Genomic DNA, 72,089 nt, shown 5'->3' with positions numbered 1-72,089 from the left:
ATACAAACAAACATACAAAAACAAAATTCAATGTCCCCTCACAAAAGAATGTTTGACACATTGCTGCCTTGTTTGGCTTTTAATTAGGTTACTCCCCCCTCCTAAATGTAAGGGATTCTAGGATTCTAGGCTTGTTTTAGAGAAATTAAGAACAAAAGAAACGTCTCTAATGCACTTCATTAATGTAGAGAGTACGGAATCGTTGGGAAGCATTGTGAGGAAAATTTTGAATAGGAGATGGTTACTACGATAAGTATTATGCCAATTTTTTTTATATTTAGGGACAAAATTCAAAAACTTCAATCCCTTTGTTGAACAGATTAGAAACAAATTAAATACAATCTTGTTATCCTTTTGTAGAAATACAAGAGCATATACGAATATAGTGGCTGTTAGGATCAGGGACTTTTTTTAGTCCCTTGTTACCTCGGATGTTTGGACGTTAATTAGTAGTATTAAATATAAATTGATAACAAAACTATTCGCATAAATAAATACTATTTCATTAGACAAATTTTTTTAAGCCTAATTAATCCACGATTAGCAAATGTTTACTGTAGTATCACATTCCCTAATCATGGATAAATTAGGTTCAATAGATTCGTCTCACGAAATAGTCCAGAATATGAGGTGAGTTTTATTAATAGTCTATATTTAATACTTCTAATTAGTGTCCAAACATTCGATGTGACAGGGACTAAAAAAATCCCCTTGGATCCAAACATCCCCATAGTTTTGTAGGATCGAAAGAGAGTTAAATAGACCTATCAGAGGGGGGTGAATGGTAGAGAAAACCAAAACCCAAAAATCTTTCGCGGAATAAAAGATTACCTCTGTCGAAGAATATCTTGATCACCTCGCTCCTATGCCACCGCTACCTTTATCTCGCCGCTCCTGTGCCGCCGATCAGATCGTCGGATCGCGCCGCTCCTATGCCGCCGATCAGATCGTTGAAATCCAGAAAGTCACCAGTGCCGATCAGATCGTCAGAATCCAGAAAATCACTAGTAGATGAAAGTCGAAGACGTAGATCGAATGAACTTGACTTTATTGCATTAACTAGAATTTACAAAGCGCACCAACAACGCTCCTCTCAAAATTGTTGATTTAGAACCAACAACTATTCAACTCAAATTTTCTAATTCTAAATCTCACAAAAGACACACCGAGAACATATCCCTCGGTACCTATTTATAAAAAATAATCTATCTCAAAACATCGAATTTCTATCGGACTCCACGGACGCAGCCGCACAGGCCGAACCCATCTGCCGTACGCACGCACCACATGACAAAAAAAACCAATCCAACACGACAACCGTGCATACGTACGGCCATCCATGTAGTACATGTATATCTCTCCCGCTACAGTAACCGAAACACTGTAGCACAAATAATCAAACTCCTCAAGACATCCGACTCAGGTCCATGCACATGCTGCCTGGGCGCAACCGACTGCCTGACCGAGTACCGAGTACCGCACGTACAGGACTCCTTGAACGCCACAGTAACCCGTATTGCTACAGTACCGCTGCACTGTAGCAATCCGATTCACGTAGCAGCTTCATCTTTTTCTTCTCCGATTTACCTCGCGATTTTCCGGTGCTTACACATCCAACATGTGAAGCCTATTACGATTCCATCCTACATTGTGTTCCTCCACCATGTGCCACCTCGTATTTAACATCGTCACCCAGCATCCTCGATCGTCCGGACCTCAGCTCCTTCTTGAGCCTAGTCACGATCTCACCGCCGTTGACCGATATTGACCTCCAAGGATCATGACTTTAGTCTAACCATGTCACATGACATCCTGACCGTCCAGACCTCGGTTCCTCCCTGAACCTAGTCATGGTCCTCGCCATTGACCACAGTTGACCTCAAGTCACCTGCATGTATAGAGATAAACCAATCGTTTCCGAGCACAGATATCACAACCTGACTCACATTAGTTACACACACCGACACCAATTTATAAGCCAATTGTTCATCACAAAACATGTAGATCACTGCATGATATTACAATCTCCCCCTGATGAATACATTGGCAAACATTTTAAAATTGTTTTTTGTTTTTTGTGAAGCAACACCAAAAAGTATTTAAAAGCATTAAAAACAAGAAACATCTTTCACTTGAAATTTCCAAATTTCCAAAATTCTTCTCCCCTTTTGACAATGATTTCATCAAGCGTAGAATTTATGTTCTTTAATGTCCAAGAGCTTAGCATACACATAGCATATCAAGTCATGTGTTGCAATAAAAAGAAGATAAACTCATCTAAAATATAGCTAGCATGTATTAAAGTATAATCACAAACCAAAGATTTTACAATTAAGTTCAAATCAACAATCAAAATTCATGATTTCAAACGAGTTATAATGCAACACTATCATACGCACATAGATTGAAGAATAAATACTAGACATATATACCTATTGCATTAATCAAAAATTAGCCTTATAACAAAATTACCAAGAGAATTTTAACCCCTTTTTTGTTTGAGCCTTTTTGCTCATATTTTTCCTCTCAATTTTTCCGGGTACGTCCTTGTCGTCAAGACTGTTTCCAAGGATTCGACACCCATTTTTTTCTCACATCGAATACGTCCTTGTCGTCAAGACTGTACAAGGATTCGGTATTCATTTTTTTCTCTCATATATTTTTTATTCTCTTGCACAATGAGCAATTGAAAAGCTATTTGAGAAACAACAAAGCAATAAAGCATATATACAAGCATTTATTGATTAACCCATATGCTAGCATCAATATTGCATAATTTCTTAATTCAAGTATAGAATTTAAGTGTCATGCATCATATCCCTTAAAAGCAATATCTAAGCTTCATAAAAAAACTAAAATACATACAAGCTATGCTAGAGACAAATAAACCTTCATAGTATTACTAGCATGCTCATGACATACCATATGTCTAAAACAAAGCTCTCTGTGTCAATTATTGTCATATTTTGCTTGATAAAACCACAAGGTACAAAACTCCCCCTCAAACCATGCCAAAAGGATGAATTATTCTCAATTCTCCACGAAGAAAGGCAAAGCGAGAAGAATCCAATGGTTTAGTGAAAATATCAGCAAGTTGTAATTTTGTATCCAAAAATGTTAATTCAACATCTCCCTTCTCAACATGATCCCTCAAAAAGTGAAAGCGAATATCAATGTGTTTGGTGCGAGAGTTTTGAACAGGATTCTTAGCAATGTTGATAGCACTAGTATTATCACAAAAGAGAGGTACTTTCTCAAAAGTAAGACCATAATCTTTCAAAGTTAATATTAGCCAAAGATTCTATGAACAACAACTAGCAGCAGCAACATATTCTGATTCAGCAGTAGATTGAGCAACACTAGAGGGTTTCCTAGAAGACCGCGCAATTAATGAAGTACCAAGAAAATGACATGTTTCACTAGTACTTTTTCTATCAATTCTACACCCAGCAAAATCAGCATCGGAATATTCACTCAAGCAAATAGAAGATGAGGTAGAATACCAAATGCCAAATTCAAGTGTATGTTGCAAATATCTCATTATTCGCTTGACTGCTTGACGATGTGAAGCATGAGGAGACGCTTGAAAGCGAGCACACAAACACACAGCAAATTGTATGTCTGGCCTAGAAGCAGTTAGATACAGCAAAGATCCAATCATACTTCTATACTTCTTTTGATCAATTGCTACACCATCTTCATCGGGATCCAACACAGTTGTAGTACCAATTGGTGTTGAAATTGGTTTGCAATTCTCCATCTTGAATCGTCTCAAGAGATCCTTTGTATACTTCGTTTGATGCACAAACGTACCTTAAGGTGTTTGTTTAATTTGCAACCCCAAAAAGCACGATAACTCACCCATCATGCTCATCTCAAATTTCCTGCGCATAGTCTCAGCAAACTCCACAACCAAAGCGTGAGATGAACAACCAAAGATGATATCATCAACATAAATCTGAACGAAAAGTTGATTATCACCATGCTTAAGAACAAAAAACGTTTTGTCAACCTTTCCCATTTGAAAACCTTTCGCAAGCAAAAAGTTTTTAAGCCTATCATACCATGCTCTAGGTGCATGCTTCAAGCCATACAAAGCTTTAGACAATTTAAAAACATGGTTGGGAAAATCAGGATTTTCAAAACCTGGTGGTTGTTTGACATAAACCTCCTCCTGTATAAAACCATTTAGAAAGGCACTTTTCACATCCATTTGATAAAATTTAAAACCTTTTGAAGCAGCAAAAGCTAACAAAAGTCTAATTGCCTCAATTCTAGCAACAGGTGCAAAAGTTTCATCAAAATCCAAACCCTCCACCTGGGTAAAACCTTGAGCAACAAGTCTAACTTTGTTTCTCACAATCAAACCATCCTCATTTTGTTTATTTTTGAAAACCCATTTGGTTCCAATAATATTATGTCCAGAAGGTGGTTCAACCAAAATCCAAACTTTGTTCCTTTCAAAACTTTCAAGTTCTTCATGCATGGCGTTAATCCACGATTCATCAGTTAATGCATGAGTAACATCTTTGGGTTCAAAAGAAGCAACAAACGCAGAATTTGCACAAACATCATGAGTTGTTACCTTAGACCTTGTAGTCCACTCACCTAAGTTACCAATGATTTGTTCTGGCGGATGTCGTCGTTGAATGTGCAAAGGAGCAGCGACTTCTGAAGTTGTTTCACGTTCTGTATTCTCACTGGTCGAGGTAGATGCCTCTGGAGGACCATTGTGATTAGTATCAACAGAACCAGAAGCCGACGACCCTGGCCGGTCTGACCGCACCTCCTGTGTCGGTCTGACCGGAGGTGTGTCGGTGGTCCGACCGGCTTGTCGTCTGGTCTAACCGGCCGAGCCCACCTCATCGTCGTCGTCTCTCTCGTCTTCAAAAATAGGACCATCCTTCCCCTGGGCCTGTGACAATGTACCTGTAATTTCTAGTCTAGTACATTTACTAGCCTCATCAAAAGTAACTTCACAAGTTTCAATGATTTTGTTAGTTTCCAAAACAAGTGCACGTAGCCACGTGAATGTGTGGGGTAACCAAGAAACAATCCATCGGTAGAGCGTGCTTCAAATTTATCCAAATTTCCAGATTTCAAGACGAAACATTTGCAACCAAAAACACGCAAATGAGAAACTTTGGGTTGACGACCAAATCGAAATTCATAAGGAGTTTTTCCAAGTTTAGATCTCAAGAAAACCCGATTTGAAATATAACATGCAGTGTTAACTGCTTCTGCCCAAAATTTCCTTGGAGTGTGATACTCATCAAGCATTGTTCTAGCCATCTCAACCAAAGAATGATTTTTTCTTTCAACAACACCATTTTGTTGAGGGACACGAGGAGAAGAAAATTCATGTTCAAGACCTTTTTCATTGCAAAATTGTTCAAAAGAGGTATTTTTAAATTCACCACCATTATCACTTCGAATTCTATTCAAAGAACCAGGAAGTTCAAGATTCAGTCGAAGATACAAACTACGAAAGTGTTGAAAAGCCTCATCCTTAGTTACCATAAAGTAAAACCAAGAATATCGAGAAAAATCGTCAACTACAACTAACACATACCACTTTCCTCCAACTGCTTGCACTCTAGCTGGACCAACAGTGTCCATGTGTAAAAGCTGTCCTGGTGCATCAGTCATCACAGAAACAATTGGGGCATGTGAAGAAACAACCATCTTAACATCGTCATCCAGCATCCTCGATCGTCCGGACCTCAGCTCCTCCTTAAGCCTAGTCACGATCCCACCGTCGTTGACCGATATTGACCTCCAAGGATCATGACTTTAGTCTAACCATGTCACGTGATATCCCGACCATTCAGACCTCGGTTCCTCCCTAAACCTAGTCATGATTCTCGCCATTGACCACAGTTGACCTCAAGTCAACTGCACACATATAGACAAACCAATCGTTTTCGAGCACAGATATCGCACTCTAACTCACACTAGTTACACACACTGACACCAATTTATAAGCCAATTATTCATCGTAAAACATGTAGATCACTCCATGATATTACAAGTTTGACAACTTCAGTGTACACGATAAATAATCAATGACCCTTGGGGTTTTCAACCCTAGATTAGGTCATATGTATGTGAACTTCGAGCGTCCTTATTCTTCCATGTATCATATATGGCCTGGTCACCTTTGTAACCAACACCAAACGTACTGCAAATCGCCATGAACTCATCATGCTTGCTTGTTTGCTTAAGTATGCCTTAATTAATTAATCACACTGAATAATTAGCAATCAGCCGCTGTTCACGGCCCTGCAGTTGCGCCTGATCTGGCCGGCGGCTCCGGTGAGCGGGCTGATGTTCCCCATCTTTATCATGGCGGCGGCGAAGTCGGCGGCGAAGAGCGCCGGGCTGGCGCTGTACTGCTGCACCAGCGCGTCCTGCGAGCCGCCGTTGAAGAGCACCTGGTCGGAGTGGAGGAGGCCGCGCCGGGCGAGCAGATTGCTGTAGTAGGCGTTGTCGAACGCGTTCTGCGTCTGCACGTCGAGCGGCGCCAGGTTGGAGTCGCCGGTGCCGGCGGCGGCGGGGCAGCCGCCGCGGCGGAGCGCGGCGAACGCCGGGTCGATGTTGGTGTCGTTGTAGATGCGGTCGCGGAAGTTGGCGCACTGGGAGAAGCCGATGGTGTGCGCGCCGGAGAGCGCCGTCAGGTCGCGCGGGCTGAGGCCCTTGTTGCCGAAGCCCGTGATGAGCGTGGCGAGGTCGCTCGCCGGCCCCGGCAGGTCGGTGTTCGCGATGCTCAGGCTCGCCGTCGTCGAGTCCCGCCGGCCGAGCGGCACCGCCCAGCTTGGCCCGCCGAGCTGCACGTACGCGCGCGCAATGCTCGCCGTCGTCAGAATCAGTGGGATCGGATCAGCTGGAGCGTGTGTGTGTGTCTATGCGTGCGTTCGTACGTACCAGGGCGGTGCTGTCGCGCGCGGCGAGAGCGGTGATGTCGGCGCAGGAGACGACGCCGGGGCAGACGAGCTCGACGTTCCTCTTGATCTGGTCGATGACGTCGTAGCCGCGCACGGAGTTCACGTTCGGGAACGCCGTCTTCTCGCCGACGAAGTTGGTCGCCGGCACGTCGTCCAGGAGGATGGACGCGTCGCAGCCCTGGACGAAGCAGTCGTGGAAGAAGAGCCGGATGAGGGAGGCGCCCATCCGGCGCTCTGCGAGGAGCGCCCTGAGCACGGTGGCGCGCACCACGAGCTGCAGCGTCGGGCAGCTCGCCGCGTAGAACGATGTCGACAGCTGCCCGTGCGCCGCGGAGGAGAGGAGGAAGAAGGCCACCAAGCAGCAATGCCAGCTACTCCTGGAAGAAGCCGCCATGGCACACCGCACACACTCACAGTTCTAGCTAATTAGTTACACTTATGAGTACGTAATTAATTCAAGTGTTCTTGCTTAATCACTTGATGTGAGCTTGCTTGTGACTGGCACGAGCTGTGAAGTTACATTTGTGTTGCTATTTATAGCACGATTGAGGTTTGCATGCATGCAAAAGGGGAGCTTTCCATGGCGATAATGGAGTCAAAGTTAGGCCGCTACGCAAGTGTGAAATGCTCGAGAAGTTCTACGGCCTTTCTCCCTCTGGTTGACTGATAAGGATGCAACTCATATATGCGGCCAAATAAACTTAATGTCTATGTATCACTCAGAAATAATCCATAATGATAAAGAAAATGTTCATGTAACACCAATGGGATTGATTATTGAGATAAGGATCCTCTACAATACTATCAACAATACTATCAAGTAATAACGATCGATCTGTGATCTAATTTCATATGTTAGCGAGAGCTATTTGCAAATAAGAGCTTTTTCATCGTCTTTAAAAAAGTAACTTAAGGTAGGTACTTACCACTAGAAAAGGCATGCTCATATTTATGCTCATGAATAATATGCACCATTTCAATTAATATATAGATTTTGATTTTCAAAAAAGGGAGACGAAGGATCGAAAATATCACACACCTATGGACGTGCTTCTAAAAAGTTCTATAAAATTTATATATTTATCTAGTCTCTACCTAATGAGTCTGAGTCTGTGTTAATTAACAATGTGCACTTCCACGTATGTGCATGTGGCCTCTGTAACCGACCGAAGAGATGGCAAGAGAAGAATTATGAAGTGTTGTAGCAAATTGCACTGTTGCACGTGCTTTGCCATGGGATCATGGAAACGGAAATTGAGGTGCAGCTGAATCAACAAAACTCTGGTGAGATAATACAGCGTTCTACAGATTAAATAAAACACTGATCTTCAAATAAAGCTCTGCACAATCAGCCATCTTCTTTGTCGCCACAGCACGCTGCATGAAGACACCACATCCAGCCAACGTCCAAATATCCGATTTGTGCTAACTTTATTTGTTTTACGATATAAGATTTTGTAACTTTAATTTAACTAGATTTATATTGATGCTTAAATATATTTAAATGATATATACATATTAATGGATAAATCTAATCAATGTTCGAAAATTTTACTGTATAAAACAAAACAGAGACAGTAATTACTTAACTAACAAATGAAATATCTGGAACAAATTAAGGTCTTGCCTAAACAATCTGAAAGATAACTAACAAGCAAAAGGAAATCGTGGGAGCAGTTGCCAACGATTTTTCGTTCGAGCTTTACGTGCTGGGTTGCTCGGTGGTTTTTTTTTTTTTCAGACGGAGCGCACACACGAAAGTTAGGAGGACGGTAATAGGACTATCATGTTTTTTAGGATAGTACTCCCTCTCTTCCTATTGTAAGAATTTATAGCTATATTTAGATTAACAAACATGCATCAGATAAATAGATAAATCTAAATATAACTATAAATTCTTACAATATATATATATATATATATATATATATATATATATATATATATATATATATAACAAACATGCATCAGATAAATACATAAATCTAAATATAGTTATAAATTCTATTGTACAATAGGAAGAGAGGGAGTACAATATTTGCATCTGTGCAAGTTATAAAAGTTCAAGTGTGGATTGTCTTCATGCACGGTACGTAGAGATCGTGATCAGCCAGCTAATTTGAATTAAGGTTCGTGTCATATTCTTAGGTTGCATCTGCAAATTACTGCTTTAAAAGTTATCTTTTTTCTGTGCTCACGCTCAGGCATGTTGTGATCACGTCTACGTCTATATATCAAACACATGATACCTCCGTTTCATAATGTTCATAATGTAAGATATTTAACTTTTCTATTATAACTTTTAACTATTTGTCTTATTTTAAAATTTAGTATAAATATAAAAACCAACAAGTCGTGCTTAAAATTCTTTCGATAATAAAGTAAATCAGAAGCAAAATAAATATTATTTCATAATTTTTTTAATAAGACGAATGATTAAAAGTTAAAAAAACATTTTACATTATAAAACGGAAGGAGTATTAATTTGCTAGAGAGGTCAGACATATCGATGCCATTTAATCGCAATATGAGCGCACGTACGCGAGACATGATAGGATCAAATATCCATCTATCCAATGCGAATAAAAGAATAATGTTCAAAAACAGAGATCGTCAGAATTTAATTAAGATTGTTCTGTGCGTAGCTTGGAACAACCTTTGCTGCTATGCATCGATGCATATGCATTCATGGGGGCTGTCAAACATGCAAGTTGGACATTGATTTTGGTATTTGAGATGTGTGTACATCAGCCAATGTCAGAGATGAGTGTAATTAAGCCGCAAGTGATGGTGTGCAATAATCAAGGTTACAAAGAGTGACAGATCTAGCAAACGATACTATTGTTCTGAACAAATAAGACAAAACTACCTCTAATCTTTTTTTATTAAACTTTAACACAAAATTTTAGAAGGTCTTAATATAAACTCTCGTGTTTCTAACGGGACAGTGGAGGCTCGAGTTCATACGGAAGATCCCCTGGTTATGAACGATAGAACGGAACGGTTGCAAGATGTTCCGAACAGAATGAGAATTTCTCTTCTTTTACAAGGTTACCATTTGCGACCAGATTGTCAGAAACCCTGGAATGTACAAAGTTTAAATATTGTTTTTTTATCAGTTTTGAGTTCTGGCCATTCAGCTGAACTAAAAACTTTGCAAATTCACGCATGAATGCATGGATGGTCAGAAATCCTAAACTGCCCTAGATCGAGGAGAGTTTCCGGCATAATAAAACGCACTACTGTCTGCTACTACCTCCGTTTTCTAATGTAAGTTAAATCTAGACATATATATAAACAATATCCATTAGTTAATAGATGAATCTAACCATAGCTAAAACGTCTTATATTATAAAACAAATTGTTCGTTCGCACTTTTCCTAACCTAGATTCTCATTATTTGTATGTACGTTTTCCAAATCACTGGTGTATTTTTTACAAAAAATTTTTATAGAAAAGTTGCTTTAAAAACTTATGTTAATATATTTTACGATTTATTATAATTAATAATTAATTAATTATATGCTAATTTATTGCTATTTTTTCAAATTATGTTGCCATAAGTCGAAAGCAGCCTATATATATAGGTTATCAAGCTGGGGGCAGATCGACAGGAGCATGTGCCCAGCGACGACCACTTGACCATGCCAGTCTAATTAATTAAGCTGGTGCAGTTACACAGATTATACTGATGATCGACCAACTAAATGCTATATAAGCCTGACTTTTCGATCGGTTTTTCTGGCGTGATTCAGTCTGGAAAGCACTGTTGATGACGATGGTGATCGATCTCTGTGCATGTTTGGTAGACACAAATAAGCACATGCACATGCAAGATGCGCAGGAATTAATATAACTGAATTAAACCAACTCAATTATATGGAGCATTATATATCTCAAGATTATACTTTATACATAACAATATTAGCCACGTTTTATATTAAATGATATTTTAGATTTGTATAAATTATAATAAATATAAATATAAGTATAAAACATATTCGTTTATTAGCAGAGCAATATGTATAACAGGAGAGAATATTAGATATCATGTATGGTCGACTAACTCGGCATGCATATTGATCGGTCGAGCGAGCTACTAGTTAGCTAGCTGCCGTTGCAGAGTCCAAGTCCAAGATAGCTGGCCAGATCATCGCACATCCATTCCAGATATTCGCCTCAATTTTTTTTGGCTTTCTTTTTTATATGCTTTGTAAGTCAAAATTTAAAATTTTAATTTTAAGTCTATAGTTTAATTATTTCTTAGTTTTGACTTTTAGATCGCTAAGAATATATATATATATATATATAAAAGTTATATTCATAAATTATTATTTTTTTACAAATATCATGTTTAGCTTTTTACCCGGAAAAAAATCAAATAATCACCCCTATTATATGTACATGCAGTTACAGACTGATTGTGGACCAGGTTTCTCGATCTTTCCAAAGGGTTCTGATTAACACTTGATTTGGTGGAGTTGTGACATAGGTCCATCCGGCTTCTGAATAAACCCACTTTTGAGCCACACAGTCTGTCACAGCTACAGTTTTATCCTAAGCCTAAATTCGTAAAGGAAATTCATAAATAATAATTGGCTTAATTAACTCAGGAAAAATCCCTCTAAACAAATTAATTTAATTAAATCGAGGTTCGCAAATCGATTAACAGGATTTAAACTCAAATTGCAGAAGTATAAAATTTGGCCAAACAAATTAATTTAAAATTCGGCAAAAGTGGGGTTTTCCTTTTTCTCTCTTTTTTCTTTTCTTTTTCCCTTCCTTCCCAAATTGGGCCGGGGTCCAATTTTCCTCCTTTCTCTTTTTCTTTTTCCTTTTTCTTTTTCCCCTCTCCCTTCCCGGGCCAGCCCGGCCAGCCGAGCCGGACCATCTCCCGCCTCGGTCGGCCCAGCCGAGCTGGCCTCCCGCCCCTCTCCCACGCGCGCCTCCCCCTCCCCCTTCGCCTGGGCCGCCGGCCCCGCTCGCCTGCGCCAGGACAGCGTCGCCTCCCTGCCGTGTCCAAGCCGGACACGCCGCCGCCGCAACCGCAACGGCCGCCGGGGCCGACTCGGTCTCCACCGGCCGTCCCGCCCTAGCCGGCGCCTCCTCCCCTATAAATACCCCGCCGCCTCGCGCCGCCGCTCACCTTTTCCCCTCCGCCACCGACCGCCGCCGCGCCCAACGTTGCCACCGCCGATCGATCTCGCGAGCCATCCCCGATCTCGCGCGCCGCCAGCCGTCACCGCCCGTTCCCGCTCGACGCCGTCTCACCGCTGCCCTCAAAGCCGCCGGTGAGCATCCGCATCTCTTTCCCCTCCTCTTTTTCCCTCCCACCGCCGTCGTCGGGCCACCGCGCCGTCGCCGGGCGCCACACGCCGTCTCCCGGCCGTCACCGCCCCTCCGCCCGTCACCACCTTTGCCTCGCCGTCGCCAACACAACCCCGTCGTTGCCGGAGCGCCGCCGCCCTCCTGTCGCGTCGCCGACGTCGCCCTCCCCGAGCCGACGCCGCCCTCCTCTCGGCACGGTCGCCGTCTCCGTCGCTGGCTGTCGCGCCGCCGCCCGCTGGGCCGTCGTCGTCGCCGCTCTCCGCCGGCGCCGCTCCTTCCCGCCGTCACCGCCCACCGCCGCCCCCTCAGCCGGCCACCGCTTCCCCCTTCTCCCCGGCCGTGCTCACCTCCCCCTCCTCTCTGTTCCAAGGCTGCCGACAGGCGGGCCCCAGCCATCAGCCCGGTCTCCTCCCCCTCCTCTCTCCTCCCCTCGGGCCCGCCAGTCAGCCCCTCCTCCCCTCTCTCCCTCACCGACAGGTGGACCCAACCTGTCGGCGCGCCTCCCTCTCTCCTCGCTGACGTCAGCAGTCCTATTAATTGCGCAATAGTTGATTTAGGACTTTTCTGTTTAGTTAAAAAAACCCAGAAAACTTCTAAAATTCATAAGTAATTCATCTAGTCTCCGTTTAGGTCCATTCAAATTTCATTAAATTCATAAAATTGTCAAGAATCCATTAAAAATACTTTCTTTTACTGTTTCAATAGAGTTTGTGCCTGTTTTATTTATTTTTGTGCTTTGTCGCTTAGATTCGGACCCCACCGAAGAGCCGGTTTACTTTGAGATCGTCGCTGAAGTACCCCAGGGGCTAGAGCAAGGCAAGTGACACTCATCTTTGATCATATTGAACCTATTATTGCAAATTCCCCGCTTTATTTATTCAAATATGCATTGTTTTAATTAAAGTATTTACTGTATTTATTTCTCGGGTAATCCTTATTATTATGCCGTTGATTATCCAACTTTATTCATGCTAGACCAGGGGTAACTTGGCTAGAGTTAGGCCTAGTTTAATGCTTAGCCGTGCTTAGATCAAGTAGCTCATGGGATCATTTAATAATCATGATTAGCTCTGAATAGCTGTAATAATAATTCATCACCCGGTTCGGGTTAATGTCTACTAAAATATTTATAATGGTGGGCTTTGGGTGCATGGTTTTGAGAGTCGCATCCATGGCAATTAAGGACTGGTTCACGGGAAACCCTGAAAGTAATTAAGTGCTAACCACATGCCGAATGGGTAAGGTGAGATCTGGAGCATGGCTTCGAACTATTTGACGTACCAAGGCAAGGATGGCGTGATGGAGTATGGACGGGCAATCGTGGTGTAACGAAAACCTCTGCTGCTTCTGGATCTACCAAGGCACAAGAGGGGACTGCCCGACTTGGTGTAAAGGAGGGGGTGAAACCTGAAGTGTGGTGCGATTAAATAGGGAGGGTTATGTGACGGGTCCTATCACGGTCTCCTTTCCGGTATGCCATGGTGGTATGTCGGCGCACGTTCAAGTGTAGTGGAGTCGTGACTTGTAGGTACAGTAGTACACCTCTGATCAGAGTATAACCTATTCGAATAGCCGTGCCCACGGTTACGGGCGAACTCCTAGCTTCACTGTGATTAGTGAACCTTTAATGACTTGGGTAAACTGGTTTTCACTTGGGACTACTGCAACGTGGTGTAACGTTGAGTAGTCGTTGGGCCTGTCGCAACGTGGTGTAACGTTGGACAGTGTTATGGTATTTTTATAACTATTATTTACTTATCCTTTAACGTATTTAATTACCTTTATTCGATTTATTCTCTGTTATTTACTTAAATGCTGCTTTATTGCAACTAACCCTAAGCCTGTCCTTGATGATCCTTATGCATCATTTATTACCCTCTTTTCCGTGCTACTTGTTGAGTACGGTGGTTTATACTCAGCCTTGCTCAATTTCCCCCTTCAGAGTTAGAAGTTGAGTCTGGTGGAGAAGACTCTCAAGAGTGAGCTGGTCTACTGTTGAAGCTTTGCCTGTGGACTGGAGCCGTACCCGCTGGAGCTAGTCTACCTTTCTTTCCGCTGCATTTTCATTAGAATAAGTGTTATTTTCAGTTGTTTCTAAGAACAATGGTTATGTAATCAACATTGTCTTTTTGTGTACCCTGACTGGTCCTGGACAGGGATTTCAATACATAATTAAGTTCAGAAATTCGTGTGAGGAATTTCTGGGCGTGACACAGTCGCAACATAATTTCTTCTCTAGTTATCAACCGTCTCGAACCGGTTGACCTCGCCGAGAAGGCTAATCCCTGCTTGCAAATCAAAGAGCATAAACAAGAACAAGAAATATTACAACCAATTTATAGATGAATGATTAAGCTCACAAATTACGATCTCATAAACCGAAGGATCGATGAAACTGTTCTTGATAAATTAATCTAAGCAAAATCCAAACCCTACATATCGTGGTGGCTACTAATATATGGAATTTATGATCGTGCAAACATACCTTGACGAAATCCTAATAGACTTCAACACGATATACAACCCAAAGGCTAAAATTCGACGATGCAGCATCGAAACAGATTCTGGACATCAACTGGTTTGATCAATTCTCGATGACTCATAATAAATTTAGATATGAGACCAGAACCATTGAAAGTGTTATCTTCTTAGCTTTCGACCCATATAAAGAGCGTTCCTATCCGAGCAATTATGTGACCTAGGCGCCTGTTTTAGTGTAGACTGATCTTGTACTCGAAATCGACTTAGTTTGGACCTTCATCTTAATTTGGACATCCTCGCTTGCCTTGCATGCCTCTAAGTTCCTCTCTAGGTGTCTCCTTATCCTCTCCATTGTTCCTAACCATAATATAATTATTATATACTTCCTCTGTTTCATAATGTAAGATGTTTAACTTTTTTGGTTGTAAAATTTGACCATTCATCTTATTCAAAAATTTAGTATAAATATAAAACAAGACAAGTCGTGTTTAAAGTTATTTTGATAATAAAGTAAGTCACAAATAAAATAAATGGTATTTTCATAATTTTTTGAATAACGAATGATCAAACATTGTAAGCAAAAAAATCAAACATCTTACATTATGAAACGGAGGGAGTAGCTATCTATTTTCAAAATGATATAAAGAAGAACTTAAGAATGAGCTCACCTGCTAGGGTTGTTGTGCATTTTCAAAGAAATGATGTCCTCACCACGAACTAGATACATATAGGTACATAATACATGTACAATTAATTGGTATGTGTATATGCATGCTCTACTTGGGACTGTTTGGATACAGGGATTTTTTTTTGTCCCTTGTCATATCGGATGTTTGGATATTTATTAGGAGTATTAAATATAAACTGATAACAAAACTAATTACATAAATAAATGCTATTTTATTAGACAAATTTTTTAAGCCTAATTAATCCACGATTAGCAAATGTTTACTGTAGCATCATATTCGCTAATCATATACTAATTAGGCTAAATAGATTCGTCTCACGAAATATTCCATAGTATAGGGTAAGTTTTATTAATAATGTATATTTAATATTTCTAATTACTGTCCAAATATTCGATGTGAAAAGGACTTAAAAAAGTAGATGGAAAACAAACAGCCACTTTACTCTCGTCACAGACTCACAGTATAGTTGTCCTCTACACATCCAACCGCAACTTCGATCCCCATCACTCATGCAACTAGGGTTTTGTCCTCTTCACCACCTGTAAGCTCCTTCCGCGAACGAACAAGCCTATCGTTTCAATTCTTTTACCCGTTTTGTGATGATCTTTCGCCGGCCGGCCGGCCAGCCGCCGCCGGCCGGTCGTCACCTCGTTTCCTAATATATATCTATCTATAAAACACGCATGTGTGCATATGTACTAGTGTACTAGCGAGCGAGTATATACAAAAATCGAATGGTGGCCGGGCATCGTATTATACTCCCTTCGTTTCGTGATATAAGATGTTTGGCTATTTTGTTACTATCTGTTTTACTCAAAAAATTATAGAAATATCATTTATTTTGCTTGTGACTTACTTTATTATCAAAAGAACTTTAAGTATACGACTTGTTATTTTCTATATTTGTACTAAATTTTTGAATAAGACGAATGATCAAACATTGCAATAAGAAAAAATCAAATATCATACGTGTAGTATATAATTATGCCGTAGCATAGTTCGACCAATATTAATTTGTTGGCCGCCGCCATCGTCGTCGTCTCCTTCCCCGGCGATGGAGGTACAGTGGTGTGGTGTGGATCGTGTGTTTCTTTGCAGACAAGTAGCTCTCCTTCCAGCTGGGCTGCCATGTCTTCTACCTCTCTATAGATATATTTACATATATCGCTAGCTAGCTTCCATTCCATGCCCCACTCTCGTCTGTGTACCTGTATATATATACACGTATGTGCGGAAAACAATTTTTAGCACACAAGTATAGATAAACCCGTATACTTGTATGTCATTTAAATAGTTATCAAAAAATATAAAAAAAATTAACAAGATAAATTAATATGAGTTATATCTCTCCACAGACATGTAAGTTTAAATTCAACTTCTATAAGTTGTAACAAAAAAAAAAGAAAAAAAAACTGAAACTAACTATATGCATATTCATAATTGTTTTTGTTATTTTTGCTACAACTTGTAGAAGATGAATTTAAACTTACATGTTGGTGGAGTGATATAACTCGTATTAAACTATCTTCTTAAATTTTTCCATATTTTTTTATGACTATTTAGATGGTATATAAGCAACGGATGTATATACACCTGTGTATAAAAAAACTACTTCCACCCATGTGCTCTATCTATCTCTAGCTTATCTGTTTATCTAGCTAGTTTATATATTTCTTGCCAGTACATATGATATATCTCTGCTACACAACAAAGTGTTAGTGTCTGGCCAGCCATGCATGGCTAAGCTAGCTGTGTACGTAAACACACGTGTTGTAGATACTATACGGTATCATATCACTGCAACTGTTACTTACCTAACTAGTCAAATTAACTAAGGCTGCATGGGGATGAGATCATGAGAGGCTGGGTTAACCCTCTCTCGGAGACAAGCAAACTAAGGCAACGGATTAACGCATAACTAATCAAGTATTACCTAACTAAAACTTAAAAATAGATCAATATATTTTTGAACACTTTTTTACAGAAATTTTATAATTAAAATCTTCTAATACAAACCTCGAAAAACATATGCATAGAAAACGAGAGAGTACAAATTAGGAAAGTGACAAACAAAGAGCATTATCTTATTTTTATTTATGTTTATACTTATAAGACAAAACTTGAATTATAAAACTTAATTTTAAAGTTAATTTTAGAATTTTTTCATCGTGGTTTATCTTTTAGTCTTTGCTTTTAAATCGTCAACAACATACATATTTTCCATTTGCAAGCGAAAACTATAAAGGCCAAACACAGCCCAAGGTTTTCTATATACTCCTAGTTTTTCAATAATATTTTATATTAATTGTGAGATGTGACTGGGCATGCCCAACAATGAAAACTTATGTATTTCCTCTTGCGCATATTCGACGCTCGATGGACGCCCAACATGTGCCATCGAACTTGGACGTATTCCATTAATTCCTTGTATATAATCCATTTAGTTTCAAGAAAGAATTCGTATTCTTGGTCACTCCTTTCCATGAAATGAAGAAAAACTTGTACACCTCGTGTGTAACCGTGCAACGCCAGGAACCTGACGTGACAGCCAGCCAGACAGGACGGGTTCATTGATTGGCCTTTAAAGCAAAAAATTAATTGATATTTACCGATCTAAAATCTAAGGCTGAAAAATAAGATACGATAAAAACTTTAAAATTTACTTTAAATTTAAAATTAAATGCTTAAAATTTTGCGTATAAGCAAAAGATATAGCAGTGCATGCATTCATCCCAGGGTGGGTGGGCTTCTACTCGTGGGCCAACCACCCAACTCGAATGGGCCCTAAACTGAAACGCCCGAGAAGCCCACCCGCCCTTCTGCAGAGCCCGGCCCATAAACCACACGGCCCACGAGGCCCTAATCCCACCTCCCTTTTAAGAGGAGACACCCCAGCCGCTGCACCGTCAGTTCTAGGGCTTCCCCTGCTTTCTTCCTCCTCGGATCGGCGGCGGCGGCGGATTCCTTCCACGCTGCTCGCGCGCATCGTCATGGCGATCCTGCCTTGCTTGGCCTGGAAGAGCGTATCCTGATCTCCCTCCTGCTCTTGCCTCTTGGATCTCCACCGCTTCCGTGACTGATCGATTGGGATCTCCCCTGTTTTTTCCTCTCGTTCTCTGCTCTCTCGATCTCGAGACTTTTTATTTGTTTCCTCGTTGTGTTGATTGATGTGGCTGCAATACGAGCGCGCGGCTGATGATTTTGTCTTCCTTGGGGCACGATCGCAATGTGGTGTGCTTCGAGGAGCTTAGCGGAGCTCGGATACGAACCCGACCATGGAGTTTGTCAGGCTTCCTGCGTTGCTCTGAGTACGCTTGGAGTTTGGAATACTCTCCAACATTTCCGCCCTAAATTTCTGTGCTTTTTTTCTTCTGCATTTGTATTTAGTGCAGTTCAATTGACGCCTGAAAATCCATTTGAGTAACATTTCGGCCAGTTTTTTTACTGAATAAATTTCGTTCGCTTAGATTCTTTTGTTTTCAGTTCAAGATTATTCGCAGTTATGCAAGTTCATGTTGTCATTATCTACCTCAACAAATCTGAAAACCTGAAAAAGGAACATTCTTTACAGAAGAACTGAAGACTGGGTGCACTTATGCATGAACTGATGGACCTTCAGAATGTAAGATTGGATGTTTCGTGAGTCCATGTCCACTGTCACTCTGTCAGATTAACCTCGACTGAAGTCCATGTCCATCCAATTTTAGGCCCCATTTGATTTGTAGAAAAAATAGAAAGTTTAGAGGATTTTATTCTAATGGAAAATATTTCTATGAAAGCCTTTGAATCAAAGGATTGCATCTTATTCTTTCCTTTTAAATTCCTATTGATTGGACAACCCTTGGAGGATTTTGGAGGAAAATAAACATGTTTCTTCTTTTCATAACTCTAAGCCCTTCTTATGTTTTTCTGCGCTCCAATCAAACAGTCATTTATTTGTTTTTCCTATATTTTGCAATCTTTTGTTTTACGCTTGTATTCCTGTTGAAATCTTTTTCTAGTTTTTTCATTCATGTGGTTAAAGGGTGTTAAGTGATTCCATTTCAAGCTGGACAATCCATCGCTCTCGCTTTGCTTTGGTCATCTACACGTTAATTTCTAGTTTGATTGTTGCCAGTCAAGCAGCAGCATTTCAGCGCTGAACTTTTAGGGGCTGGCAAATTATTAAATGAAAAATAAATTATGAATAAAACTTATATATATATATGTATATATATATATATGTATATATGTATGTATTCTTATTTATCTAAAAGGCATTATTGAAAGACAAAATTTGGTAAAAAATCTTAAAATTAACAATAAATTTAAGATTAAAAATTTAAATTTTAGTTTATAAGCAGAACCGAAAAGATAACGTAATTAGCCGGACACCTCTCTCTCTCTTTTCTTGATCCACGCCACCTTTTCGTTGCACACCAATTATAGATCTTCATATGTGCAACTCGGATTTGTATCATCTGTCTTTATGCAATCATCCTCATCCTTTTTGTTTTTTCTTCTATTTATATAAACTAAAATTTAAATTTTCAAACTTAAATTTTGAGTTCAATTTAAAGTTTTTTATTATAGTTTATTTTTCATCATGCCTTGTAAATCGTTAAAAACACACAAATATATATATATATATATAAGCAATTTTTTCATTTTTCAAAAGGTACGGTACCTCATGGTACGATGGAAAAAATGTTATATATAAAAGGTTTAATCATAAATTAATAAATTATTTTTTATTTGTTCGTGGTAAAATGAATGGCTCTAAATCTTCCTCTACAGTTGCAAGCTACGGTAAAACCGTAATTTTAATAGCAACGTTGATTTACCGTGCGATTGCAGGAGTGCTCTGTCATTATAACTCAGTATGCGCCATTGTACACCTCTGTCCTTGCTTGCATGTGGCCATGGCCCAAAGGCAGCATAAGCATGCCTAGTAATCTACGAACGTATATAGCGCTGCACTATCACGCTGCTAAACCTGAACTGAACTTTGCTGTGATGATCAATGCAGATAATTCTATATCTCTTCTTTTTTATTAGGCATGACTTCGATGTACGAGGTGGTAATGGATCAATATTGGTTTAGACGTGTGTTTTTATATAATGTTTTCATATTTCAAATCGATTGATGTTATTCAGGAAAAGGTTAAAAAAGAGATATGGGTGCATACATAAGATTTGACAAAATTCAAGGGCATATAAAAGATCGAGAGAAAACCCACGTATACGTAAGGAATTTGTTCTTTATTTAGGGCTTTTTCGGTTTGGAAGAAAAACAAAAGGACTTGATTCCCAATGGTTAGAAATCAAGTCCTATGGAAGTCATTTAGTTGGTAGGAAAATCAAAAGAAAATCTTCTATTGTTAAGTTGTAGAGAGAACATTTTTATCTATCCAAATCTCTCGGAAGAAAACTCATATGGATTGATGTAGACATCCATTTATATTCCTTCATTTTCCTTATTTCTATGAGTACTTAGACTACAAGCCTCGCAACCTAGGAAGAAACCAGGAAAAAGCTAGAAGATTAAGCTTCAAATCTACATTTATGAATTTATTTTATCTTACCTAGCAATAACCTATCACATTGCTTGTCCACTCTGAAACTTTGATGTTAGAATCATTTTGCTAGAAATCAATCATCTTGTGCTTTTTAAGCCTTGTCGCGTGTTAATCATACTGAGGTGTCACTATCACGACACAACCACACTATAGCATTATTCCATCACACCGGGCAAATAATTTCCTATGACTTCCTCACCCTCATGGAGCATCCCGCCTCACATGGCCAAGCACAAGAGATAATGGGAAGGGGCAAATCTAGCCCGCTCTGTTACGTCATGCCACCCCACTAATGCCACTGCTTGCCTTCGTCAGATCCAACTATGGACATCTGGAAATCAACATCGGAACTTGCCCGACATGTTGCCCTAATGTTGTGGGCCTAGTTAGCCATGCACCACCTAAACCTACCATGCATGTCACCACCACATAGAACACTGTTGTAGCTCATCCACACCACCGATGGATCTAGGCGAAGGAAGGCAAGATCTAACTAACTTTTCTTAACACCGTGCCTATATCCTGCCATTGTATCATTGATCTTATCTACATGTCTTGCTGTAGGCTGCCCCAGTGCTGCCACACTCATATCTAGCCGGTGGGGCACTATATACGACTGGGGAAGTGTGTGATTTGCTTGTTACCCTGCTCATCGCCATCTTGGGAGTGCCATGCCCAAAACCAAATGTAGTGAGCAGAAGTTGCACCCAACCACTAGTGACCAGGGCTATCTGATTGCCTAAAGAGAGCCTCCCTGTCTTCATGTGTCATCCCATCATTTTGACTCGACACCATAAAAATCGAGGCTCCCTAGGGGCACTAGCAAATATCCCTCGCCGGCACAAAGATAACCAAGCCGCCAACAAATGGATATGGACAAGAAAGAGGAAGGGAGAGGGGAAAATGAGAGGTAGGAAGGAATGGGATAGGTGATGCCACCACTGGTCCATTTTCTTCTATTGTATCGCTTTGTTAGTCCAGTTGTCTTGTTTAATCTATTTCTTAAATATTTGTTTCTATTCTTAGGTAGATAATTTAGAGCAATAGTATGCCTAATACTCTTAAGGCTCTATTGTTTCTATTTAGGATTACTATAATCTAGATTATTAGAAATAATATAATACAAACAAATAAATTTATTATGATAGATTATTATAATGTAGAGCCTAAATTACTATAATCTGATAAACTTCTTGAAGGGTATCTTTTCATATTATTCGGCGGCTAAAGACTCACTAACCTTGAGTACTTTAAAGTAATTACCCACCTTACCATGTAGTTCCTACTTTAACTTATTATAATCCGACTTACAGTAATATGACTCAATAATTTAGACTGCAATAATAACAAGTGAAAACAAACAAGGCCTACGAATAAAAATTACAGAAAACCACATCTATTATGATCAGGATTATTACATAACTCCGGGTGTTATGGTTGTAATGTTTCGTAAAACACCACCCCCTATACATGTTATGTATGCATTTAATGTTTTCACCCGCCCATAAAATTTTAACTATTGACTTCTTAATCCAAGTGATTGGTTTAACTTTTTCTTTATTTGAAATAATATTGTTTAGATATGCTAAATTTACATTAGATTTAGATAAGGTGTGGTTCTATGAAATATTTTGACCATAGAACCTACGGTTTTGCACCATAAATCATAATACATGTGTTTTTTATAACTTTACCCATTAAAACCTAGGGTTTCGTGAAATTTATTCTAATCATAATAATCAAACAATGTGCAATTGGGGGCTCAGCACTTGGCATGTACAGCTACATGCAGCGTATGCACGAAGTAGAGTGGTGTGGTTAAAAAGTGGCAGTGGATATTATACCCGGTGTGCATGCGCAAAACTGAAAGTACCTGCTGCACCTTCTTCCCAATTGCATGCATGCCGACATCGAGCAATTGCCTGCCTCCAATTTTTTCTATCTTCAATACGCCGAGGACGAGGACTGTCTTTCTAGGCGTGCACTAGCTAGTGCGTCCATGGAAGCACTACGTACTGTGGCTGCTAGTATATACTAGTACAATAATGTAAGTTACAGGGGATCCAACTCCAGCTGGTGGAGCTTTCATTAACTCCTCTCTCTGCATCAAGCTGCTCTCTTGTGTGGTTTTTGGGCATATATATTTCTATTTTTCACAGGCATTGCTTGGGCAATTTGGTCTAGAAGCATCATGGTGCCAAGTGCCATGGTGGATTGGTGGTGGTGCTCATGGGGGGAGAGAGAGAGAGAGGAAAAGATAGGCAAGGTGCAAGTACCTGACAGGCAGGGCACAATGAGTGTACTGATGAGCCCATGATACAGGGCCTGGATTGGCCAGCTCCTGCAAAATCAACATACAAAAATGCAACATCAAGCAGCACAGAACACACACACAAAAAAAAAAGGCCTTCTTTCTCTGCAGCTAGCACAATCAATCTTCATGCAAAAGGCAGGGACCAGAGACGTGCTCACCTGCCATTATGCTACCAGACAAAACAAGGACAATTTTATATAGCTCAAGTTACTTAAAAATTATGCTGAAAATATTACTATATCTCAAGATACTAAAAATAACGCTAAAATATACGATACCTCTCAATATTCTCTCTATAACAAAAAAAAATTACTAACCAAACAAGCAGCAGAAAATAGCTAAGGATATATAGGTTTTGGGTGAGGAGGAGGCGCCCACTAGATCTTGGGGGCTTCTCTGATAGATGGAACAAATGAAAAGAAAGAAGATAGGTGCAAGCATGCATGCATGATGCTGGGCAAATTCATCGAAAACCGAACATGTTAACCGAAACCGAATCGAAATAACCGATTTATACGGTTATTTTGGTTTTCGGTTTTTAAATCGGTTTTTAAAATTAATTATTTTGGTTTTCGGTTTTTTAATCGATTTTTATTTTAGAAAACTGAAATCACCAAATTAACTGAACTAATACCTCGCAAATCTATATTCTTAAAGTTGTGGCCTGGCCCAACCCAATAGGCAACTGTGAATATGCGATGCAACCTCTACTCGGACTCCTTCTGTGAGTCTATAACTATCGGTCTATTATGCATGATGTATTTGAACTTATTATGGTCATTTTATCAGTGAAACTATAACTATTAGTCTTATAAAAATTTGTTAATAATTTTGGTTTTTAACCAATAACTGAAATAACCTAACCAAAATGATTCGGTTATTTAGGTTCGGTTAATAATTTTTCAGTGTAAATTTTGGTTTTCAATATTCAAAAACCAAAGTACTAAAAAACCGAATAGATCGAATCGAATAAACCGCACTAACCGATTGCCCAGGCCTAGGTAGCGGCCCACGCTCTCCCCCCTCTTGATCTCCTCTCACTATGCCTACCTTTGCTTTTGGATTTGGACACTGCATGACACTAGTGCTACTAGTCATCTCCTGAAGTCCTGATCTCTCTCTCTCTCTCTCTCTACTTAGAAGGTTGCATTAGAAGGTAGCCACATCATGATCGGCCATGCGCAGAAGGAGCAGCAAATCTAGGATTTTAGCTAAAAACATGTCTGCTTAAAAATTGTCTTATATAACTCAGTAATCTATTTTAGCAAATCGATAATAATTATAAAATTGACAACATGATTTAATATATATGCACTAAGTAACATGTTACGGCTTAAATTCATGATTAAGTTAAAACCATCGCTAAATTAATATAAATAGTTCAAAAACTATTCCGTTATTATTCAGCTCGGACGCTCGGTGGCTCCTCATATTCATATCGTTACTATAGTATTCATGTGTGATTTTTTTTTTTTGAACTATGTATATGTAGGTATGCAATCTGCAGTAGTGTGGTGAATGCTAATGCATGCCCTGTAGCTCCGCCCATGTCTAGAAGGCATAACATTCATTGAAATTTTGTAGAGATCTTCCTGGAAAGCACACCATGTCGTGTGGTTTTCAATGTGTAGCTTTGATGGGATAAATAAAGGAAAAGAAACTTGTGCTTGGAAACATTTCCATGTTATAAGTTGGCTCATCGTATTGTCTTAACATACTTTATATTTTCGGCCTTGCCTTTAACAAGGTCTAATATGGTTGTTGTTATGAATTTAGCACCTTATTAGGCCATTATATGGACCAATAGATTCACGCAATTTAATTAAGTAAACATATCTTAACAACAATCAATCCAAAGAGTCGATCTTTAACCCAATGGGTTAGATAGCCATAGTACATGTGTGAAGGCATTTTATGTGGTTTCGTCCAATATCATGGAAAAAGATTTTCCTACCTTCAACACGCACATTGTCATGGTCAAAGTATTAATTACTATGTGTACGAGATCCGATTAATATATGAAAATTATTGATTGTTTTGTTTGTGATGTTAGCATGGTATTTTACTCTGAAACACTCAATGTGGGCTGTTTCAGTTGGGCTGACTCACCATCATGATGCCAACAGGAAAATGCTTTGACCTGATTGGGGTGTTAATGGTGGCTATTATTAAAGAGATAACAAGGATTTGGTCAGAAGGGCTTAGTGGATATGGGAAGCCAATGGATAGGGGTTAACTCATAAGTGGGGGCTGTGCCCAAGTTTGGCTTGGCCAATGTGGCCAAGAAACTACTGCTATATGTGTTATATATTGCCTTTTCACTTTTCTTTTTGTTGACACGAGATCATGGGTTGTATGGTATGTCTCATGGAAAGAGCTAGTGTATGTCTTCATTTCACTGAACAATTTGGCTTGTGCACTTATATGCAATCTTAACTTTACAACAAAATCAAATGGCATATATCCAATTGCGCAACACAAAAAAAAAAGTATGTATGGCCTTTCGACTGGTCATGATAAGATGACTACCAGAGACAACAACAATAACCATAATATATTCTAGTTAGTTAGTTAGTCAATGTTTAATTTTTTCATGGTTAAGCCAACATTGATTAATTATAGGCATTGCTAGGTAAGCTACATAACATATACAAATTAATTCTCGCGACGGACCTTCTTAAACTATATATATATATATATATATATATATATATATATATATATATATATATATATATATATATTTGCTACCGCTGCTCCGCGAGGGGAGAAGTAATTTTTGTTGTCACAAGAGCACCAATGGGGCATAGTGCGGGGGTGGATCTATCCTTATATATCCTGATCTCGCTCGATCGATCACACCAGCACGCGCGCACAACCGAACCCGTTGCATGAGCATGGTCTCCGTAAAATAATCGAAAGAAAAAACAAGCAAACAGGTTGGGATCGAGTGGATCCACCCATTTCCATCGTGTGCAGGTTCCATTCGAGGACGTCCCGGCACGCACGCGGCACTGAGGCATGGATTTATCCCAGCGTGCGTCCCGCCACGCGCGTGCTCGCTCAACCCAAAAACCCACTCGCGTCCGCGACCTGGATTGCATTACTGCACGGCCGCTTGCAGCCGGTGATACTCTTCTATATTCATCATCTGCTCCCCTTCTATATTCTTCACTCCCCCCCGTAGAAAATTAACAAATCTTCCATATGGACCGTCCTATCAGTTTCACATCTCTTATCTTTTGCTTATGCTTATATATTAAAATTTAAATTTTTAACCTTAAATTTAGAGTTGATTTTGAGGGTTTTTTCGTTGTGGTTTATAAATATGTCGTTTGATTTTTATTTTAAAACCCACAATATGACCCCCCCCCCCTCAGTTTATTTCGCTCTTTATCTACAATTATTCCAAACCGAAAGTTTTGCACTAAAATATCTGAAAAAAATTGGCATAAACAAGAGGATAGATAATGCACCAACACATTCCATGAGTTCATTGGTCAGTTGAGGTGTGTTTGGTTGGATGGGTAAGAGAATAGATGACCGTTAGGTTTTTTTTTTCTAGCGCATCTGGCTTGGAGGCGAACAATGAATCGAGCAGTCGAGTAGAATATTCTTCACAAATATTGAATTAGTGGATCTAGCAAAATTTATCGGATGAGACCATCCACCTTCTTGCTAAGAGTGATTATTAGTAATTAATCAGCGAAGAATTTACCTGTTTTGTTATTGATAAGTGGTTACCATCTTAATATTAGTGCTGGTAAGGCCGTCAATCAGAAGGCCGTGTGAGCTTGCCATCAGCACAGGCCCTGAGTGAGAGAGGTCCGTTGGCCATTGCACAGCCTTCCATGTCTGATCGTCGTTGCCGTGGCCATGAGACAATTCAATGTTCGACGAGTCAACGGGGTCATATTTACGAACTAAGAATAATTTAGAAATAAAACTTTTATATACGTATTTTATCAATTTAAAAGCTAAAGTTAGAAGATAAAGTTGAGTGAAAAAAACCTCAAAGGTAACTCTAAATTTAAAATTTAACTTATAAACACAAGTATGAGCGAAATAACAGAGCAAACGGGACAAGAAAGTGCTAACCATCGAGCGGTTGCCTCCTTCTCATACTTGCCTCCTTGACTCATGTCCTTGATGGTTCTCAACTCAACCTCGACAAGTCGTTATTTCGAGGGTTAGACCATAAGTTGAGACTTCAAATCTTGGGGTATTTAACTTTTTGCCACTCTTATAAATGGCTGATAACAAATTTGTCACTCGCTGTCTATAATATGTGGGTCCTCATGTGTCTATGACATGTAAGTTCGTAGCAAATATGTTAACACCATTTGTAAGAGTAGCAAAAAGTTAATTATTCATCAAATCTTAGAGCCCTAATTTCAATTTTACCCTAAGCAGGGGCAGATCTAGCATGTGGACGAATGGGGCTCAAGTCTCCACTAAGACACACCTAAAATTTTATGATAAAGATCAATAAAATAAAAGGTTAAAACTCTTTCTAAAATGCTCAGACATATTTAACCTCGTTGGCTAGATCCGCCACTGACCATAGGCCTTAAATTCCAGGAGACGGAACTAAATGGGGTAGCAAGTATATTTTGTTGTTAACTAGAACAAACTAAGGTACAGGTTGTAATAATTAACATATTTATTATTGATTAATAATTTATTGTTTTTTATCTCAACCATTCTTATTTATCCAACCAAATGAAAATATTAGCTTATCTCATTCATACAACTATCTTGAATTATCTTACCCAATAAAACTTGGACAGACATATCCCATCAAACCTCGTTCACGAACCAAACACGACCTTATCCGATACACATTAAACCTCGTCCACGAACCAAACACAACCTTATCCGATACACAAGCAGAAGCTAGTCGGGTCAAGAAAGCTAAGGGCTACTCTAGCTCGCTCTTACTAGCTAGGAGGATTTGGAGTTGGAGGCAGAGGATCTGAATCACTACTGCCGTCGCCATCATGCCGCATGCAACACCACCATCCATGCATATGCACAAGGCATCACTGTGTTTCTCCTGCAGGATCTTGCTCTGTCCCCTTCCTGTCATCGCTCTCATGCAGCTAGCACTTGACTTGCCACTTGCCCCTGTATATATAACCACCATCTCTCTGCTTGTGCACAAACACTGCAAATTCAGACATAGAATATCGGTAGAGCCAGGGCCCAGCCTGAGATCGAATAGGAGTTGCATTGCATTTGGGCAAATATGGTTGGGGCTGTGCAGGAAGGCATGGCGCGTGAGACGAACGGAGGGGCGTTCGAGGTTATAAACGGGTATGAGTATGACATGGCCATGGCGCCCAAGGTGCAGCAGAGGGAGGAGGAGAGCAAGTGGTACGAGGAGGAGATCGACGACGACCTCAAGCTCTGCTACGCGCTCAACAGGTATTATAATAAATTTGCGTGTATATATATTCTGAAGGGTAATTTTTTTTATTCTTAAGAAGATACCAAGAAATATCATATTTTTTTGGAAATTTGCAACCATGTCATTATAATTTTGCAAATTTAGAATATGCCACTGGTATCTCAATAACATATAGGGCCCACATGAGTCAATGACACGTGGACCAGCATGACATATCTCCGATTTCATAAAATTATAATGACATCTTGTAATTTTCTATTTTTTTAAGCCTAAGGATTGATATAAGATGGAAGTCCCAGGGTGTACAGAGTAAGTAGTCTCATATTGTATATATTGGAGTACTAAATTCAGTAACGAGATATCCAATATGTGCAAGCATCCCTTTCAATCTATGTCTGATGATATACATGTATATTTTTTAAAAAATTTTCTGATAATGTGATAGTGTATTGCACCGAGGGGCAAGCAAGTACCAGGAGATCGCTCTCATTGATACAAAGCATTTTGGCAAGGTATGTAAAGAAGAACTCGCACCAGGCTTATGTGGTGTAAGTATCAATAATTTTTTAAAAGAAGATAATGGTGGCAGATGCCAGTCAGCCACCCAACCCTACTCTCATTGTGAACTTTGCATATTATATTACCCCTTGAACTTCTTAATATTAAGAAACAATAAAATCGATAGCTACAGATAAAAATCAAATTAAGCTAAATATCCCCTATAGAAAAAAAAAGATGGATAACACATTTCATGAAAAACATATTTTTATTTATTTTATGCAATATTAGAAAAAAATTATCCATAATAAAGCACATGCGTTAAGCTAGTATATCTAACTCGAACATACGCGTGCGTTTTGTCAGGCTCTGATAATCGACGGCAAGATGCAGAGCACGGAGGTGGACGAGTTCATCTACCACGAGTCCCTCATACACCCTCCGCTGCTCTTCCATCCCAAGTATGTTAACCCTAGATTTTTCTTTTCTTTTATATAAATGATATGAGAAATTTTACATTATTTAAGAAAATATTAGTTTGTACCAAATTGTACAGTAAAAATTTGGATACAGAAAAATATTTTTTTATGCTCATAATTATAAGCTAAATTTTAAATTTGAAAACGTGAATTAAGATCTGCAATGAACGAATTGAACTTAACTGGGTGTGTGCAGCCCAAAGACGGTGTTCATCATGGGAGGAGGCGAGGGGTCCGCGGCGAGGGAGGTGCTCCGCCACAAAACAGTCCAAAGGGTCGTCATGTGCGACATCGACCAGGTGAGATGATCCATTACATATATGGCTGTGTTCTTTTCCCTCATTATTATTTTATATTTTTCTCGGATTTTATATGGGCATCTTTCGAACGGTTGTATAAATTATTTTCTGCAAAAATATTTCTACTTTCGAACGGTTGAATAAATTATTTTTTGCAAAAATATTTCTATATAAAAGTTTATCATCTCATTATGCTAAAATAGATTTTTAGCTTTACAGTAGCTATTTCTAACCGTTACATCATTAAATAATTATAAAAAAAATCACATAATCTTTCTCAGCCCAAAAACAACATAGAACTATATTGCATGTCTTAACTGTATTTTGATCTCTGAATAATAACAAAAGCATGTAATTTAAGCAGGAGGTGGTGGACTTCTGCCGGACATACCTGAGCGTCAACTGGGACGCATTCGCCAGCGACAAACTCTGCCTCATCATCAACGACGCCAGGTAATTAACGACCAGTTACCAGCATCGTACATATATATGAGTATTTTTCTTATCTTTGAGAAGATATCATAAGATACTACTATTTTCTATATAAAATTTAGTATCTCTTATTATGGTATTAAGAGTTACCAAATTTTATATAGAAAACTTTCAGATGATAGATACAATCATGGACAAAGCTCTATCCATGGAGATGATCATGGATGGAGATAAGAGAAGTGAAACTAATCTGCTGCATTAATTTGTGGACGCAGGGCGGAGCTGGAGAAGAGCAGGGAGAAGTTCGACGTAATAGTGGGAGACCTGGCGGACCCTGTGGAGGGTGGCCCATGCTACCAGCTCTACACCAAGTCATTCTACCACGGCATCGTCAAGCCCAAGCTCAGCGACCGCGGCGTCTTCGTCACACAGGTCTAGCTACGAGATTTGCGAAAGTACACCTAGTTTAGCGGTTACAGTGACCCGAGCAGTACTCGGATGTTCTGAGTTAAACTTTTCGTAAGAGCGAATTTTAGATTGGATTATTTGAGCGGATAAGTTTCCAATGAAAAAAGGTCTAATTACGATTCATAGCAGTGAATGATCTGAACCAATCTCTCTTTGTTTCTGTTTGTATTTTTTCTAGTGTTTTTGTGTACTCTCTGGCTTTATTGATTACGAACTGACAGTTGTTGTTTTGGCCACAGGCAGGGCCAGCCGGCGTTCTGACCCACAAGGAGGTCTTCTCGTCCATCTACAACACCCTCAGACATGTCTTCAAGTGTGAGTTGCCCAGTGACTGAACTTCTTCGTTCCTTTCCTTAATTTTCTTGCTTTGTATGTGACCTTTGAAAATGATCATGGTGAATTTGTTATCACAGATGTCAAAGCATACACTGCTCATGTGCCATCCTTTGCTGACACCTGGGGCTGGGTTATGGTATGCAGCCACCTTATTACTGTAGTTCAGACTCAAAAATCCAGTCTCCTTTCTGTTATTTTAGATGGGTTTCCTTTATGTTAATACCAATTAATTCATATGTTGCTATTTTTCATCCTATTATTCCCTCTTTATATAGGCATCAGATTATCCATTTAGCCTGAATGCTCAGCAAATCAATGAGAGGATCAAGGAAAGGATAGATGGGGAGCTGGTGTACTTGAATGGAGAATCCCTCATTTCCTCTACCACATTAAACAAGAGCGTTTGCCAGTCGTAAGTGACCTATCATTTTTTCTTCTACTATGGATTCTATTTTTCGAGAACACGCAAAAGATTTGCGCGACTTCTCTATGCAAAAAAAAACAAATATAGATATAATCAAAATATCGCACTGACTGATCAGCTGCTGTAATCTCTTTTCCTTGAAAAATTCACATGCAGTCTGTTGAATGAGACCCATGTCTACACGGAGGATGATGCAAGGTTCATCTACGGACACGGAAGGGCACATTGTGCTTGAAGCCCATATGTAAAAGTATCTTGTGTTTACATATATGCATAAACACATGGGCAGAATGGTGATCAATTTAGTATGCAAATTAAGAGATCGAGATGCACAAGTGTGGATACCACCAAGCGTTGAAAATGTTAGCTAGCTACTAGATCTCCAGATCAAGCGACCAAGAACAGGAAAAAAAATGAAGAATGAGTGACCGATGCAAGTTGTGAGGAAGCTTTTCGTCTTTATTTTCCTACAAGAACGATGAGAGTAAAGGAAAATAATGAATGGAATAAATTTTACATAATGTTGTGTATTTCATGTTTCTTCCCACTTAAATGAGCGAAAAAGGGGTCATCTTTACAATAAAACTTTTGTAAACGAAAAAAGTCAAACGAAATATTTACAAAAGTGTTATTGGTGTAAAAAGACAAATGGTATATTTATAAATAGAAAATAATTTATACGTATTCATAGCGATCTAAAAATTAAAAGTGAAAAATATACTTCGGTGGAAAAACTCAAGAACAACTTTAAATTTAAGGTTGGAAATTTAAATTTTGGATTATAACCTAAACCCAAAATTTAAAGATGGGTTGAAACTCTCTTGACAAGCAGCGTATATCGATCAGGTGGCACTCACAACATTCTTATTTCGTTCTCCCAAATGAAACATCAACGACATGTTTCTGATACTAGGAAAGAGTTCATTTAACAACCTTAAGCTTAACTATCTAAAGTATGAAACTAGGAATTCTTCCTTTGGATTATGCCAACCGATTGATTTCTTTCACTGATTGGCAAGCTCAAGAATTGCGTACCTAGCTACAACAATGTACTTATGTTATGCACTTATGCTTATTAACAAATACTTAGGCCGTGTTTGGCATGATTGATACGAGGGTTAGTTATCTAGCATAAAAAACATAGTAATACATTAGTACATCATTAATTAATTGTTAATTATTAAAAATATAAAATAGATTAGTATGATTTTTTTAAGCAATTTTCATATATTTTTTTTAAAAAAAATACATTGTTTAGTAATTTTGGAAAGCGTGCACGTGAAAAACGAGAGAATCTGAGTTTACTAAGGAGAGAGCCGAAAGCAGCCCTAGTACACTCCAATGTCGTGTGATTGTTCCTGTCATAGTCCACATGGCCATACTAACTTATAAAATTACTTGAATACGTTTGTGTATTTCAAGGGGTAGATCGTATTAGTTTCATATTTTAGTGGGTTGAACAATTTTTTTCCTTGATACAAAAATGCCACGTGGCCTTCGTCGAAGTAATATTTTTAATAATAAAACTCAGTCTAGCCTTTATGTTAAGCAGTTGTTCAAACAATAGTACAGTTTGAACAGCTATATATTATATAGGTCGTTGAGAAAATCTAAATAATCAAAAAATGTTGATTAGTATTTTAAAACTGCACAAACAATTTTTATAGGAATACATGATGCTTTACAAACTTCCTTTCGACATAGAGAACAACTAGATGTATTTTCACTATCTAAAAATGATTTGGCGAAAAGGCTTTATTTTAGTGAAATTAAAGTATAAAATCATACTAATTATCTACTTATTTGCTTATTAGGTAAGGCAAATTTAAATTTTAAAACTTATTTTTTAGAGTTTTTTATCGTGATGTACTTTTAAGCAATAATAACGTAGACATAAAATTTGTACCTAAAATTATTTTATTTGGTTTGTTTGTTTTCTATGAGTTAGCAGCCGTACTTCAATCAATCAATCAGAGCATAACCAGTCAACCCTAGGGATGGCAATTGGATCCACGGGTCCGGGACCCCAATGGGTTTTGTACCCAATGGGTGTGGAATGGGTAAAGATTTATACCCATGGGTTCGTCGGGATGGGTACCCGTGAAGCTATGGATTGGGTACAGGTTTTTTCATTGGGGCCCCAAAAATCTAGCGACACTTTAAAATATTCAACATGAAGCATGCTTATTGTTCAGTTTTATAAGCCGAGAGCATGAGAATATTGTTGATGCATGATTGGTCGTTTGTGTCGATATGATTGGATGACTGAACGTTAGAATTCGTCGAGCTTAGTTTTACTTAGTTACTATTATACCTTTTTGATTTTCTTGTTATTATATTAATCAATTAAATATGTTTATTTGCTTATTCCCTGCATTTAAATATTGAAAAAGCTTAATATACTCATGGAGATGTCTCGATTAAGATATTTTTTGTTTGACATGGTTTTACCCGTGGGTACCCATTGGGTTTCGGGTACTAGACGGGTATAGGTACGGGTTTAGTTTTGTACCGATGAATATTGACGGGTATGGGTTTACCTTATGGTCACGGCTTTTGTGACGGGTGAGTTTTTACAAAACACGTCCCAAACCCGACCCATTACCATCCCTAGTTTTTCTTGTTGTTATATTAATCAATCAAATATGTTTATTTGCTTATTCCCTGCATTTAAATATTGAAAAATCTTAATATACTCATGGAGATGTCTCGATTAAGATATTTTTTGTTTGACATGGTTTCACCCGTGAGTACCATTGGGTTTTGGGTACTGGATGGGTATGGGTACGAGTTTAGTTTTGCACCCATGAATATTGACGGGTATGGGTTTACCTTATGATCATGGGTTTTGTGACGGGTGGGTTTTTACAAAACACGTCACAAACCCAACCCATTGCTATCCCTACTCAATTCCCCTCCCAAAAAAAAAAACTCGTTCTGAAATGGAGTTTTTTTCGCCAACTCCAACGCTGCTCCTAGACGTGCGCAGCGCCGCTACTCTATCCTCCTTTATCATGGGTGCTCTCTCTCACACTCGCTCACGTCTTTCATGCTGCATCACGGTAATGACACTAGACGATACATTTTGTGTCAGATAAAATCAGATAATTAATATTATTAGATATCAACTTAGTATTATCTAGTTTATAATTTATTTTGTTTCAAAGAGATTCCGTTCTCCAGTCGGCCTGAAAAAAAAAACAAACAAACAGATCATGACCCGTGGGCGTTGCGTTTACGAAGGACTTTGCCCATAACTCCGATATAATTGGGCCGTAAACCCACCGGGCGTCCAGGCCCAGATCGATTGAACCCCTGACCTGCAGACTGCGTACGAACGGCCCGTTTCTCATGACCCTGCATCAGCCCTTTTCTTCAGACGTACAGAATGATACCAGGGCGTACCACACAACCTGATCCATCTTATACAGACGCTCACATAAGACACTATAAATATTTTGAGACTGTTTGTCACTCTCTCGGTTCCAAAACATAACACACAAGCACCAACACAAAAGATCAAAAAATATTTATAACCATCCCCTTGTTTAGATTGCCGTGATGCAATATATACATAGGTAGAAAGTTTAAAATAAATCAAACTTATAGAAATAAGATATGCTATTTAATATGTTAAATCTCATATGCATGTACGTCTCGTATTATGGAAAAAAATAGTTACGTCTTATATTTTAAAACAAATGAAGTATTAAATAAGTTTTAGTAGTTTTTAATAGATAATATCATTGACTTTTGTATATACCCTTCACCGTTCTGTTTATTCAATTTTTTGTTGCATAGAAACGAAAGCCGGAGTAAAGTACATTAGTAATAAATCCAATCGTAACAAAATAAATAATAATTACCTAAGTTTTTTTAAATAAGTTGGATGTTTGAACATATGTTGAAAAATAATCGATGCTACTTATTGAAATACGAATTGAGTAGGTTTTAAAACCAATTATACATAAAAAAAATACGAATAAATGGTAATGATTTCACAAAAGAGGGCTCATTTAACGTGACGCGTTTTCCCTCTCGCCCATCCCGTGGCCGTGGCTGGGCGAGATATCGAGATGATTGTGACGCGCGTGCGAGCGACGACAGGCGATGCGTGTGCTGTGTTTGCTGCCCCATCCATGCAGCAGCTCGAACAGCAGGTGCGTTCCCCCGTACGCCGCCGACCATCTCAACACCGTCCGCGCGCGAGCTGCCACGCACCTGCGTTAACTGCACACCAGAGCATAGGGCCCACACAAACCGACGCGGCAACAAAGTTGATAGAACCAGCAGAAATCGTATTTTAGTAATGTAGTTTATGTGTCTTGCTCTTATTTTAGTTTTCGTTTTGGAAATTTGTCTAACACGCACATAAAACAGGACATTCCATAGCACTCTAGATGACATCGTTAAATTTCATATGCTTGTTTGATTATGTATGTTATTTGAAAAGTACATGTTATCGGACTTGATTACTTATTGAAGTTACTTTTGAGTAGCGTACTGCATAAAATTTTTGAAAAGAGGCACATTAAACTAGTGATAAAAGTCAATGTTGTCTTCTTCTAATTTAAAATTATTTAAAACCAAAGGTAGGGTCATTTTTTTCTTATTTTCATGCTTACAAACCAAAATAAAAAATTTTAGAACTGAATTTAGGAGTTGATCTTAATGTTTTTCTATTATATTTATTTCTCAATTCTTTTTACTCTTGGATCGCCAAGAACACGTTCATACAAATTTTATCCATAAATAATTTAAAATAGTTAATAAGTCATTTTATTTATACTTAACTTCAGCGGAATAATTAGATTAAATAAGTTTAAAAACTTATCAGGCCAAATTTATCTATATATATAAAATACCTCAATCCTTTTGTTGCTTACATGTATATATAAATCGTAATCATCAGGCACTAGTGTACTGTTTAGTTACATTGCTAATTAACATCGTTGCTGCTCTAGTGTAGTGCAGCGTGTCTAGTTGGGCTCCCGGCAGTTGAGCCGGACCTCAACCGCCGTCCCGGCGGCCGGCGCGAGGTTGCCCATCTTCACCATCGCCTTCGCGAAGTCCCTCGCGAACTCCGCCGCGTTGCCTGCGTACTTGCGCACCAGCGCGTCCTGCGACGACTTGCCGCCGCCGAACAGCTCCTGGTCGGAGTGCAGCAGGCCGCGCTGCTGAGTTAGCTCGCGGAAGTAGCCGTTGTCGAACGCGTCGGGCGTCTCGGCGTCGAGCGGCGCGAGGGCGGCGTCGCTCCCGGCGGTGGTGGCTGCCGGGCAGGACTGCCGGAGCTGCGCCGCGAAGGTGGCGTTCACGTTGGCGTCGCCGCCGTTGACGCGGCCGCGGAACGTCGCGCAGCGGGCGCGCCCCACCGTGTGCGCGCCGGACAGCGCCGTCATGTCGCGCGCCGAGAGCCCCTTGGCGGCGAACGCGGCGAGCAGCGAGGAGAGGCTGGACCCGGGGCCCGGGAGGTTGGCGTTCGCGGCGGCCTGGCTCGCCGCGCGGGAGTCCTTCCGGCCGAGCCTCACCTCCCACGCGGGCCCGCCGAGCAGCGCCACGGCGTCGCGCGCGGCGAGCGCGAGCACGTCGGCGCACGACACGGTGGCGTTGCACGCCGCCTCGACGCGGGCCTTCGCGGCGTCCACGACCTCGAACCCGCGCACGGAGCCGGCGTTCGGGCCGGCGCCCTTCTCCCCGACGAGCCCCGGCGGCGCGTCGTCGAGCAGCACGGAGCCGTCGCAGCCGTTGACGAAGCAGTCGTGGAAGAAGAGCCTGAGCAGGGAGGCGCCCATGCGCGGCTCCGCGGTCACCGCCCGCGCCACCACCGACCGCACGGCGGACTCCACGCCGGGGCAGGTCTTGGCGTAGTACCCGGTGGACAAACCCTCCGCCACGCCGCAAGAGGGGACGACGAGCAGCAGAGCCAGGGCGAGCAAGAAGGCCCTCCCGGAAGCAGGCATTGGCGCCATTAGTGATCGCGATGGCGTGCGTTGGTGAGTAACGGATGGCAATGGCGGCAAGCAAGCAGGTTGTAGAGGAGAGGTCGAGGTGGCGGTGGCGCGGCGGCGGCGAGGTGGTGGTGGTATTTGTACATGGGCGTGCATTTATTGGAGATAGGAGGGGGCAGCTGGATGGGTCGGTTGACCGGAGTCGCGAATGGGCCGCGTCGTAGGCTGCTCGCCGGAGCTGGTGTCCGACAGCCAGCTGCTGTTCCTCTGTACACGGCGCGAAAAACGTAGCTGAGATCAGTAATCCTTCACGGTTGATCGTAACTATGCTAACTTTAACTATTAGACCAATCTTAATAGGAATTTTATAAATAATAAATAGGGTGTCATGTTGATATTTTTGATGATGTGGCAAAGTATTAATAAACAGAGATGAAATAAGTATCATAAAGACAAAACCTTGTTACCTAGACAACTTGTGTCTTATATGTAACTTAGAAAACAACAATTGATGAAACTATGCATTAAGAGAGGGGTGTTTTATCGTAGTTTCATAGATGACATGTCACTTGAGGATGGCCTAAGGCCTCTCTTAATGCATAGTTTCATTTTCCTAGGTTACATGCAAGACACGAGATGTCTAGCTCATTTCATCTCTCTTCATTAATAATTTATCACATCATCAAAAATATATATATAACACCCTATTTATTGCCCATAAAACTCTCATTGAGATTGGTCTTAATATCACTTAAACAGTTAGTTGATGATTAGCAAAAGTTGTATTACTATATACATTTGTACAACATAAACCACTAATATGACATACTTTTTTATATATATATATATATATATGAAAATTAGATCCTACTGTCAGGTGTACTACTTCCTTCACGTTCACGATAAAAAATATTTTCATAATTGTTTCTGCTCCCACCCAACAGAAAGTACAGACAATGTTAAATCTCATATGAATGATATAACTATATGTATAGAGTTTGTACTTTTTGTTAGAAAAGAGCAGAAATATGTATAGAGGTGTTTCTGCACCTTAGACGTGAAGAGAGTAACTACACCTGATAGTAGAATGGAGACTTCCTATATATATATATATTATATATATTATATATATATAACGAGCGCTCAAAGTTACAAATAAATAGTAATTAGTGTCAGTTATTTGAAACCAGAGCAGAGGAAGTATATGATTAATTAGTTATTAGTTAATATGATTTTTAAAGTAACTTTTATGTATAAGGTTTTTAAAAGAATATCGTATAGCCGTTTTAAAAAACATGTGTGTGGAAAAGAGAGAATATATGTCATTATGAAGGGGAGAACAACTCGACCTACCTATACTCCCTCAATTAAAATACTTCATTTCTAATCTATCTCAAACTATCAATATAGTTATAGAAAATAAAATTTTAAACTTCAATGCAATTATTCTAATTTTTGTAAATCTTAGGCACTTGTCCTTCACTCTATCAAATTTAAATGAGTAATTGATAAAAAAAGTAAACTTCGTATAACTAATACGGGAGGTCAAAAGCAAGTTTACGTAGAATGGAGCGAGATCTACCAACTTTTTTAAAATGCAGTCGTTTTTAGATTATTTAGTATTAAACAATCTAGAAACGACTGCATTTTAAAAAATAGTCATTATATTGTGATTAAGGTCAAGAAGTAAATAGTGATAAAAACATTTACACTATAAAATTAAATTAAATTATAGAAAGGTTTATATGTTGGAACAAATAAAGCGTGTGTACACGTAGTGAAACAAGAGTTAGTTCGAGAGTGGTGTTCCTTTGCTTGTACACCATTTCTTCTGTCCCTGCCTTTTCTCTTCAGTGCTAACAGAAAAAAGGCACTAGTGCTGCTGTGCTGTTAATCAATTGGTGGCAGAACCGTATGCCGCGAGGAGGGAAAAAAAAAAAAGCAGTGCTGAGTCTTGCACCTTTAGCTTTTGCTTATGCTTGTGCTTGTAAATTAAAATTAAAATTCTTAATTTTAAATTAGAGTTGATTTTGAGGTTTTTTTTATAGTTTATTTATTGGTCTTGATTTTTGGACCACTATTGACATATATAAAAAAGTTCAATTCTCAAATTATTTTCCATTTATAATATATTATTTGAGTTTTTTCTTTAAAAAACAAAAGATGACCATATTGAATCGGATCATGGCATCGTTACACTCACATGTCACATCCATATCCAGGTAAATGGACTCACATTTCGATATTAATTAGCTGGTAACCTGGGCTCAGGTGACGTCGTGTCAGATGGTACATGGTTCGTGATAAAAAAACGGCGGCGCAGTTGACTGGCCCAGCCCAGGATAATGCAGGCCCAAAACAGAGGTCAATCCGTTGCACCGCCGTATGGTGACTTCGTCATTATTGCGTTGCGCGTCGCGGATTCGTGGACTGCGACTGCGAGGGGCGAGGCGGCAAGTTCCGCCGCCAACACACGGACGTCGCGCTCTGCGAAGGTTCCTCTCTCAATCTCCCGATGCAAGCTGTCTCAAAGAGCATGTTAGCCCACCGCTGACTATAAATTATCTATAACTAATTTGATAGTTAATTTATACAATAGTTAAATACTACATAATTAATATTCGGCTCTACCTATCACACACGTGGTCTTAGAGTCTTTGATATAGCTAGCTACAAATTTGTAGCTCGTTACTCTTCTCTCTCCTCTTGTATCACCTAAAAATATATATTTATAGCTGACTCAACTGCAGCTTAGAAAAGGCTGATTCTATCAGAAACTATCCCAAACAGTTCATAGTTTTGAGAATCTGTAGATGTAGATTCTGAAAAATAAATTAAGAAGCAAAAAGGTGAGATTTAGAGCTTTTCCAGATTCTCAAAAGCTGGCTACCAAACATTTACGTCTCGGAATTTAAAGCTCCCTCAAGCAGACCCTAAGCCGCCACTAGAAACACTGGCAGCTATCTTTTCAATTTTGTTTATACTTATGATTAAAATTTAAAATTTGTTAACACTAAATATATAGTAAATTTTAGAGTTTTTATCGTGGTTTATTTTACCATGTTAGCTTTTTTATCTTCAAACGAACACCCTTGGAATTAAACGTCTTATCAAATGATAAAATGATCATTTAAGGATACAATTTATATGTGTGTGTTTCAACAAGCAAATTCTAAATTTAGGCTTACAAGATAAACATAAGTGACAAGATATAAGCCAAGTTGCTAGCCGCTGAAGTGCCAAACTCTGAGGTATCAAAGAATAGGCCAGAGCAGATACTACAAAAACTATTTTTTTGCTACATCTGCTTTTATTTTTACATATGGCATAAAACAAGATCTGCCTATGAAAATACATCGGGGTACTTGGTCACAAATCACATGTGTAAATCGATTTTTATACCATGTAAAAATACATCTAGTTTTACAGGTGATCCTTATGTTCATGTCACCACATAAATTACTACATAGGTGGAGCTCATTTTTTAACATAGACATTTAATATGTACATGCATATTTAATATTTTTGATATTTTTCTAAAACTTAATTGTTTGACTGATGAGATATAGTTGCCACAATAGCCAACCTCATGCAACACTAATTAGAGCAAGTACTGTAGCATATTAGCAGTTAATCTCTTATGCTCACTCCGTCTAAAAATAAGTTCACTTTTTAGTTTTTATACAGTATTTGACTATTCGTCCTATTTAATTTTTTACAATTAATACTTTTATTGTTATTAAATGATAAAACATGAATAGCACTTTATGCGTGAATAACTTTTTTGAATTTTTTTATAAATTTTTCAAGTAATACAGATGGTGAAACGCTAGACACCAGAAAAAATAAACTCTTTTAGAAAAAAAAATTTTCCAATAAAAATAATCATCTTGCATCAATTTACCTTCAGCCATGAATGTCCTGATATATGGACAAGTTAAACATTGAAAATCCAGTGAAGGATATGACTGATGGCAAGAAGTGCACCATCTTGTTAATGTTTTTCCACCTTTTGATCACAGATTGTTGGGGGCATAGAAAATATTCTCTGAGCAAATCTGCCATTTGACCACTGTACTAGACAATACATGATATAGTTGCAGCCATTTGTTTTGAGTATCACTGATGTTGTGGCAAACTTTGTAGACAAGTTTGCTGCTTGTTTATCATGGTTGAAGTAAGTGACAAAACAACCTTGTTATATGGTTGGTTCAAAAGAGAGGATGAGTTGCAAAATTTTGCTATCCTGTTTGTGCAATTAGAAATGTTGAATTAACTATTCTAATCAGTAATTCTAAGGGTACAAAATTCGTAAAATATGACAGTTTCCATCTTTGAAGCCCAAAAAAACATGTACGTCTCATAATGCCTTGACAATGTAACTCTTGTAGGTAGTACTATTAATAACACCGCAACATGATCCAATTGTATACATCTTTTTTTGCTTGACCGGCCATTAGCCGGACACAAAAAAAGTCTAAGTTTAAGGACACCTTAAGTGGCAATTCCCTTGCCAAAGTATTGTATATGTTCTTTGTACGTAATTTTTGCCTTCACATTGAAATTTCATAAAACCATTCGATAATCTCGTGACATATGTAGCTTATAGTAGAAATCCAAGCATAAACATGCGCAGTTACTATTTTATTGTTGAAGATATTTATAACAATTTGTATATATATGATGACTAAGTGTCGGTGACGGGGGGCTCATGCCCCCTACCCATTGGATTGGGGGTTAAAACCCTCCATTGCTCTCTCCGTCTATATATATGTATGTATCTATGCATCTAGCTAGCTAGATACTGACCTTCTGTATGTTCGCCATTCCTGTTTCTATTAGTAGCCATTAACATAATTTTTCTGCTTTGCTTATTTCAATTACTTTAATATCATATTGTTTTGCCAAGTGAATATAACTTGCTGATGCTAAGAGATGTGTCCAAATGGAGGTTGAGGTGAGAGATATGTGAAGTGTCAATTTGACTTCTTAATTTGTATAGGTAGCACCCAATCCAGTGCCAATAAATCTTCTTGTCATTTGATCCTCAACTCCAACCAGTATACACAACATCTTTGGAGAACATCAAAACTCATTTTCGTAGGCAGTTGATTAGTCTGACTACCTTTTATATCTATGATAATGAGCATCTTTGCATGTAAGTACCCGACACCCTCCTAGTAAAGTCGATTATCCGAGGTAGGCCACTCATCATGTCCACCTGGGAAAATTGATACTTAACGTGTCTGTCTGGGAAAATGAATTTTCAATTACAAGCTCCCAACAATTTCGAGCCAACCTTTGGTTTTGCTCCGCACTTCTACAGACCATCTAACCAAAATATTACCTAGACCAAACTCTGAAATGTATTCTAACATAATAAGACGATGATAAACGTAGACACGGACAAATAAAAAACAAATTGAGTATTTAACATCGTGTTCTTAATTTTAGAAAGAAAATATAGAATTTAGACATTTGATATGTACAAGAAAATATAGTATTCACATATGAATGAAAGATAATAAAAATAGTGTCCCTATGTATGTGAATTTATTTACGTGTATCTACTTGAAAGAAAACAAATTTGACAAGCTACTACGGTTAGGTGATATTGGGTAAAATGACAACACAATACATTCAATATTCAAGTGTGGGCATCTCATTAAATCGCTTGTTGGCTCACAATTATACCAGGAAAAGTTTCAAAATGCCCTATTTTGGGGAAGACTCTAATATAAAGAGTTCTAATTTCCCTATTGCAATTATACCATTCGCACAAAAAAAATGGCATCATAAAAATACTAAATTTGTAAATTTATCATGATATAAATTGAGTTCTCATATTTATAGGTTACTATTTTAACGAGTGTGGCTTTGTGTATATGATTGATTTATGGTATTCAAAATAATATGATAAAATATTTGATATACAATTTTTTTAAGTACAATATGTTTATCAAATTTGAAAAGAGCTATCAAATCTTAAGATAAATACAACGATGCAATAAATAAAACAAATTGAATGTGTTTGTATAAAGTGAAAATACAAAGACTTCTTTACCTTATTATCAATTGTTTATTCTCTAGCCTGGTTTTCAATAGTTTCCTCGGTTTTCTCTCGGACAGTAGTCTCACTGTCAATCGTTTTGCTCATTTATATCTTTAATGGTAGTCTTGATGGTCTTAGTGGAAGACTTTGGAGTTTTCTATGTAACTAGTGATATTGTGATCACACTCATAATTGATAATACAACCTAGCAAACTACTATTTTTCTCCTATGATGGTCTCTATTGTGATTATTTTATGTCTGCTAATAGCTTCAACAAAGGATTACTACTGAAGAAATGGTACATCTAGTATATATATCTACGATACATAGAAAATCTTCTTTCCCCTATTAATCATATGAATCCTTATGATGACAATAAGTCCTTATTGCATATGATATGCTACAGTGATCATGTCCACCAAACATGACACAAGTCTATAAAATATGAAATTTTCAACGTGTGTATGAATCTAAACCTCACCCATAACAAATATTATTGTTAATTTTGATGTGAAATTGAACATGGCATGAATGAATACACCAATTAACTGTACAAATTCCCTATTGTCAACTAGTAGGAATTCAATCTTAGTGGTTGTGACACCATTTATATAAACGGTGTTGTCAAAAATATGTTCCTTTTGGTTGCACGACTTGATGTCGTAAACATCATAAAGTATGAAAACAACATTCAATAATTCACATCAAAATTTTATGTCCTTAAATACGTGACTGATACAATGCATGCATATACTTGTAATAACATCATCCCGATATTGCATAAATTCAACTGTTCTATCTAGATCACCAATGACATAAAATTTTTTGTCCTTAATTATTAGCATATGGACAAATAGTTGTTGGGTTTATGAAGACAGTTAAATAAGGTGTGTGTGCTGTTGGGGGCATGTGCCCCTCTGTGATTTTTTTACTACATAAGCATTTGCTATGAGTTTTTCTCGTCCTATAGCAAAATCTTCTAGATAAATCTATTGCTTTAGTTGACACAACAACAATAAGTTACATAGCCACAAGTAACTGTACTATTCTATGTGTGATTAATATCAATATTTAGAGTTTTAACATTGCTTATTCCGTTTTTTATTTGACATCGACTTTTGGTTATATGTTTAACTATATGTCTTATTCAAAAAACTAACATAATTACGAATTATTTTATTACCAACATTACTTTAACATGACTTGTAGTTTTAAATATTTGCATAGAAAAATTAAATCAGACATACGAGTTTAGATCCAAAGTCAACGTTATCACATAAAAAACTATAGTCAATCTAAAAAACTATATGGATAAGAGAAAAAAATATATATTACCCTGTCCTACCTATCATACGCACTTTGTTTTTTGGAGTTCGTGCTACAGCTGGCTACTAATCTGTAGCTTATTGCTCTTCTCTCTTCGCTTATCTTCTTAAAATATGTTTATAGTTAGTTTATAGTCTGCTATTGTACCCGCTCTGATATAAGAGTTGGCTCTAAACATATTTCAATGTAGATGTATTAAATACTATACATAAGTACGTAAAGAAAGAGATATGAGAGAAATATCAAAGCCAATCTTCTAGCTAAACTATTGTATATGTTAGCTATAATATGAGCTTAGTACTAGCTATAATGACATAGAGATTTTGTGGCTAGCCGTGGATGCAGTATTGAGTATTGACCTTGCTTGAAGGCAAAGAGATAGAAACAACAGTCCCTCATTTCGTGAATATAATTGTTAAATGTTGTTTGAGTAAAATATTTCTATATAAAAATTGCTTTGATAATTATAATAATTATATTTTAAAAATTAAAATAACTAATACTCAATCAATTATTCACACACTGATCAAGAGTCGTTTTCCCAACGGGGGTTGGAGTAGATGTAAAATTTCTTTGGCTTTCTCTGTACAACTTGTAGAGAAGAAAATTTTGCTCTGTTTTTTCTATACTTCATTTCTGTGAACCAAATAAACAAACGACCATCATAGGAAATAAGTTTTAGGGCACCTTTGAACTACAGGAATGAAAAAACAGAGAAATAGGAAAAACATAAGATTTTGATATGAATGTAGTTGTAAAACAGAGAATTGCAAAACACAGAAAAAACGTAGGAATTGCCGTTTAATTGGATCACAGAAAAAACACAGAAATTTGAGAAGAGATAAAGACTCAAGAAGATTTTTCTATGAGGTTCTACCTCTTGTTAGTTTTTCTCCAAAATTTATATGGAAGAGGCATTCCATAGGAATTTCATAGGATTCAATCCTTTGATTCAAAGGGCTTTGCAAAAAAAATTCTAAAGGAATGAAATCTCTAAAATTCCTATGAATTTTCTTCGAATCGAAGGGGCCTTAGATGTTCAACTCCTTGGATTTTTCCTCCAAAACGAACGAGCAATTAAACTGTGACGATTGACCACGGGTATACAGTAATACAGAACAGAGAATGCCCTTCCACTGTTCCTTTTTGTAAAGCCAAAAAAAAAAAAAGAACAGGAGGCATGGTCGGCGCACACTTTCTTTCTCCAAGCAAGCCCTACCGGGACAACCCCGGCGCGTTTGGTTGGGTGACGGGTCCCTTTCCGGACGCTTTCAGCACCCATCCACAAAACCACATCACTCCGGACGGAATCGACGTGTGCATTTCGCCGGATTTTCGTCTCTCTCACTAACCCATCCATCGATGCCTACCATCCGCCTCCCAAAACGACACAGAGCAACATATATATTCCATCACGAGCTGCAAGCAAAGATCACTCACGGGACGCTAGCATCAATCAGTTTAACATTGATCGATAGATAAATCTAGATAATAATGAATAAAGTTTCGATGAAAATAATGGGTTGTTCATAGCAAAATCATTACAAGTTGTACAAATTGAGGGGGTCATAATTAAGTTTGAGGAGCTGAAGAGCAGGAATTATCCACTGAGACATTTCTATTGCATTCTCATGTCATACTTTCACTTGAAACATGAAATTGACAGGTGATTAACTTTAAACCTTGTGCTATGGACAATTAATTAATAAGGGTGATATCTATATGTATCTATCAGGAATTCACTTTCCTGCAGTTGAGCCTGACCTCGCCGCTTGACCCGGTCAACGGGGTGATGCTCCCGAGCTTGATCATGGAGGCGGCGAAGTCCGACGAGAAGGCGGCGGCGTTGGAGCTGTACAGCTGCACCACGGAGTCGACCGGCCCGTTGTTGAACAGCTCCTGGTCGGAGTGGAGTAGCCCGGCGCCGGCCACCAGGTTGCGGTAGTAGCCGTTGTCGAACTGGTCGGGGGTGAGGGAGTCCAGCGGCGAGAGCGCGCCGTCGCCGCCGGACGCCGGGCAGGACTGCCGCTGGTGCGACGCGAACGCCGGGCTCACGTTGGCGTCGCAGTAGACGCGCGTGCGGAAGCTGCCGCAGGTCGCGCGGCCGATGGTGTGCGCGCCGGAGAGCGCGGCGAGGTCCCGCGGGCTCAGGCCCTTGGCGGCGAAGGCGGCCACGAGCGCGGAGATGTCGGCCTCCGGGCCCGGGAGGTCGGTCGACACGGCGGCCCTGTTCGGCGCCAGCGCGTCGCGGCGGCCGAGCGGCACCGCCCAGCTCGGCCCGCCGAGCTGCATGTCATCAGCAAGTGCGGCACGCTCGCGTCATTTCGTCGAACACATTGAGTGTTTTGTGTGTCTGAAGAGAGACGGTGGCTAACCAGGTTGACGCTGTCGCGGGCGGCGATGGCGAGGATGTCGGCGCAGGAGACGGTGGCGGGGCAGGCGGCCTCGACCTGGGCCTTGATGGTGTCGAGGAGGCCGAAGACGGCGGGGGAGCCAACGGCGTTGGGGCCGACGCCCTTCTCGCCGGGCGCCGTGGGCGTGTCGTCGAGGAGCACCGACGCGTCGCAGCCCTGCAACCCAAGCAAAACCCACCAAAAAGAAAAACCTGAGCTTGAAGTCGCAGCAATGGCGGCCGATTCATATTACATCGTCAGCGCGACGGGTGATCGAGCGGTCGTGTCCATACGCCGACGAAGCAGTCGTGGTAGAAGAGGCGGAGCACGGCGGGGCCGGCGCTCGTGTCGTTCATGACGGCCTGCGACACCACCTGCCGCACCACGCCGTGCACGGTGGGGCAGCTCGCCGAGTAGTACCCCGGCGTGAGCTGCGCGCGCGCGTTCGCCGCCAGCAGCAGCAGCAGCACCGCCACCGCAGTCAAGAGCCGCCGCCTCGACCTCGCCGCCCCGGGGACGCCGACGCCGACGCCGACGGCCATGGCTGAACCGACGAAACTAGCCGGAAAAGCAAGCAGGAAGATGAGATAGGGCGTTGTACTGTGTCCAGTTGCTCGCTATGGCTAGTGCAGTAGTGGCCGTGCGCAAGGAAGGATGGAGGCAAGTGCGGCTGGAGACTCAAAAAGCCGGGTACTCCGGTTGCTCCCAAAGCCAAAATTTGATTGGTTTTTTGGCAAGATTCGATCTCCCTCTGTGTAATAATGTACTCTCTCTGTTAAAAAAAATCAATTCTTCGGTTTCTGTGTCTTAACGTTTGATCATTCGTCTTATTTGAAAAAATTTTAGAAAATTAGAAAAAAAATTAGTCATATGTAAGGTAATATTCATGATTTATCATTTAATAAAAACAAAAATATCAATCGCAAAATAATTTGAGTAAGACGAAGAATCAAAAATTATAGGTAAAAAGTAAAAAATTGGTTTATTTTAAGACGGAGCATGGCCTAAAGCACGCACACGCAGACGCAGGTTGCTGATTTATTTATTATTCAGTGAAATAATAACTATGCACACGAACTTTAAGCATCGAACCAAGCTGCGAAACAGTAGCACACACAGATACGTACAGTGACGAAGAAGAACTGTCGATCAATTCCGTGGGGCACCGGGCGGAGAGAACGGACGGGTCGGGTCCAGCGTCAGCGTCGTCCGCTACAATATGGCTGCCGCGGATGAACGAATCGGCCGGCGCTGGGTGCGGAGCGAGCGCGGCGCGCCCACCCGGTTGTTGGCGTGGTCCGTTGCGGTGAAGTGGGCAGCGGATCGCGCGAGGACGAGGCCTCGGCGCGCGTGCCCCGCCCGCGGTGGGGTTGTCAAGTGCGAGGTGGATACGCACGCGCCTCTGCCTCGCACGGCCTCGATCAGCGTCTTCTCCTCTTGCGGGAGCGGGAGGAAGAAAACTTTTCTCGTGTTTGGACGTCTACGTTTTTCTTCGGACCGTTAATCTGCTGCTATAATATATGTGTTAATTAATGTAGACACGTATATAAAACATATGTATTAATCGATTTAGATACGTAGAATATATAAGGTATTTTAAAAGGTTACTTATGATTATATTTATATATTTCTTAAAATTTATAATAGTTCATACTTAATTATTATTTAGCAATGAGATACCTAATGTGTAAGAGCATGTCCAGCTCTCATGCATCTCATACTCTATATATACTCTCTCTATTCTATAATATAAAACACAACTATCACTAACAAAAAAACAATAAATAGTAATAACTGACTATTTATTTAGATTATTTAGGTGCATGTACACATATATATAATGTGATTAGACATTTTGATGGTGAATAATTTAAAATAAATTAAATTTAGAGAAAAGATACATGCTAGTTAATACATGCTTTTATACACGTCTTATATTATGAGATAGAGAGAAAGAATGGTTGTCTTATATTATGGGATAGAGAGAGTACAACATAAAGAATAAATGATAAAAAAATATGCTACAACATTTTATCGAATGCATTCTTTATTTTTTAAAATCGTTCATATGGTGAGAGAGTTTGTATAGGGATATGACTATTAAAATTATATGCATAAAGAGTAATGCGTAGTTGATATATTAATTAAACATAGTTGATTGAGATATGGAATATGCAATACAGATGACATGTTGGAGTACACATAGATAGTGAGAAGAAGTCTTTTTAATAAAAAAACTAAATTTAATCAAGTGGTTAGGCTACTCGACTCACGCCTGCTCCTTTCACCGTGGCTTGAGCTTGGGCTCGGGCTTGGACCTTACGAAGGAGAAATCTTTGCTCGGCCTCATTGTATGGCCCATATACCGATCGCCATATACACCTCCCGTTTATAATTCAGCCCAGTGTCCAGACATAAATAACGTAGTACTAGTACACTACAGTGTTGAAGATTTTGGCACCGTTCGCAACTGACACACGATGGTAATTTTTTTCTCATTTTCCGTGCGCACGCTTTCTAAACTACTAAATAGTATATTTTTTGCAAAAATATTTTATATAAAAGTTGTTTAAAAAATCAGATTAACCTATTTTTCAAATTTACAAAAGCTAATACTCAATTAATCATGTGCTAATGTCTTTCTCCGTTTGACGTGATTGACTAAGCTGGGTTGCCTAGTCACTTTCGAAAGCGCCCTTTGATGGGCTGTTCAAAGATTAACGGGGTCCCCCCATTGACTCATTGAGTATACGCCCCAAGATGCTTATTACACAGAGTCTCCTCTTTTGGCTTATTTAAGGAATAGGTCAAACAGTATATTTACAAATAAAATTAATTTATAAATAAATTTTTATGTATATTTTTTAGCAATCGAAAAGTAAAAACTAAAAATAAACTATGACAAAAAAAACATAAATCAACTCCGTATTTAAAATTGAAGATTCGAATTTTGGTTCACAGGCATCAGCTTAAGCGAAAGATGAGTGTGATAATGTTTTGGAACCTAACAAATGGTGTCCTGGCTGAGAGAATCGTGGTCATTAAGCTTAGCTGTGTCAGCATCTCATTGGTTAGGTGCTTGTCTGTCGAGCTGTTTCATTATTTGCAGAGAAGTTTCTATTCTCTTCTGGTGCCAAAGTGCTTTGGGCAGACTGGCATATATATGCAGAGCTTTAGGCATTGTTCTTCCAGAGAGAGAGAGAGAGAGGGGCTGGCCATTTCCGGATGGATAATCGATCGTGTCGGCAGGGAGGCCCGGGATGTACGGCTGTAGTTGGGTTGGGGCATCGCCTGGATGTTTGTACGTCCAGGACGTGTCCGGACCCAACAGCCTGCGCTAGCTAGCCACTGTTGCCTTTCAGTTTGATCCTTTTTTTTTTTCTCTTTCAAGCGGTGGATCACTGGATCATGCGAAACTGCAAATATCGGTCCAAAACACGTGCATCCCCAGGCCGGCCGGTTGGACGCCACCCTTGTGTTTAATTCATGCCGTGCTAGGAGATGCATCTTTGAATCATCTGCTACGATACAAAGGGCTGGTGTATCCTACGAGACGTACACCAGGGTGTGTGCCCGTCCAGGACATATGTGACGACCTAAAACTAAATTTTGCTACATCATGTCTTGACTTCGCGAAATTAGCTCGAGAACATCGCAAAAATTAATTTTTGAAAAAGATATTGCCGAAAACAAGAAATTAGATATAGAACAACACCTTCCTTCTTCCTTTTTTAATGTATTCGCCAACGTGGATAGGGAAAAAGGAAAATTTTGATGTGAATGGAACAAAATGCCCGTGACTGATTTAATTGCCCCAACTCTCCTAACTAAACTGAGCAAGGGTAATTTCATCCATTCCCGTCAAAATTTTCCTTATCTCTCTCTACATTGGCAGGCGGTGTCTAACAATTAATTTCTAGCTTTTGGCAGTGTCTTCCCAAAACTTGACTTTTGCGGTGTCTCCTAACTAATTTCACAAAGTCACGATGTTATGTAGCAAAATTTTCCAAACTCTTATGTATGACGGGATAGTCCCTCATCACAGATAATTGGCCAATGATGACTATGAGTCATCTTTGATGGGTGAAGGCCTGTCAGAGAATGGGATATATAGTCCCTTACTGTAAAATATAATAATTTCTAAAACTTAAATTATGCATTACAATATACTCCCTCCATCCAAGTTTGATCGTCGTATTACGAAAAACTAGCTTTCCATAAAAGATGTCGCGTTTACAACGGACACCCGTTGTGCCTTGGGCCTGACACAGTCGCATGCAGTATTTACTCCGAAATTGAACAACACACTCTCCCTTTCGTATTGCAGGTCTGTATATTGGAATTTTATTGAACAACGACTTGTTTCTGCTATGCCGCAACAACACACTCTTCTCTATCCTCGCACGCACCAACTCACATGAAGCATTTGTACACCAATTCTTATGATTTCAATGATTATAATGATTGCATAGTCAATCATGTATTTGTATAAAGGGAATCTAATCAATTCAAATTTAAAAATTGATCGCTAAAGTTATTAAAAAGAAATTCTTTAACATCCTTAATACATGCTAAACACACTAAAAATGCTAATATTTGGAACGGGGTAGTACTATGGGAGTCTAAAAGTTTCAATGCGAATACCTCGCGAAAGTGTTGCAACCTGCTTGGGATCGATCGAGAAACCATGTCAGTAGAGCGAGTGCGCAAAAGAAGCAGTTCCGCGTCATATGTAAAAGTAAATTGTTAATTGGTTTCATAACCGTGTATGTTTTACATTCCAAGATAATTAGTACTCCAATATTATTGACCAATTTTCCTAGTTACAGTAACATATCTGTCGCATATATATGATCTATAAGCGCATGAATTATCATATCTGTACGGCTAGTCTGCATCCTCGGGAGGAAAACACACCACATGCATGCCATGAACTTATGTCTCCATTATTCATATCTCCCTTTCAAAAACAATCGGTCATCTTATCAATCATCATAGAGCTAGCAACGGTGTAGTACTAGTACAAAATTACAGCCTTAAATTATTACCAAATTTGCATCGATCACCAATTCACCACCAATATTATGATACAGTAAAAAAGAATGCAACAATTAACCACCCCCACCCCCCCCCCCCCCCCCAAAAAGAAAAAAACAACGCAAAACCCGGTGTGTCACTGAACCGTGGGCCCCACCATTTGACAGCGCCACTCCACCTAATTATTATTTCGCCCCACCTTGGATTCGCTGCTCGCTTCCTTCCCACGCAACGCTTTTGCAATCTCTCACTGCTCGCTGGGCCCACACCTCCTCGCTGGCACGTAGGCCACCTGGACCGTCCGATCTCCGCCGCACGAATCGCAAAGATCGCCGGACTTAGCGGCTACTAGTTGGGCTTCCGGCAGTTGGCGCGGATCTCGCCGTTGGATCCGGTGAGCGGGCTGAGGTTGCCCATCTTGACGACGGCGGTGACGAAGTCGCGGGAGAAGGCGGCGCCGTTGGCGGCGTACTGCTGCGCGATGGAGTCGACGGGCCCGCCGTTGAAGAGCTCCTGGTCGGAGTGGAGGAGACCGAAGCGGCCCATGAGGTTGCGGAAGTAGCCGTTGTCGAAGCGGACGGAGCTGAGGGCGTCGAGCGGCGCGAGGTTGCCGTCGCCGCCCTGCGCGGGGCACACCTGCCGCCGCCGGACGGCGAACCCGGAGCTGATGTTGGTGTCGTTGTAGACGCGGGACCGGAAGGTGGCGCACCGGGCGGCGCCGATGGTGTGCGCCCCCGACAGCGCCACCATGTCGCGGGAGTCCAGCCCCTTGGTCGCGAACGCCGATACCAGCGCCGCCGCGCTCGACGACGGCGACGGCAGGTTGCTGTTCGCCGCCGCCTGGCTCGCCGTCCTCGTGTCGCGCCGCCCCAGCGGCACCGCCCACGTCGGCCCGCCCAGCTGCACCAAATCAATTTTTAATTCACTTTCTCGGGTCAGTTAATTATAATTACCACCTCTGTAAATTTAATCAGTTACCGTTTTACATTTACTACATGGTAATTAACAATTGGCGCTCATGCATGCAACACGACAAGATTGACAGGCTAATCATTTTCATGGTGTATATATAGTCGCTGCAAGTAAAATCAACTGTAGGTTGATGCATGCATGCCGGGTGTGTGGGCCCACGTGGCAGAGGGACAGATGGGGTGCGTGCATGCGTGCTCATTAAAATGTGGGTGACTTTTTGACACTGGCATGCATGAGGCATACAGCATATTGCAGATTTGCGGGACGTGGGTGATAATTAGTTGGCTTTTGTAAATAAAAAGCAATTTATAAATAAACTTATATATAGATATGTTATAAGTCTAGAAAATAAACTTATTTAAAAAAATTTAATTAAATTTTAATTTAAAATTAAAAATTTTAAATATGTCGTATAAACATATGCGAAAGTAGTAAGACGAGTTGTCGAGTTGGCTGTACGGCTGTCGGCGAGTATACGGTAAAATTTTTTTTTACGGATCGGATGAATGGGTAAAAGTAAATTGGGAGGGTTAAATAGTTTAGTTTATATTACCAGGTTGACGCCGTCGCGGGCGGCGACGGCGAGGATGTCGGCGCAGGAGACGGTGCCGGGGCAGGCGGCCTCGACCTGCGACTTGATGGAGTCGATGACCTCGAAGCCGCGGAGCGAGTTGGCGTTCGGCCCGGCGTTCTTCTCCCCGGTGATCGTCGACGAGTCGTCGAGCAGCACCGACGCGTCGCACCCCTGCGCGCAACAAAGCAGCCATGAACGCCGGCGACCATCAGCTCCTCCTCCGTGCTTTCTCTCTCATACCAGCCGCCATGGCCGGCGGCCGGTTTGTGCGCGCAGGAGCAGCAATCTATGACGCGAGAAGAGAGGAGAGAGCATCCGCTTACATTGACGAAGCAGTCGTGGAAGAAGAGGCGGAGGATGGAGGCGCCCATCCGCGGCTCGCTCTGGACGGCGGCGGCCATCCCCGACCGCACGATGGACTGCAGGCTCGGGCAGCTGCTGTCGTAGTACGTCGCGGACAGCTGCGCCACCACCGCGCCGGGCGCCACCGCCACGGCAACCACCACCACCACCACCACCATCGCCACCCCCACCCGCCTCACCAACTCGACTGCCGCCATTGCTGGTGCGACCCGAGAGCTTAGCTGAGCTGTACTAGCTAGATAGCCACTCGCTGGCCCTGAATTCCTTTTGACCCTGGGACTACTTTTTGAGTGGCTGCTTTGCTAAGCTCCTCCTCCTCCACTAAGCTATATAATGCCATGCATGCCACACTTAAGCTAGCTAGGTTGTTGCTGCATGCATGAATAACTAATTAATTAATTAATTAACAACTCAGCTAATTGTTGTGATCAATTTGGTAATTTGCATTTGACACATGGGCTGATCTGATGAGTTGTTTGGATCCAATAATACTCACTAGTACTATTGTAACACCCCCAGGTATTGGATTAACTACTACTGAATTAATCTACTGTCTCATGTATAGCTTGTGTCTTTATCTTTGGATGCACTCTTTCTCATGCTGATTAGTAGTGGTAATTAAGTATGATGAGATGAGATGCTGCCATGCATGCAATGCATCAGTGCAACAGTGCAACGTGCTGGGCAGTGTTTGTTACGGCAAATACGGGGTGGTTTGGTAGATTAGATTAGATTGGTTGGTGATTGAGATGATCGCTAGCTAGCTAGCTTGGGGGACCCAGACAAACACATGCAATGCATTGGCACACAGGATTATTATTATTTCTTAATTGTTATTAATTAGCAGAGATGAATTAAGCAGCTGATCGTGTGTTTGTACGCGACTCATGTCGTCTACTGCTACTTGTGTTTGGACCGGCATAGCATGGGCATGGCCAACAAAAAGAGCCAAATCTCATACTTGTGTGTATGTTTGTATGTAGTACTATATGAATTAATACTAGCTAGCTAGTTGCTAATAACATACATACGCATCACGTACGTATGTACGTACTTGCAGACAAAATGGTAGAGCAGCATCATGCAGATGAACACGCATGCACCTAACTCACTGTGTGTAAACCTTGTGATCAATCAGTCGTTCATGCAGTGCAGCATATACATTATTGCCGGACGAGTTGCACTGTTTTACAAAAGGAATTGGTATGATTAAGCAAGCCGGCAGGCACTTTGGATTTATTCCAAATAATATGTTCTTAATTAGTACAACCTCCGTTCTAATATATAAATATTTAAGTATTATTTAGCATGAACTAAAGAGACATTTAAAAGAATCTCTTTAGTCACTTTAGTGGTTATTATTTATATTTTGAATTAATTATATTTCTTTTCTAAACATCTGATTTGTTCTGCGGTCATTGAAATAATTGAAATCATAATAATCAGTGCAGTGATACCTATTTATATTATAGTATAAATTTGAAATCCTAAAAATACTTATATTACGTGAGAGAGCGGCTGTCATCGATCTGCTATATGTGTATGCAGTATGGATTGTGATCGAAGGGGACATCATGTCTAGCGTATTAAGTGTGATGGTGTGTTCACGTGATTACGTGAAGCCTCGCCCATGTTCTCTTAGGGCATACACAATGCAAGTCTCCCTACTGAGTGGTTCTACAGAAAAAGAAAATGCCACATAGGATAAAGCCACACACTCTATAGTGCAAACTATTTATTATCACAAAGTTTTTTAAGTTTTTTTCCTCCTTTCCACCGCCAGTGCATCCTCCCTCTCCCCTCTCTTTCTCACCGGGCAGTGGAGCAGTCGGGCGGGGGGCGGCGGTGCGGCGGAGCTCGCCGGCGCTTCGGGGCGCGGCAGCGCAGCAACTCGCTCGGGCGGTCGGGGGCGGACGGCGGTGTATCTGCATCGGGCGGGCGGCGGTGTCGTCGGGGACGCTGGATCCGAGCGACGGCGGCGGCGTGGTCGGGGACTCCGGATGCGGGCGGCGGCGACTGGATCCGAGCAGCGCCGTCGTCGCGGACGCCAGATCTGTGCAGCGGCTCATCAGGGATGCCGGAGCTCGCCCGCGGCGCGTCGCGGATCCGGGCGGAGCTCTCAGGCGGCGTGTCGCAGAAGGTGGCGGGGCGAGCTCGTTGGAGGGTGCGTCGGCTGTGGCGGCGGCGGAGCGAGCCCAGCGTTGGCGGGGCAAGCTCGGCGGAGCTAAGGTCCGCGCAGGCCGCGGCGAGGCCAGCTCGGCGTCGGCGGGGAGAGCTCGGCGGAGGGCGGCGCCGGCCGCGTCGGCGCGAGCTCGGCGGCGGTGGGGCGAGCTTGGTGGAGGGCAGTGGCGGCAGCATCGACACGAGCTCGGCCACGGTGGAGCGAGGCCTGACCGACGTTCTCTCTCCTCTCTCCTTCTTTTTGTCGTTCTTCTGACAAGGGCACGCGTTCTTCTACAGGGTACGGGTAGCCTTGCTGGAGCACGGTGCAGTCCTATTTGGCAGACTAGCTCCGACGTGGCGGGCTAGAGCCACACGCCACGTCGGAGCATAGTGCATGCTCTTAGCAATTTCGATAGTGTCCTGTAGCTCTGCTGATGAGTTAAAGAGGGAAAGATGACTTAGCTGGAGTGTTTACAAAAAACCAGAGCCTTCCATTCCAATTTGACGATATTCCCAGGGAACTCAAGAACTAATTAAACAAATGTCACAGCACTAGTGTGCTAGAAAATATAGAAATGAACAGGTTTAACCTATCTATCTGGATTTTAAGTCCAGGACTGTCATCGGTACTCTTATTTATATCTAATGGTTTTTAGTGGTATATGAAGTGTGCAAGTTGTAGTGATTTCGTCAATCTCAAGATACGTCGGAATAAGAATTAGATGTACTTATATAGATAAGGTGTGTGTTTGTGTAGGATATATGACTTTACGCAAGTTATGGGCACATATGTTTGCACTATACTTCTCTTAAAAAACAATTGTATCTCTCACAAAAAAAAAACGTATATAGTCATGTAATTAGTTCCCGTATATATGCATGTAATTAGATCCTTTTTAGGGCTTGACACAGTGAATCATCTTGATTTCGTCCTCGATCGTTCTCTAACAATTAATTAATATAGGCATAGATACGGACATGACTTAAATTAGCGGGTTGTAAATCAGCATTGTGATTCGCGGAATCGATTCCGATCCCAACAAGAAGTCAAGAACTGACAGACGATTTTGTTTTTCTTTGCCTAATCCTTTCTCCAAAACATGTAGGCTTCCCCTTCTACAAATGGACAAACTTCACGTGTGGTGATCAGTAAAGAAACACACAACAATATATTCCCGACCGACAACTGCCGGGAGATAATTCAGAAAGGTGGTTAATAATTAATTCCACAACAATAATTCATATATATTTAGGGGATTATTGGTGTTTTTAGAAAAAAAATCAAACGGTATAATTACAAATAAAAAATAAATTATATATATTTATATATGTGTGTTCTTAGATCTAAAAGCCATGTTGAAAAATAAACTACAATTGAAAAAACCAAGAGTGGAGTTAGGATTTAACGGCATTGGTGTCATCTCTATCATATCATTGGATTATTTCACAAATATATATTACAAAACATCAATTTGTAATGGAGATTACAAGAGATCATTGGTTCATCTGACACCACAAAATGACTCTGGCTCTGTCCCTGAAAAAAAAACCTAAGATCAACTCTAAATTTAAGATTGAAAATTAAATTTTTTTTATAAGTATAAGTGGGAGGAAAAGAATGAGGGGTGACATATCCTTGAAGATACATATCTGATATTGTCTGACAGAAAAAGGAGAAACATATAAAGGGCGAAATGCAATTTTATAATTAAACTAACTAACCTGAAAGAAAAAGGAGATGGGATGGGATGGAATAACTTTAATCATTCCAATCGGGGAAAAGCTGGGGCATCGACCGATCGATCGAGTTGGCTATTGGTAGCTTGCGCAAAAAAATATCACAATCATTCAGAAAATTAATCATTGCAAGATGCGCAGGACGATGGAGCTGATCGATCGATGTCTGCAGCTCTGCTTTGCTTAACTGGATCAGATCGATTGATTGATGCTCTGAATCAAGCTATGGTTGAGACAGAGAGAAAGAAAGAAAACTAGTGCTATAATCACAAGGTTCTGGAACAGCAACAGTTTGATAGTACGTACACTGCTAATCTTGGGCCCTCGTAAGTTGTCGCTGCTCCTCTCCCTTGCTGGAAAGATGCGATTCCTCTCTGAGAAGAGAGAGTGGGTGAAACATGTAAATCTGTCTCGAAATGTAGGTATTTTTAAATTTTTTTAGTAGTAATTAAGTTTAAGAATAAAAAAGTATAATGTCCCTCTTGGTAAATAAGGAATGAGTGGGAGTGGAAGAGGAGGCGAGAATAAAATGTTTTTTTAATGTGAAGTAATTGATGTGATAAATATTATTTTACCTATTTGGCAGGACAAATATTATTGTGAGCAGTGTTGAAAATGTTTATATTTTAATATAAGATTTAAACAATTGATTATATTTGGAAAGGGAAGATTGTTTCATATCCATCCAAAATAAAGCATCAGATGGAGTTAAAAAAAAGGTGAAGCATCTATCAGCCGCCGTACAGATTCGCCCTTTAACTAACTTAGTTCGTTGAGAATAATTGTTATCAAATTATATGGTTATCCTCATGAAAACTTTGCGATGATCTATAAGGAATTGTAGTAGAAACTATCTGAGCTGCTATATTTATATGTTTGCGAGGGTTTTATCTTATTGGACGAATTATATCGCATGAATTCTACAACAACAGAAGTTGAGTTAGTAGCAAAAACATATTTGGTCACCCGAACGAAAATAAATGGAATTTTCTATCATTTCTGATACATTCCTTAATTTTAATAAATTCGATCTTTGACTATACCCACTCTATCTAATATGTAATTTAAATCGTGCCTAGCTTATAATATGATGAGGATTAATTCTATCACTATTTACATTTAAATAGCACTATTTTGTAGGCTAATCAGTTCATGTTCAAGTGTTCAACCCTCCTCCTTTCGCTTATGCTTCTGCTCATAAACCAAAATTTAAATTTTCAACTTTAAATTTAGATTTGATTTAGGGTTTTTTTCATCATAGTTAATTTTCTAGTCTTGGTTTAAGAACATGTATATAAGAGTTTTATTCACATATTATTTTTTATTTGCAGATATATATCGATTCGCTTATTTGTAGATTAAGCAAAAAGATGGTCTCCCAAATATCTTAGCATCAAATAGGGATCGCATGTAGTTTGACTAGGGACTACTAAGTTTAGCGGTCTCAAGTCTTCGGATCAAAGATTTGAACGATCAAGATTTACTTGAAAATACTGTTCAGCAGGATATGCTACAGTAAACAGTACGGTGCTCCCACTGCTGCAGTAATTCCTTGGCAGTGTTTAGTTTTATCGGAACCGCTGCTATTTGATCCAACCCTAGGTAGTATGACTGCTAAAGTTGCAGTCATACTCCTACTGCAGGTGATCTCAATTCCTTAGTATCGGTTACCCTCTCACATCTGTCAATTTCTCACTTATTGCATGACAACAAAAGTTTTTCTCCTAATTGTTACTTTTGTACTAAACAATGTATAGATACTTACATTTTTTATAGATCAAGTATATGTTTAACCTAAAGTAAAAAACCAAACTCTGATAATAGTTGTTATATCCCAAAAAGAGAGATGACTCGTGTCCACATCGGCAAATGATTTGGCATTGGAGTCCTAGAGAAGGAAACGGGAAGACTATTTTTCTTTAAAATTTCTCCTGCATCAGCATCATGGAGCTAGTCACGGGTTTCTATAATTAGCCCACAACATGTTTTTGTTTTATTTGGCCTTGATTAACTCCATTCGCTATCAATCCATTCGACAAAGCTCCAACTAAGTCAAGTCACAGGCTATCACAGAACATGGGGTTTGTAGGATAAAACAAATTAAGTATTTATTTAGTTTAATTCTCCATCTATAATCCAAAATGTGGACAAAGTTAGCTCTAACTCACCCTCAAACACCCCAAATCTATGCACAGCTAGCTCTACCTTAGCTGTATTCGTAGAAGCTGAAGCTCTGCGAAACATGGCCACATGTCACCTTCTATTAGCTGGAATACAGAGGTTTGTCTTCCACATACACACGGTGACGGATCTAGAATTCTAAGGAGAGGGCTAGTTAGCCCTTTTCTCCCTCCCTCCCTTCTTTCCTCTCCTCTCATCCCTATTTTTCATGGGGATCCAGCGTATACGGGGCTAGATTCCTCGTAGCCTCACGCTGGATTTATCCCATACCGTTAAATTTTTCTTGTGGTGGACACGACCATTTTAAATTCAGTGCATCCGTCCCGTACCGTTAAATTTTCCCTGTGGTGGACATAGCCATTTTAAATTCAGCCCAGTCATAACTAAAGCCTCCTTTTAAACAGACGAGTTTACTGGGAATTTCGAACAAAATGAATTGTTTCATGTTTGTGAAAATTCGCTGTGTTCTAAACAAGCCATAATCTTTCCTCCAATCACTCTTTTTTTTTTCTTTTTGCGTCAACCATGGTACATGGAATACGCGTTTCTTTCAAAAAAAAGGACGTGGAGCACACACCTGGATGTATGTCAGCGGTATATACGTTTAAAATGATATTGGTTATTCTAGCTTTGCATCAAAAGAAGATACAACCAATTATTACATAGCCTCTTCATTAAAAAACGGATAATGATGTAATAAAAAAATCAATTTTACTCCTTCGAACTATTTCATTAGAGCATTGAGCCCCTAAGCTATTTTTTGGCTCATTTTACATCCTAAACTAATAAAAATGGTTCACTTTACTCCCTACCACTACTTCTTTATTTTTGTTTATCTCTATATTGGTAATAATTTGCAATGGAATTTTGTTAGGATGATCGCAATACAACTTACATCTCCCCAATATTTTAGAATTTTTAAAATTGTTTACCTAGGTTGGAAGCACCTTAGATTGATTTAAACATCGTTATTTTTAAACTTTGATAATGGTATCATCTATGGTTCTAAAAACATTTAGCTTAAAATACAACTTGTATTAATAATAGCAGCAAAGAGAAATGTTATGAATCAGTGAAGTGAATTATTTCAATAGCTTAGGAGGTAAAATGAGCTAAAAATAGTTTAAGATATTAAGTGATCCAATTAATTAGTTTGAGGAGTAAAATGGACTTTTTCCTAGCAGATAACCAGTAACATTCAACTTATAGAAAGACATGGTAAATTCGAAAGCAAATTATATCGTTAAATCTCCATCCATGATTGACATATATCTTCATAACCATTGTCTCCAAACTTTGAATGCATTTTCCATAGTAACCTTGTCTTTCTTAAACCCTTGCAATAGGTTCCAACGCCCAAGCAAGTACGTTTCCTTCTAGAGGACCTGCATATTAGATTTAAATTAGAGCCTTATCAAAAACAACATCATTTTTTACTAAGCCGTAGAGCCCAACATAATACATATGCTTCTACTAGTATTTGTGTTTGATCTGAAAATCTACTCGCATAAACCAATCCCCAAACATGTGATGGTCAGTTTGACACTGTCAAGTGGATAAGCCAAAACACAACCACTCTCCTAATAAACTTAGCAAAGTGATATTCAAAAATCAAATGATGCATAGTTTCATTGTACATACATATAAACTACATCGTGTACTGTCAGTTTAATTTCACCTTACTAAATTATCCTTAGAAGTATATGCATTCTCAAAGATGATAGGATGACCTTTTTCTCAGCTATCAACATAAGTATGGTTCATTAGGCTATGACTCATATCGTCACCGACACGACATGGGCTGACCCGCGTGGCACCATGGTGAGCACCGAGTAAAGAGAAGGGGCGACATCACCCATTGGTGCTAGGATTGGAGCTTGATTCCAATGCGGAGGTCACACATAATCATCGAACTTATAGCCAAACGGCGCCAAAGTGCAGTGTGATGAGCTTGGCGACCAACGGGAAGGTCACACCTGGTCATCAACTAGACAACTAGTAAGAAGAGGTAGCAACCAAGCGGAGCTCGTGGTGACGTAGGCTCGCAAGTGGCGACGATGAATACAAGACGCAACACGATCTCGTAGACAGCAATGGAACACATATGTAAACATTGGTGAGGAATATAGGAGAGAACGACACAACTCACTCTAGAAAAACCATAACCCTAGTTCAACTCCTTCCGAGCTATACACGAGACCGACTAGCCTTCCTACCCCACGTGTCCAAAACCAACCCAGGCCAACATGGCCCGCTCCTAGCTCTTCACTCGACCCATGCCTAGGCTCCAACCTCACACCACGACCCGTTACATCGCCCACACCCATCACAAGCCGATCCCGGGCCAGACCGGGCCGGGCCACCTGTTTGGCCAACTATAGCTACAGTGACCAAGTAGGTAGGTACCACCTCTATAGGTAGGTAGGTGGGTGTTTTCATCCATACCTGCCCTGTGGCGTACCTCCAAATGTTTACTTTTGGATGCTGCCTGATCATGATCATGCTGAGTAAATTGGTTGACTAGGTACTCTCGCAGGGGACCGTATGCATGCGGTCTCCCGCATCCAACGGCGCATGATTGATTGGCCGATCGAGAATGGACGATTCGCCGGCCGGCCGGCCGGCTGGACGGACGGACGACGGCGGCCCGGCAAGTTGAGCTGGCGCCATCATCCTCCCCATCCCATGTGAGCTGTTGTTATGACGAGCAAGACTGTCTAGAGCTAGCTTAATGCATGTGCTAATCATCGTCATCATCAGCCGCATCTCCCGCTTTAGCTAAGGGTGCTTTGCTTGCTCTTTGCTATCTTTACGCCCCCGTACTTTTGTTTCTGTTTGGGTTGTAAGCCCCAGAATTTAAATTGTTAATTTTAAATTTAGTTTTGATTTTGGAGTTTGTTTATCGTAGTTTATTTTTTTAAGCCTTAACTTATAGATTGCTAATACTATGCATATAAAATTATTTGAGAAAATTAAACGATCATCCCCATTAATTTCTGGTGATTGGCAGAGCTCGATCTAGTTCCCTTTGCATTTCGCTTTTCCTTTTCCTTTTCCCGGCCATGTATATCTATCCGTTTGAGCATAATGTTTGTTTTGATTGCTAACTTTTTCTATTTATGATGACAATGACGATGTTGGCCTCTACTGGATATATATACGCATGGTTATTAATTAATGAGTACGCTTAATATGAGGTATTGAGGTTGGCTCTACCAAATATGATATAGATACACGGGCAACCGGCACATGCATATGGATGGACGCGGTCCTCTGACTTAGGTCAGAGGAACGTGTGTGGCTGACATATGGGTCCCACAGACCATGAGCCCATATGGCAGCCACTCTGACTTAAGTCAGATGATCTCCCGCATGCATAGATACCTGTGTGGCGTACGTACGTTAGGTCGCTGAGAACTCTCTTTTATATATGTTGGGTTCGATTGGGGTTGGTTCTAGCAAATTATACTAGAGATTATAAACAAACTAGATAAATCTTCAGCCTAATTTCTGGTATATTTAATTAGTATAGAATTTTAGGATTTAGTACCGAGGGCTCACGTGATTTCTAATGGGATAGTGAGGACTCATGTCGTTCGCTGACATGTCCGTCAGCTTAATTTAATTAGGGCTTCTTCAATTCGAAGCGGAGGAAATTCTAATGGATTATGGATGAGAGATTACGTTGATATTATGCAAAAAAAAAAAGTTGTGTTGCAAAGGAACCATTAGAATGGCTGCGCTGCCTGCCATCCTGCTATGCCATTCCATGTATCCTGCTTCTGCCGATCGAACGGTTCGTGTTTTACTACTAGCACTCGAGGTTCTAAACTGATAAATCTACGATGGGATTCTATACAATCGAAAAGCACTTGCCTAATAAATTTCTCTAACTTCACCCACAAAATTGAAAAGAAAAAGAAAAAGGAAAAGGAGAGATGAATCTCTTGGTGAACTAGTTTCCTACCTAGGGGGTAAATTTTTGAAATTTTGAACTATGAAATATTTGAACGTAATTTGTGGCTGCAATGTATGTATGCGCAGAGTCCGACATACGGGCAGATGGGTCCAGTCCTCTGTATGATTGGAAATGGTCACTGTTCATGTAAAAAACAATGAATAAACAATATGAATAGTATCAAGATAATGTAACTACAACACTTGTAAAACACTGTTTCTTACCGTAGTAATTACTGTGGCGATGGATCTTGACCTTCCGTTTTATTCCAACGGTAACGGGATATCTCAAATATACAGTACTGTATTTTTATCAACTGTTTTAGCTATACATGTTGCTGCAGACGATCATATTCTTAAACAGAATTGTGAATGGGGACACAGCCAGGCCGATCGATGTGGACATCAGCTAGCTAGCTCGTGCCCGCTTGGAACCTAGCTAGCTACGAGCTACCTTACCTGTTGCATTGGCCCATGGGTTGGAAGAAGATATTGGAGTAGAACCTCATGGAGCAGATCGTGCAAAATATCCGGATTCTTTATAGTTGAAAGATTAAGATTTTTTTTATTTCTGTTATAGCTATTTAATAGTAGAAATGTTGGAATTAACTAATAGAAAGTTAAAAAAAATCTGATTTATAAAAGTGAGATGACGAACTTTCATACAGTGGAACGTTAGAATTAACTAATAGAAAGTTAAAAAAAAAAAATCTGATTTATAAAAGTGAGATGACGGACTTTCATACAGTGGAACGTTGGAATTAACTAATAGAAAGTTAAAAAAATCTGATTTATAAAAGTGAGATGACGGACTTTCATATAGAAATTTTTCGTAAAAAATATATTGTTTTGTAATTCAGGAAAAAGTAGTGCTTGACATAAAGTGTGGGGGAGGCCACTACCAACAAATTATACTCAGTTAGGTTATTAGTATTTGGAGAAATTTTACATCCCCAAGAAAAAACTTAGAAATATTAAAATTTATACTAAATAAAAAATATCTTTATATACTTCGGTTGTGTTCTTTTGGTGTTCAACGGTGTAGATTTTTTTTCTCGTTTTTGCACGCATATTTTCTAAGCTGGTAGACAGTATAGTTTTATCAAAAAAATTATAAATAGAAGTTCATTATCTCATTTTTAACCTTGTAGTAGTTAATTTTATTATTGATATCATTAAATAGCTATAAAAACAACATAACCTTTCATGTTTTATCATCAAAAGAACACAACCTTAGCAACTAAATGTATCAAGTGTTGCACTAGAAAATATGATAACTTATGATACTTGTGAAGAATGGTAAAATTACACTAATATTTGACAAGGTGTGCAACACTAACACTAGATGAGTGAACTTTAAACATAGATAGTGTGTTAGAGATCACAAATTTATAGCAATTCTGTATTTCTAGTGGAACCTTGGAGCGTTACGACAAAGTGTAAGAAAAAACAGAGGGAGTGGAGCTACATTGGATGCATTTTGAAGTAGTAATCAGGTACAAAACACAAAAGTTAGCAAGTTACTCCTCAAGCAGCATTTCATTCCGACCGGAGGGGGTGGGTGATGATGTTGGGGCATTTAACTTTTTACCACTTTTAGAAATGATACATAACATATTTATCACTCGCTGTCTATGACACGTGGGCCCTCATGTGTCTATGACATGTGGGCCCAGTGGCAAATATGTTACTGTCATTTTTAAGAGTGACAAAAAGTTAATTATTCCGATGATGTTATCATTTGTTCATTCTCTCAAAATAATTGAAGGCTAACTATTAGAATAAGAAGGATCATTTAAGATTGTATAAAAAAATTAAGTAGTTCAATACATTTGCACCGATAATTTTTAGTTGTGAAAGTCTAATGTGTCATGTGTGTTTGTGGGGTCTATGAGCCCAAGGGAGCGTTGCAATATGGAATATGCTGAATGGATGATGAACGGCTAAAAGACACTGCTGCTGCTGCTAATAATAATAATAATAATAATAATAATAATAATAATAATAATAATAATAATAATAATAATAATTTGCTTCAGTCCAACAAAAAATATATCGAGGTACTGGTACCTTGTGATACCAAATCATTTCTAATCATTAGATCTAACCGTACACATCCTACTCAGGTAGATCCAATGATAGAAAACAATGTGATACCTCGAGATATTTGTACATCGAGATACATTTTGTTGGACCAAAATAAATCTCTAATAATAATAATAATACGAAACATGAAAGATCGTTAGATAATTGGATAGTTTTCGAGGTGAGCGACTCTTTACGATCCTATAGCCTCTGACTGTATTGTAACTTGTACGGTCTTAAAAGAAGTTACGTTCGAAATTACCATTTCTAATTAATTAGAAAAATGGGAGAGGATCTGCTAATAAAAAAGACGCCCTCTGCTCTGCATGGTCCTTCTGAAGACTTTCCATTAAGCCGGTACAAAGCAAACCATCGGCACATGCAACGTTTGGGAGCTTGTGCAGGTACTATGCAGACGACGACATCAGTAGAAAGTATCAGGTTATGCATGTGGGCATAGATCGTCTTTCTTTTCGTTATAAAAGACAAAAGATTATTTAACCTTTTTTGTTATTTTATATTATAAATGATAAAAATAACTATTATAAAATTAAAAATATACTCAACAGATGTAAGATGATGAACTTTTATATAAAACTTTTGGTAAAAAAAATACATGATTTGTAGTTCGACTGTTCGAGAAAAGGGCGTGCATAAAAATCGAGAAATGACCTGTAAAATGAGGGTCCGTTTAGTTCTCAAAATTTTTAGAAGAGATGTCATATCGACGCGTATGGTCATTCATTTGAAGTATTAAACGTAGTCTAATTATAAAACAAATTTTAGATTCCTAGAAACCGCGAGACGAATATTTTGAGTCTAATTAATCCGCCATTAGCACATATGGTTACTGTACTACTTATGGCTAATCATGTACTAATTAGGCTCAAAAGATTCGTCTCATGATTTCCTCCATAACTATGTAATTAGTTTTAGTGTCGATGTGTATGTAATGTTTTATTTAGATGCCCAAAGATTCGATGTGATGTTTTTAAAAAAAGTTCGTGAGAACTAAACCATGCCTCGAAATACGCAGCCTTGTCTACTAGCTTTATATCTGTAGGATTTGCTTGCTGCTATATCCATCACGCACGCAGCTTATGGTTTCTTCAGATCACAGAAATTTCAGAGAAAACAGTTCAATTTCTCTATTTTTTCTCTAAAAACCCTTCGAACCAAAGAGACCTGTATGGTGAGATTGGTGGGATTATAACTGATAAATAATAGTAATAAACGATTGAACTGCTGTGAGACCGAAGCTATTAGGTTCGGTAGTTGGGTGGGGAAGGAGGGAAGGAGCTAAGCTAAAAGCTGGGCTGTGGTACGACGGCAGATCTGGGCCGATCTTCGCCGTGTATTTTTGTAAAGGGCTTCTTTGTCGCGTTGGTCCCCTACTCTCCTCGAGTCGGGTACAATATTCGTGTCACCATTAAGCGCTTTTATCACCAGTTGCATTGCTCCATTTGGCATTTCACTTTTAAATATACTATGAGTTCACTAACAATCGTGAAAAAACTCTAAAATCAACTCTAAATTTAAAATTTAAATTTTGGCTTATAAGCATAAGCAAAAAGATGAGGGTGTTAGTCACCGCTCACCCGCCTATACATTGTGTGAGCTATTATTTTTCAAATATATGTAAATAGTGAAATCGTGGGACTAAATTTCACAAAATTACAGATAATTTGATCAAATTATCAAAAAAAAACATATTTACAAGAACTATAGATTTAGCATCAAATTTATCATAAAATTTCATATTTAATGGCTCATATCACAAAACTATGAATTAATTGATGAATTTATTAAAGAACTATGTATTCTAGAGCTTGGTTCCGTAGCCGTATTGATTTTTAAGTTACAAAAGGTGTATTTTGTGATAAAATTATTATTAAATCTGTATTGTGTATCACTACGTCTTAAATCTATAGTTTCAGTACAAGTTTGTGATAAATTTGTCATTTTATGATACATGTTCTTAACTTATAGTTTTGTGATAGTTTGATCAAATTATCTTTTAGTTTTGTGAAATTCACTCAAATCTTAATCATATAATATACTCCCTCCATTTCACAATATAAGATTTTTTTAGATTTACATATATTTATATGTATGCTAATACATTTAAACATATACAAACCATTGATCGATGGATGTATCTATGCACAATTAAAATGTCTTATAATATAAAACGGTGAGAGTATATATGTATGAGAAGAAATGTTGGCAAATAATTTGGATGCAAATTAATTTGTACTCGCTTAGGTATGTCTAGTTATATTTTTTTTGATGTTTAGGATGTGATTTGGTTCAAATTTTTCAAGCTATGACATCAATTTATCTCGACCGGTTAGTTTTCTGTTAGTGGAAATTATCCAACATGGTTAAAATCCTAAAGTTGACAAGCGTGCTGATATTTACAACTAATTATTCTTTTAGTAATAGCCGGTGTACACAGCAACAACGAAGCTTCCATAGTAACTTTATCAATTCCATTGCATGGTTATAATTGCTCATAGCTAGTTATAGGTGGTGACTTTATTAATCTCATGATATATGTTGACTTCTTATAAGTGGTGATTTCATCAATCTCATAATATGGCTAGCATAGTTTGTATAGGTGCTTATAAGAGCAAGTTTATCCTCAACTACTAAATCCAATTCATCTATAATCAATCTAATAGTCAATTCATACAATAGTTACCTACAAAACATTAGTACATGGTCCCACATGTCATACACACACTCTATCTTGGAGCTCGTGTACAGCTAGCTACAAATTAGTAGCACATATTTCTTCTCTCTCCCTTCTTATCTCTTTAAAATATGCTTATAGCTGGCTTATAGTCTGCTATTGTACCTGCTCTAAAGGTGGGGGTGTGTACATGTTTGTAGGGGCGAGAGTCGGTCATACAAATAGGGTGTGTATGCGCATGTAGGTGTGGATGTGTGCTCTTTCTGCTCGCGTGTTTTGGCAAAAAAAAAAAGATTATAATAATTTTACAAATCCCAAAAAAATTCTAACAAGTTTACGAAATTATCGTAGATTTTCCAAGCAACTCTACACATCAAATACTTAGCAAACGGAGGAGTACTAGTATTCTTAAACTCGTGTTTAACACCGTCGAAGCGAAATCCAGAGCCTATTTTGACATCATCAGTACGTACGTAGGTAGGGCTACCTATTTTGACGGGCTGGCTTATATTTGTCGAGAGATTTGGGCCTTATCGAGGACCCTGTTTCTGTGGGCCGTACCAGCTGGGCCTTCAGTTTCACTTCACCTCCTCTTTCTCTTTGCTGCTCTTCCTCTTCCTCCACCGATCGCTCGCCGCAGCCTCCTTCTCCGGCGATCGCTTGATAGGTCAAGCATTGCACTTTGATCTGCCGGCACCACCGCGGCGCCGCGTCGCTCTCTCACGCCTTGGTGGCTGCCGCGACGGCCCATGGCCATCACATATGGCCATCACATATGACGCTGTTGACTTATGATTCTGACCGTTTATTTTATTCAAAATTTTAATCCAAATATGCAAAATTATAAGTTATGTTTAAAGTTCTTACAATCGTAAATCATATTATAATAAAACAAGTAATAATTATATATTTTTTTAAACAACACGAATGATGAAACATGATCTAAAAGTTATCGCCGTTATATAAAAAAGTGCCGGGAGTAGTTTCTTCAGCTAGGAGTGTTGCGAGTATAGCTGTGCCTTTTGTGTTTGTCTTAAAAAATGGCTCTGGCTTTTGAATACGCATGCATGTTTCAACTTTTTGTTGCAAGCAAGTTAACGCATAAATCATTTGAATAATTGAAATATTATATGAACTTCAGACAATCTGTGTAAGATGTACGTACAGCAATAGAATTGCTGTGCCATGTTGAGGCTAAATTTTTTTTAGGTTAGCGTGTATCAAATTTCATCTATCATGAAATTCAAACCACTGTGTTTTACGATATAAGACTTTCTTAAATTCATATTAATGCTAATAAATCAAAAAAACATACATATATATAATATTTACATCTATTAATAAATGGATTCAAACATAGGCAAAAAAAATACATCTTACCGTACGAAATGGAGAAATGGAGAGAGTAATTTGTTTTCTCTGGATAAGCTATTAATCATTCCATAAATTCCTCATCACGTAGACGAAAGGCATTGATAAGAAATACGGAGTAGTTAATTACCATTTCTGGTTAGTTATCATGCAAGGATGTTAGCACTAAGCACGGGTTACCGTGCATCCACGCTAGCATTACCTCTTACCAAAGCTTTTCATTTCTAAAAATATGATATTGTTGTAATATTCCAACAAAATATGGCATGGATAACATCACTTCCATGAGAAACTTAGTAAGTTTAAAATGGTCATATATTTCTAAGTCATGAATTAATTGGTTCTACCTGAAAAATACTGAAAACAAGCTAGTGGAATACACGACTTTGTAATACTTCGAATCTTCCCTTGCAAACTGAAAGTAAAACCAAAATGAAACTATTTCCACTCCGGATATACATCGCCACTTGTATTCAAAATATTTAGTTATACTGAATGATTTTTTACAGTACATATTTATTAAAAAAATACTATTTTAAATACCAAATATTTACGAGATATCTAAGTACAGGTGTTTAACACTGGCCTCTTTTGATGGGCCGGCTAAATTTGTTCCGTGATTTGGGCTTTATTCAGTAAATTTCGTGTTCAAGACAAGTAGACCTGTCCTCTCCATTTTTCCGTTTGGGCTGTGCAATTTTTTAAAGGAGTAAGTTTACCAGAGGTCCCTAGACTTAACGTCGCGTCTCTATAAGATCCCTTAACCCAAAACCAAAAATGTATACTTCTAAACTTACACAAATCGTTCAAAGAAAGTCCCATGACAGTATCGACCCTATTTTTGCCTAGTTTCCCTAACGTGGCTGACGGTGGGCCCCACATGTTAGTACACTGTTGAGGTGTTAATACACGGAGTTATTTCTCTCGTTAGGTTGTTGCGTGTTGACATGTGGGACCCACCGAATGCCATGTTAGCGAAATCGGATAAAATTAGAGCTGATACTGCCATTGAAACAATGACGGATCTAACCAATGATATTAGATGGATCTAAATAAATTAGATAGAACTTTAACCTCTTTTTCTATTGATCTTTGATGTAAAATTTGAGAGGAGTCTTCGTGGAGGATCTCATGCATGACTTAACAGGGGTGGTGAGAGCTTGAGCCTCCATCGCCCCCATGCTAAGATCCACCACTACATAGGATCTTGTTTAAACGGTTTGGATGAGTTTAGAGGTTAATGGACCTCAGACATATTCGACGTTAAGCTGAGGGCCTGCGATTAACTTATTCCATTTTAAAAACCGAACATTCAGAGATCACATCAGAAATCTGACTTGGATCCAATTCATCTCCAACATGATGGACCCTTTAATAGATCCATCGGGATAGAGCCCTTTCCTACTTTCACAATTTTTCAAAGTGATAGTATTGCGAAATTAAGCTCTCTCTTATTGCAAGGGGAAACATAAAAATTTTGCAAAATTCCAACCATATACATTTTTTTTCTATGTGGCTCTTCGAATGAAAGCATTGGATGCCATTGAAACAAAACTTTTCGTATGTATACCATC

At 39.5% G+C, this 72,089-nt stretch overlaps 4 protein-coding genes across 4 annotated transcripts; 1 reads left to right on the top strand and 3 right to left on the bottom strand.

Moving 5' to 3' along the window:
• Positions 1–6,000: 6,000 nt before the first annotated feature.
• On the bottom strand, positions 6,001–7,434 carry LOC102716849 (peroxidase 70-like). Its single transcript, XM_040520688.1, has 2 exons — positions 6,925–7,434; positions 6,001–6,827 (listed from the first exon to the last, which is right to left on the bottom strand). The coding sequence occupies exons 1-2, from the start codon at positions 7,336–7,338 to the stop codon at positions 6,264–6,266; spliced, it is 978 nt and encodes a 325-aa protein (XP_040376622.1). The 5' UTR covers positions 7,339–7,434; the 3' UTR covers positions 6,001–6,263.
• A 21,055-nt stretch (positions 7,435–28,489) lies between these two features.
• On the top strand, positions 28,490–32,178 carry LOC102706354 (thermospermine synthase ACAULIS5). The gene is made up of 10 exons (XM_006647046.3): positions 28,490–28,741; positions 29,170–29,236; positions 29,589–29,683; positions 29,898–30,000; positions 30,365–30,453; positions 30,708–30,864; positions 31,140–31,215; positions 31,314–31,372; positions 31,512–31,648; positions 31,817–32,178. The coding sequence occupies exons 1-10, from the start codon at positions 28,563–28,565 to the stop codon at positions 31,893–31,895; spliced, it is 1,041 nt and encodes a 346-aa protein (XP_006647109.1). The 5' UTR covers positions 28,490–28,562; the 3' UTR covers positions 31,896–32,178.
• A 4,325-nt stretch (positions 32,179–36,503) lies between these two features.
• LOC121053496 (peroxidase P7-like) lies at positions 36,504–37,640 on the bottom strand. The gene has a single exon (XM_040520549.1). It carries the CDS (start codon positions 37,627–37,629, stop codon positions 36,640–36,642), a length of 990 nt encoding a protein of 329 aa, XP_040376483.1. The 5' UTR covers positions 37,630–37,640; the 3' UTR covers positions 36,504–36,639.
• An 8,383-nt stretch (positions 37,641–46,023) lies between these two features.
• Positions 46,024–54,632, bottom strand: LOC102716574. The gene is made up of 6 exons (XM_040520550.1): positions 54,287–54,632; positions 53,943–54,134; positions 52,801–53,317; positions 47,674–47,924; positions 47,363–47,557; positions 46,024–47,273 (listed from the first exon to the last, which is right to left on the bottom strand). Exons 1-6 carry the CDS (start codon positions 54,521–54,523, stop codon positions 46,719–46,721), a joined length of 1,947 nt encoding a protein of 648 aa, XP_040376484.1. The 5' UTR covers positions 54,524–54,632; the 3' UTR covers positions 46,024–46,718.
• Between the last annotated feature and the right edge of the window lie 17,457 nt (positions 54,633–72,089).

Source organism: Oryza brachyantha, chromosome 2 (assembly GCF_000231095.2).
Source record: "Oryza brachyantha chromosome 2, ObraRS2, whole genome shotgun sequence".
NCBI classification, from domain to species: Eukaryota; Viridiplantae; Streptophyta; class Magnoliopsida; order Poales; family Poaceae; genus Oryza; species Oryza brachyantha.
The sequence above is the reverse complement of the archived record's forward strand: the minus strand, read 5'-3'. Positions and strand labels throughout refer to the sequence as shown.

Coding starts and splice junctions, on each gene's coding strand:
- LOC102716849 (XM_040520688.1), bottom strand. CDS start 7,338: ATGGCGGCTTCTTCCAGGAGTAGCTGGCATTGCTGCTTGGTGGCCTTC. Junction 6,828..6,924: donor CGCGCGACAGCACCGCCCTG/GTACGTACGAAC, acceptor GCGTACGTGCAG/CTCGGCGGGCCAAGCTGGGC.
- LOC102706354 (XM_006647046.3), top strand. CDS start 28,563: ATGGTTGGGGCTGTGCAGGAAGGCATGGCGCGTGAGACGAACGGAGGG. Junction 29,237..29,588: donor ATACAAAGCATTTTGGCAAG/GTATGTAAAGAA, acceptor GCGTTTTGTCAG/GCTCTGATAATCGACGGCAA. Junction 30,865..31,139: donor GCGGCGTCTTCGTCACACAG/GTCTAGCTACGA, acceptor TTTTGGCCACAG/GCAGGGCCAGCCGGCGTTCT.
- LOC121053496 (XM_040520549.1), bottom strand. CDS start 37,629: ATGGCGCCAATGCCTGCTTCCGGGAGGGCCTTCTTGCTCGCCCTGGCT.
- LOC102716574 (XM_040520550.1), bottom strand. CDS start 54,523: ATGGCGGCAGTCGAGTTGGTGAGGCGGGTGGGGGTGGCGATGGTGGTG. Junction 54,135..54,286: donor TCCACGACTGCTTCGTCAAT/GTAAGCGGATGC, acceptor TGTTGCGCGCAG/GGGTGCGACGCGTCGGTGCT. Junction 53,318..53,942: donor CCCGCGACGGCGTCAACCTG/GTAATATAAACT, acceptor GATTTGGTGCAG/CTGGGCGGGCCGACGTGGGC.